General features: G+C 47.3%; 2 protein-coding genes across 4 annotated transcripts; one reads left to right on the forward strand and one right to left on the reverse strand.

Moving 5' to 3' along the window:
* Positions 1-36,240: 36,240 nt before the first annotated feature.
* On the forward strand, positions 36,241-47,194 carry LOC123486548 (nuclear receptor-binding factor 2-like). 3 transcript variants are annotated; one of them, XM_045217873.1, is made up of 4 exons: positions 36,241-36,452; positions 37,384-37,468; positions 45,263-45,303; positions 46,582-47,194. In XM_045217873.1, exons 1-4 carry the CDS (start codon positions 36,447-36,449, stop codon positions 47,185-47,187), a joined length of 738 nt encoding a protein of 245 aa, XP_045073808.1. In that variant the 5' UTR covers positions 36,241-36,446; the 3' UTR covers positions 47,188-47,194. The 3 variants fall into 3 exon arrangements, with proteins under 3 accessions (XP_045073808.1, XP_045073809.1, XP_045073807.1); XM_045217872.1 differs by having other exon boundaries at positions 36,243-36,476; XM_045217874.1 differs by lacking the exon at positions 37,384-37,468 and having other exon boundaries at positions 36,242-36,476.
* Positions 47,195-47,494: 300 nt separating this feature from the next.
* On the reverse strand, positions 47,495-49,805 carry LOC123486547 (leucine-rich repeat extensin-like protein 5). The gene is made up of 2 exons (XM_045217871.1): positions 47,746-49,805; positions 47,495-47,686 (listed from the first exon to the last, which is right to left on the reverse strand). Exons 1-2 carry the CDS (start codon positions 49,701-49,703, stop codon positions 47,590-47,592), a joined length of 2,055 nt encoding a protein of 684 aa, XP_045073806.1. The 5' UTR covers positions 49,704-49,805; the 3' UTR covers positions 47,495-47,589.
* Between the last annotated feature and the right edge of the window lie 21,964 nt (positions 49,806-71,769).

The raw sequence follows: 71,769 nt of genomic DNA on the forward strand, positions 1-71,769 counted from the left end.
CTCCTGCTCCTCCTCCTTCTCCTCTCCTGCTCCCCTCCTCTCTCCTCTCCTCTCCTCTCCTCTCATCTTCTCTCCTCTCCTCTCCTCTCCTCTCCTCTCCTCTCCTCTCCTCTCCTCTCCTCTCCCTCTCCTCTCCTCTCCTCTCCTCTCCTCCTCTTCTCTCCTGATCTCCTCTCCTCCTCTCCCCTCCCCTCTCCTCTCCTGCTCTCCTCCCATCGCCCCACTTCCTCTCCTCTCCCCTCTCCTACTCCCCTCTCCTCCTCCCCTCTCCTCTCCTCTCCTGCTCCCCACCCCTCTCTTCTCTTGCACTCCTCTCCTCTCCTCTCCTCTCCTCTCCTCTCCTCTCCTCTCCTCTCCTGATTTTCTCTCCTCCTCTCCCCTCCTCTCTCCTTTCCTGCTCTCCTCTCCTGCTCTCCTCTCCTGCTCTCCTCTCCTGCTCCCCTCCTCTCTCCTCTCCTCTCCTCTCCTCTCCTCTCCTCTCCTCTCATCTCCTCCTTCTCCTCTCCTCTCCTCTCCTCTCCTCTCCTCTCCTCTCCTCTCCTCTACTCCTCTCCTCTCCTCTCCTGATTTTCTCTCCTCCTCTCCCCTCCTCTCTCCTCTCCTGCTCTCCTCTCCTGCTCTCCTCTCCTCTCCTGCTCTCCTCTCCTCTCCTGCTCCTCCTCCTTCTCCTCTCCTCTCCTCTCATCTCCTCCTCCTTCTCCTCTCCTGCTCCGCTCCCCTCTCCTCCTCTCCTCTCCTGCTCTCCTCCTCTGCTCTGCTCTGCTCCTCTCCTCTCCTCTCCTCTCCTCTCCTCTCCTCTCCTCTCCTCTCCTCTCCTCTCCTCTCCTCTCCTCTCCTCTCCTCTCCTGCTCCTCCTCCTTCTCCTCTCCTGCACTCTACTCCTCTCCTCTCCTCTCCTCCAATCTCCCCACCTGCTCTCCTCTCCTCTCCTCTCCTGCTCCCCTCCCCTCTCCTCTCCTCCTCTCTCCTCCTCTCCTCTCCTGCTCTCCTCTCCTCCTCTCCTCTCCTCTTCTCCTGTCCTCTCCTCTCCTGCTCTCCTCTCCTCCTCTCCTCTTCTCTCCTCCTCTCCTGATCTCCTCTCCTCACCTCCTCTCCCCTCCCCTCTCCTCTCATCTCCCCACTTCCTCTCCTCTCCTCTCCTCTCCTCTCCTCCTCCCCTCTCCTCTCCTGCTCCCCTCTCCTCTCCTCCTCCCCTCTCCTCTCCTCCCCTGCTCCCCTCTCCTCTCCTCTCCTGCACCCCTCTCCTCTCCTCTCCCCTCCTCTCCTCCTCTGCTCCCCTCCCCTCTCACCTCCTCTCCTGCTCCTCTCATCCTCCTCTCTGTCTACTTGGCTCAGGGCTGAGCAGCACAATGGACCGTAGGAGGCAGAGAAGAGGAGTGGAAAAGAGGAGCCTCTCCAGCTGTCATTCGGGGGTCCTCTCTGATCTCAGGACACATAGGCCCATTCTCATTCATCTCTATCTCAAGAGGATTGTTTTCCACAGAGCCTCTCGTTGGGGAATTTGAGCTCCATCCCTTCATCTGCGTCATTGATACACACAAGCTAAAATGTTCCCCAATCAGCATCATTTCAGTTTTTTACTGTGTGTTTTTATATTGATTCCCAAACCAGCTGTTATGGTTTGATAACACACTCAACATGTATTCATCTAATTCACTCAGTATGTTTACTTAAACTATTAAGAGAAAACATTGAATCATCATTACTATTGTTCAATGTATATTTTTACATCAATATTAATTTTGTTTTATTACATTTATTTAAATATCCATACAGTAATGCTGCCTACCATAATCTCACATAATTCCTATAAAAAATGATTTTGTGGGGAACAACAGCGCAACCAACGCGAAACAGTAGACTTATGATACAACCCACTCAAATGATAAGTTGTTTTCAGTTTCTCCACGTGTCTTACAGACAATCCCACAGATCAACAACGGTACAGTACCTCTCTCCACGGTCTAATAATATTAGTACAAGATGAAAGGGAGGAAACCCATTTCTCTATCAGTGTTCTTATTGAAGCTTAAGGATTAGCCCACGTCGGAAGGTCTTATGGTAGGAAGCCAGACTACAACCACTCATAGGTTACACCCCAAATGGCATCCTATTCCCTGTGTAGTGCGCTGCTTTCCACCGTGCACTATGTAGGGCATAGGGTGCCATATGGGAGTCACCCACAGAGGTAGACTGCCAGATCACTCACAGAGGTAGACTGCCAGATCACTCACAGAGGTAGACTGCCAGATCACTCACAGAGGTAGACTGCCAGATCACTCACAGAGGTAGACTTCCAGATCACTCACAGAGGTAGACTGCCATATCACCCACAGAGGTAGACTGCCATATCACCCACAGTGGTAGACTGCCAGATCACCCACAGTGGTAGACTGCCATATCACCCACAGTGGTAGACTTCCAGATCACTCACAGAGGTAGACTGCCATATCACCCACAGTGGTAGACTGCCATATCACCCACAGTGGTAGACTTCCAGATCACTCACAGAGGTAGACTGCCAGATCACTCACAGAGGTAGACTTCCAGATCACTCACAGAGGTAGACTTCCAGATCACTCACAGAGGTAGACTTCCAGATCACTCACAGAGGTAGACTGCCATATCACCCACAGAGGTAGACTGCCATATCACCCACAGTGGTAGACTGCCAGATCACCCACAGTGGTAGACTGCCATATCACCCACAGTGGTAGACTTCCAGATCACTCACAGAGGTAGACTGCCATATCACCCACAGTGGTAGACTGCCAGATCACCCACAGTGGTAGACTGCCAGATCACTCACAGAGGTAGACTGCCATATCATCCACAGTGGTAGACTGCCAGATCACTCACAGTGGTAGACTGCCAGATCACTCACAGAGGTAGACTGCCATATCACCCACAGTGGTAGACTGCCAGATCACCCACAGTGGTAGACTGCCATATCACCCACAGTGGTAGACTGCCAGATCACTCACAGAGGTAGACTTCCAGATCACTCACAGAGGTAGACTGCCAGATCACTCACAGTGGGAGTTCGGCTTAGAAAGGGTTTCCTCCATCACCTACTACTGTCTTTGTTACTCTGGCTGCGTAAAAAACATGGCAACCTATTCCCTATATAGTGCACTACTTTTGACCAGGACCCACAGCGCTCTGGTCAAAAGTAGTGCACTATATAGGGAATAGGGTGCCATTTGGGAAGCACTCTCTGTCCAGTATTAAGATCCTCTGTCCACACTACCACAGACGACAGGATTAAGTTGGGTGTGGCTGATGGTAGAGTACAATTTATGCATATTCATGTTTTAAAATGTATATTTAGGATATGCGGTGTGACTTACACGAGCTAACACCAAGGATACTGAGAACAGAAAGTATTTGAACTGAATGTCACAATATGGAACTGGAAGAAAAAGTACATGAACATAATAATAACATAATAATAACATAATAATAATATAATAATAATAGCAGACATAGTGAATAATATGTGAACACAATAGAACAGTGGCCAAATGAAATGTCAATCCGTTTCATGTTAAAACAAGGCAGTAAAATAATAGAGAATATAATACCTGGGAATTGTGTATCAAGGCAGTGATGTCTTGGAAAGGAAGAAATAACAGATGTATGAATAATTCCACCCAGAGTTATAACTGATATAGATGGGACTCTATCCTCTACAGAACGTATAGCCAGACATAGAAGATAACCTTTCTATCTGTTTATTAAAAAGACTGATGAAAGATCCAGAACAATATCTGATTATTCATATTTCTTTACATCCATTCCCCATTACCTCTTGGTAGAGTTATGGCAGCAATAACACCTCTGCTTGGTAAATAGCCCGCTCAGCTGGCACCACACAGACAGTGGCAATTTAGACAGTATCATCTGAGATATAATGTTTATAGCATTAGCTTTATTTCATTCAATGATAAAAAAAAAAAAGAGGAATCTCTGAATTTGATCAATTCTAGTTTTATCAACCTTGGAGTTGAACTCCTCCTGAAGTTCAACTTGCTCTCCTCAGTAGAGAGAGAAAGTCATGTGACGTTCATAAGGAGGCGGAGGCTTGTGTCAAATCAACTCTACCATGTCTCTGACTTCACCCTGGACCAAACAATACTCTAGTTGTGAAGAGACAATTTTGACATTGGGGGTTTTGTGGAAGGTCTCGCCGTTTCCAAACTGCTGTGTTAAGTTTAGGTACCTTTGGCCTGTGAGTTCACACCTATCACTAATATCTGTCCACCGTGACATCTGGCCTTAGGAGTTTGGTATAGAGATGCTGCTCCACCGTGACATCTGGCCTTAGGAGTTTGGTATAGAGATGCTGCTCCACCGTGACATCTGGCCTTAGGAGTTTGGTATAGAGATGCTGCTCCACCGTGACATCTGGCCTTAGGAGTTTGGTATAGAGATGCTGCTCCACCGTGACATCTGGCCTTAGGAGTTTGGTATAGAGATGCTGCTCCACCGTGCCATCTGGCCTTAGGAGTTTGGTATAGAGATGCTGCTCCACCGTGACATCTGGCCTTAGGAGTTTGGTATAGAGATGCTGCTCCACCGTGACATCTGGCCTTAGGAGTTTGGTATAGAGATGCTGCTCCACCGTGACATCTGGCCTTAGGAGTTTGGTATAGAGATGCTGCTCCACCGTGCCATCTGGCCGCAGGAGTTTGGTATAGAGATGCTGCTCCACCGTGACATCTGGCCTTAGGAGTTTGGTATAGAGATGCTGCTCCACCGTGACATCTGGCCTTAGGAGTTTGGTATAGAGATGCTGCTCCACCATGTTTGGTATAGAGATGCTGCTCCACCGTGACATCTGGCCTTAGGAGTTTGGTATAGAGATGCTGCTCCACCGTGACATCTGGCCTTAGGAGTTTGGTATAGAGATGCTGCTCCACCGTGACATCTGGCCTTAGGAGTTTGGTATAGAGATGCTGCTCCACCATGACATCTGGCCTTAGGAGTTTGGTATAGAGATGCTGCTCCACCATGTTTGGTATAGAGATGCTGTCCACCATGTTTGGTGTGGTGATATGTCTTACCTCAACAGTAGTCATTCAGAAGATCATATTAGGCTAATCCACATTTGCCTAATCCATAGATTTTTATGAAGAACCTCTCCATTACATAATAGTACAACATGCTATTACAGTAGTAAAATAACATTGAGTTATTTTGGAATACATCCATACTCGCTCTAACTGGATACTGAATACAGAACAATGACAACCCACACTATTTGTCCTGCAATGCAACTGATCAGGATGTCATGCCAGTGTATATACAACATGAACGTATCCTGGCCAGAGAAAGCTGTGTGAGCTGTGAGTGGGTGGGACACCGGACAGCACTTGATGGAAGGAGCTGACTGGTAGCAGAAACGTGTGTAGTTGGAAGAAAGACATACTTGTTAAGCACATTAGTCCCCCAGGGGTGCCCAGAGCTCCCATCAGTCTCTTTCTGCCTTTAGAAGGGCTGGCTGTGTGGGGGAGGCTATGTGGGCTTCCCCACACACACACAGGAACCTGCTCTGTTCTGCTAGGATGGAAAATGCTGCAGCCTGCAGAATCTAGAAGAAGAGAGGGAACAATGGGTTTGGCTGAAGAAGGGCTGAGAGGGAGCTGGAGGAGCGTGGGCAGCAGATCCCTGACCTGGCGGCCTCCTAGAGGGACAGAGCCTTGGAGAGAAGCTGTTTCATCACAACCTTTCAGCCTTCATGCAGGTAAAAAGACAGTTCACAGGCCTTCCTCCTACACTCACATTCCACCGTCCTCAGAGCTCTGACAGCTGAGGACGGACTTCCTGACAGACAGACAGCTGGGATAAAGGAGCACTGCCATTCTGTAGGTGTGAGGAGGACAGAGAGGAGGACCTGACAGCATGGGATAGATGCTACACACCGACTGCCTCAGTGGGTTTTCATCCACCATGACACATCAAACACATCCGCAACCAAGACCTAAAAGGAGCTTTATTTTCACGCATCCTGACTGGCTGCCAAATACAACAGAGCATCTGGACCATGGAAATAGAAGCTATTGGTAGTAGGGGCAGCAGGAACAGACTGTAGTCACAAGTCAGAGGAATCAGGGCACTAGATGTGTTTTGTATCCCAAACAGCACCCTATTCCCTATGCAGTGCCCAGAGCCCTGGCCAAACGGCACCCTATTCCCTATGCAGTGCCCAGAGCCCTGGCCAAACGGCACCCTATTCCCTATGCAGTGCCCAGAGCCCTGGCCAAACGGCACCCTATTCCCTATGCAGTGCCCAGAGCCCTGGCCAAACGGCACCCTATTCCCTATGCAGTGCCCAGAGCCCTGGCCAAACGGCACCCTATTCCCTATGCAGTGCCCAGAGCCCTGGCCAAACGGCACCCTATTCCCTATGCAGTGCCCAGAGCCCTGGCCAAACAGCACCCTATTCCCTATGCAGTGCCCAGAGCCCTGGTCAAACGGCACCCTATTCCCTATGCAGTGCCCAGAGCCCTGGCCAAACGGCACCCTATTCCCTATGCAGTGCCCAGAGCCCTGGCCAAACGGCACCCTATTCCCTATGCAGTGCCCAGAGCCCTGGCCAAACGGCACCCTATTCCCTATGCAGTGCCCAGAGCCCTGGCCAAACGGCACCCTATTCCCTATGCAGTGCCCAGAGCCCTGGCCAAACGGCACCCTATTCCCTATGCAGTGCCCAGAGCCCTGGCCAAACGGCACCCTATTCCCTATGCAGTGCCCAGAGCCCTGGCCAAACGGCACCCTATTCCCTATGCAGTGCCCAGAGCCCTGGCCAAACGGCACCCTATTCCCTATACAGTGCCCAGAGCCCTGGCCAAACGGCACCCTATTCCCTATGCAGTGCCCAGAGCCCTGGCCAAACGGCACCCTATTCCCTATGCAGTGCCCAGAGCCCTGGCCAAACGGCACCCTATTCCTATACAGTGCCCAGAGCCCTGGCCAAACGGCACCCTATTCCCTATGCAGTGCCCAGAGCCCTGGCCAAACGGCACCCTATTCCCTATGCAGTGCCCAGAGCCCTGGCCAAACGGCACCCTATTCCCTATGCAGTGCCCAGAGCCCTGGCCAAACGGCACCCTATTCCCTATACAGTGCCCAGAGCCCTGGCCAAACGTAGTGCACTATAAAGGGAATTGGGTGCCATTTGGGACTCAGCATTAGTCGCCTTCATTGCCCTCTCTTACAGTTTCTTCACAGCTGTTTTATTGACAATCAGAGAGTTTGATGCAGGTTCGAGTTTCTCCTCATTAATATTATTCTGGAGGCAGCTCTGCAGAGTGGTCACCGGTTGGCCCAGCCACAACGTAACCCTAACCCTAACCCTAACCCTAACCGTAACCACACGGCTAACCCTAACCACACTGCTAACCCTAACCATAACCACACTGCTAACCCTAACCATAACCACACTGCTAACCCTAACCATAACCACACTGCTAACCCTAACCATAACCACACTGCTAACCCTAACCATAACCACACTGCTAACCCTAACCATAACCACACTGCTAACCCTAACCATAACCACACTGCTAACCCTAACCGTAACCACACTGCTAACCCTAACCGTAACCACACTGCTAACCCTAACCGTAACCACACTGCTAACCCTAACCGTAACCACACTGCTAACCCTAACCGTAACCACACTGCTAACCCTAACCGTAACCACACTGCTAACCCTAACCGTAACCACACTGCTAACCCTAACCGTAACCACACTGCTAACCCTAACCGTAACCACACTGCTAACCCTAACCGTAACCACACTGCTAACCCTAACCGTAACCACACTGCTAACCCTAACCGTAACCACACTGCTAACCCTAACCATAACCACACTGCTAACCCTAACCATAACCACACTGCTAACCCTAACCATAACCACACTGCTAACCATAACCACACTGCTAACCCTAACCATAACCACACTGCTAACCCTAACCATAACCACACTGCTAACCCTAACCATAACCACACTGCTAACCCTAACCATAACCACACTGCTAACCCTAACCATAACCACACTGCTAACCCTAACCATAACCACACTGCTAACCCTAACCATAACCACACTGCTAACCCTAACCACACTGCTAACCCTAACCACACTGCTAACCCTAACCATAACCACACTGCTAACCTAACCATAACCACACTGCTAACCTTAACCATAACCACACTGCTAACCCTAACCACACTGCTAACCCTAACCACACTGCTAACCCTAACCATAACCACACTGCTAACCCTAACCCTAACCACACTGCTAACCCTAACCATAACCACACTGCTAACCCTAACCATAACCACACTGCTAACCCTAACCATAACCACACTGCTAACCCTAAAGTTACAGCCCGGTTACAGCCCAGTTACAGCCCAGTTACAGCCCGGTTACAGCCCAGTTACAGCCCGGTTACAGCCCAGTTACAGCCCAGTTACAGCCCAGTTACAGCCCGGTTACAGCCCGGTTACAGCCCAGTTACAGCCCAGTTACAGCCCAGTTACAGCCCAGTTACAGCCCAGTTACAGCCCGGTTACAGCCCAGTTACAGCCCAGTTACAGCCCAGTTACAGCCCAGTTACAGCCCAGTTACAGCCCGGTTACAGCCCGGTTACAGCCCGGTTACAGCCCAGTTACAGCAGCCCAGTTACAGCCCCAGCCCAGTTACAGCCCAGTTACAGCCCAGTTACAGCCCGGTTACAGCCCAGTTACAGCCCAGTTACAGCCCGGTTACAGCCCAGTTACAGCCCAGTTACAGCCCGGTTACAGCCCGGTTACAGCCCGGTTACAGCCCGGTTACAGCCCGGTTACAGCCCGGTTACAGCCCAGTTACAGCCCGGTTACAGCCCGGTTACAGCCCGGTTACAGCCCGGTTACAGCCCAGTTACAGCCCAGTTACAGCCCAGTTACAGCCCGGTTACAGCCCAGTTACAGCCCAGTTACAGCCCAGTTACAGCCCGGTTACAGCCCGGTTACAGCCCAGTTACAGCCCAGTTACAGCCCAGTTACAGCCCGGTTACAGCCCGGTTACAGCCCGGTTACAGCCCAGTTACAGCCCAGTTACAGCCCAGTTACAGCCCGGTTACAGCCCGGTTACAGCCCAGTTACAGCCCAGTTACAGCCCAGTTACAGCCCAGTTACAGCCCGGTTACAGCCCGGTTACAGCCCAGTTACAGCCCGGTTACAGCCCGGTTACAGCCCGGTTACAGCCCGGTTACAGCCCAGTTACAGCCCGGATACAGCCCGGTTACAGCCCGGTTACAGCCCAGTTACAGCCCAGTTACAGCCCAGTTACAGCCCGGTTACAGCCCAGTTACAGCCCGGTTACAGCCCGGTTACAGCCCGGTTACAGCCCGGTTACAGCCCAGTTACAGCCCAGTTACAGCCCAGTTACAGCCCCAGCCCAGTTACAGCCCAGTTACAGCCCAGTTACAGCCCAGTTACAGCCCAGTTACAGCCCGGTTACAGCCCAGTTACAGCCCGGTTACAGCCCGGTTACAGCCCAGTTACAGCCCCAGCCCAGTTACAGCCCAGTTACAGCCCAGTTACAGCCCAGTTACAGCCCGGTTACAGCCCGGTTACAGCCCGGTTACAGCAGCCCAGTTACAGCCCGGTTACAGCCCGGTTACAGCCCGGTTACAGCCCAGTTACAGCCCAGTTACAGCCCAGTTACAGCCCAGTTACAGCCCAGTTACAGCCCAGTTACAGCCCGGTTACAGCCCGGTTACAGCCCAGTTACAGCCCAGTTACAGCCCAGTTACAGCCCCAGCCCAGTTACAGCCCGGTTACAGCCCAGTTACAGCCCAGTTACAGCCCGGTTACAGCCCAGTTACAGCCCAGTTACAGCCCAGTTACAGCCCAGTTACAGCCCAGTTACAGCCCAGTTACAGCCCAGTTACAGCCCAGTTACAGCCCAGTTACAGCCCAGTTACAGCCCAGTTACAGCCCAGTTACAGCCCGGTTACAGCCCAGTTACAGCCCCAGCCCAGTTACAGCCCAGTTACAGCCCAGTTACAGCCCAGTTACAGCCCAGTTACAGCCCGGTTACAGCCCGGTTACAGCCCAGTTACAGCCCAGTTACAGCCCGGTTACAGCCCAGTTACAGCCCAGTTACAGCCCAGTTACAGCCCGGTTACAGCCCAGTTACAGCCCAGTTACAGCCCGGTTACAGCCCGGTTACAGCCCAGTTACAGCCCAGTTACAGCCCAGTTACAGCCCAGTTACAGCCCGGTTACAGCCCAGTTACAGCCCAGTTACAGCCCGGTTACAGCCCAGTTACAGCCCAGTTACAGCCCAGTTACAGCCCAGTTACAGCCCCAGCCCAGTTATAGCCCAGTTACAGCCCAGTTACAGCCCCAGCCCAGTTACAGCCCAGTTACAGCCCGGTTACAGCCCGGTTACAGCCCAGTTACAGCCCAGTTACAGCCCAGTTACAGCCCAGTTACAGCACCTCTGGACAGACAGAGAACAATGACAGCACTATCTCAAATCCTCGCTGTACATCATGAACGGACTGACTGCATCTTTTTTTCAATGAGTTATGTCTCAATCCCCATGTGTTGTAAAGGGAGCGTGGGGGGGGGCAGGACACCCACTGAATTCAACTATCACCGCTGCTGTCTCGCCACTCCATTGTGTTGGAACAGTGAGGCACAGTGAGGAACAGTGAGGAACAGTGAGGGCTTTGCAGAACGCTCAGATCATTGAATATTGATCTCTCTGAAGAACAAGGAAGGCTTCACAGTCAGCAGAAATATTATAGACTGCATGAATATGAAGGTCCCCTTAAGGTATACACTTCATAGACTGTGAATATGAAGGTCCCCTTAAGGTATACACTTCATAGACTGTGAATATGAAGGTCCCCTTAAGGTATACACTTCATAGACTGTGAATATAACGGTCCTCTTCAGATCTAGACTTTATAGACTGTATAAAAATATAACAGTCCTCTTCAGACATAGACTGCATGAATATAATGGTCCTCTTCAGACATAGACTGCATGAATATAAGGGTCCTGTTCAGAAACACTGTAGACTTCATAGACTGTATGATTATAATGGTCCTCTTCAGACATAGACTTCATAAACTGAATGAATATAACGGTCCTGTTCAGACAGACTTCATAGACTGTATGATTATAACGGTCCTCTTCGGACATAGACTTCATAAACTGAATTAATATAAGGGTCCTCTTCAGACAGACTTCATAGACTGTATGAATATAACGGTCCTCTTCAGGTATAGACTGTATGAATATAATGGTCCTCTTCAGATATAGACTTCATAGACTGTATGAATATAACGGTCCTCTTCAGACATAGACTGTATGAATATAACGGTCCTCTTCAGACATAGATTTCATAGACTGTATGATTATAATGGTCCTCTTCAGACATAGACTTCATAGACTGTATGAATATAACGGTCCTCTTCAGAAACACTGTAGACTTCACAGACTCTATGAATATAACGGTCCTCTTCAGACATAGACTTCATATATTGTATGAATATAACGGTCCTCTTCAGATATAGACTGTATGAATATACTGGTCCTCTTTAGACATAGACTTCATTTATTGTATGAATATAACGGTCCTCTTCAGACAGACTCCATAGACTGTATGAATATAACTGTCCTCTTTAGACATAGACTGTATGAATATACTGTTCCTGTTCAGTTATAGATTTCATAGACTGTATGAAATAAACGGTCCTCTTCAGATATAGACTTCATAGACCATATGAATATAACGGTACTCTTCAGACATAGACTTCATAGACTGTCTAAATAAACGGTCCTCTTCAGACATTGACTTCAGAATATATGAATATAGCGGTCCTCTTCAGACATAGACTGTATGAATATAACGGTCCTCTTCAGACATAGACTTCATAGACTGAATGAATATAACGGTCCTCTTCAGACATAGACTTCATAGACTCTATGAATATAACGGTCCTCTTCAGACATAAACTGTATGAATATAATGGTCCTCTTCAGACTATATGAAAATAAAGGTCCTGTTCAGACAAAGACTTCGTAGACCTTATGAATATAACAGTCCTGTTCAGTTATAGATTTCATAGACTGTATGAATATAACGGTCCTCTTAATAAACTGTATGAATATAAAGGTCCTCTTCAGACAGACTTCATAGACTGTATGAATATAAGGGTCCTCTTCAGACATAGATTTCAGACTGTATGAATATAATGGTCCTCTTCAGACATAGACTGTATAAATATACTGTTCCTGTTCAGTTATAGATTTCATAGACTGTATGAATATAACGGTCCTCTTCATAAACTGTATGAATATAACGGTCCTGTTCAGACATAGACTTCATAGACTGTATGATTATAAGGGTCCTCTTCAGACATACTTCATAGATTGTATGAGGATAGTGTTCTCTTCAGACATAGACAGTATGAATTTAACGGTCCTGTTCAGACAAAGACTTCATAGACTGTATGAATATAATGGTCCTCTTCAGACATAGACTGTATGAATATAACGGTCCTCTTCAGACAGAGACTTCATAGACTGTATGATTATAAGGGTCCTCTTCAGATGTAGACTTCATAGACTGTATGAATATAAGGATCCTCTTCAGATGTAGACTTCATAGACTGTATTAATATAAGGGTCTTCTTCAGACATAGACTGTATGAATATAAGGGTCCTCTTCAGATGTAGACTTCATAGACTGTATGAATATAACGGTCCTCTTCAGATGTAGACTTCATAGACTGTTTGAGGATAGTGCTCTCTTGGAGTCATCCTGTTTGAACTGCTTCTTTAGTCGGTTGCTCTATCATACCAAACATGATGTCATTGGGAATAGTAACTGAACAGCAGGTTAACTAGGATCCAGAGAATAGTAACTGAACAGCAGGTTAACTAGGATCCAGAGAATAGTAACTGAACGGCAGGGTAACTAGGATCCAGGGAATAGTAACTGAACAGCAGGTTAACTAGGATCCAGAGAATAGTAACTGAACGGCAGGGTAACTAGGATCCAGGGAATAGTAACTGAACGGCAGGGTAACTAGCATCCAGAGAATAGTAACTGAACAGCAGGTTAACTAGGATCCAGAGAATAGTAACTGAACAACAGGTTAACTAGGATCCAGAGAATAGTAACTGAACAGCAGGTTAACTAGGATCCAGAGAATAGTAACTGAACAGCAGGTTAACTAGGATCCAGAGAATAGTAACTGAACAGCAGGTTAACTAGGATCCAGAGAATAGTAACTGAACAGCAGGTTAACTAGGATCCAGAGAATAGTAACTGAACAGCAGGTTAACTAGGATCCAGAGAATAGTAACTGAACAGCAGGTTAACTAGGATCCAGAGAATAGTGACTGAACAGCAGGTTAACTAGGATCCAGAGAATAGTAACTGAACAGCAGGTTAACTAGGATCCAGAGAATAGTAACTGAACAGCAGGTTAACTAGGATCCAGAGAATAGTAACTGAACAGCAGGGTAACTAGGATCCAGAGAATAGTAACTGAACAGCAGGGTAACTAGGATCCAGAGAATAGTAACTGAACAGCAGGTTAACTAGGATCCAGAGAATAGTAACTGAACAGCAGGGTAACTATGATCCAGAGAAGAGTAACTGAACAGCAGGTTAACTAGGATCCAGAGAATAGTAACTGAACAGCAGGGTAACTAGGATCCAGAGAATAGTAACTGAACAGCAGGTTAACTAGGATCCAGAGAATAGTAACTGAACAGCAGGTTAACTAGGATCCAGAGAATAGTAACTGAACAGCAGGGTAACTAGGATCCAGAGAATAGTAACTGGACAGCAGGGTAACTAGGATCCAGAGAATAGTAACTGAACAGCAGGTTAACTAGGATCCAGAGAATAGTAACTGAACAGCAGGGTAACTAGGATCCAGAGAAGAGTAACTGAACAGCAGGTTAACTAGGATCCAGAGAATAGTAACTGAACAGCAGGGTAACTAGGATCCAGAGAATAGTAACTGAACAGCAGGTTAACTAGGATCCAGAGAATAGTAACTGAACAGCAGGTTAACTAGGATCCAGAGAATAGTAACTGAACAGCAGGTTAACTAGGATCCAGAGAATAGTAACTGAACAGCAGGTTAACTAGGATCCAGAGAATAGTAACTGAACAGCAGGTTAACTAGGATCCAGAGAATAGTAACTGAACAGCAGGGTAACTAGGATCCAGAGAATAGTAACTGAACAGCAGGGTAACTAGGATCCAGAGAATAGTAACTGAACAGCAGGGTAACTAGGATCCAGAGAATAGTAACTGAACAGCAGGGTAACTAGGATCCAGAGAATAGTAACTGAACAGCAGGTTAACTAGGATCCAGAGAATAGTAACTGAACAGCAGGGTAACTAGGATCCAGAGAATAGTAACTGAACAGCAGGGTAACTAGGATCCAGAGAATAGTAACTGAACAGCAGGGTAACTAGGATCCAGAGAATAGTAACTGAACAGCAGGTTAACTAGGATCCAGAGAATAGTAACTGAACAGCAGGTTAACTAGGATCCAGAGAATAGTAACTGAACAGCAGGGTAACTAGGATCCAGAGAATAGTAACTGAACAGCAGGGTAACTAGGATCCAGAGAATAGTAACTGAACAGCAGGTTAACTAGGATCCAGAGAATAGTAACTGAACAGCAGGGTAACTAGGATCCAGAGAAGAGTATCTGAACAGCAGGTTAACTAGGATCCAGAGAATAGTAACTGAACAGCAGGGTAACTAGGATCCAGAGAATAGTAACTGAACAGCAGGTTAACTAGGATCCAGAGAATAGTAACTGAACAGCAGGGTAACTAGGATCCAGAGAAGAGTAACTGAACAGCAGGTTAACTAGGATCCAGAGAATAGTAACTGAACAGCAGGGTAACTAGGATCCAGAGAATAGTAACTGAACAGCAGGTTAACTAGGATCCAGAGAATAGTAACTGAACAGCAGGTTAACTAGGATCCAGAGAATAGTAACTGAACAGCAGGTTAACTAGGATCCAGAGAATAGTAACTGAACAGCAGGTTAACTAGGATCCAGAGAATAGTAACTGAACAGCAGGTTAACTAGGATCCAGAGAATAGTAACTGAACAGCAGGGTAACTAGGGATCCAGAGAATAGTAACTGAACAGCAGGGTAACTAGGATCCAGAGAATAGTAACTGAACAGCAGGGTAACTAGGGATCCAGAGAATAGTAACTGAACAGCAGGTTAACTAGGATCCAGAGAATAGTAACTGAACAGCAGGTTAACTAGGATCCAGAGAATAGTAACTGAACAGCAGGTTAACTAGGATCCAGAGAATAGTAACTGAACAGCAGGGTAACTAGGATCCAGAGAATAGTAACTGAACAGCAGGTTAACTAGGATCCAGAGAATAGTAACTGAACAGCAGGTTAACTAGGATCCAGAGAATAGTAACTGAACAGCAGGTTAACTAGGATCCAGAGAATAGTAACTGAACAGCAGGTTAACTAGGATCCAGAGAATAGTAACTGAACAGCAGGTTAACTAGGATCCAGAGAATAGTAACTGAACAGCAGGTTAACTAGGATCCAGAGAATAGTAACTGAACAGCAGGTTAACTAGGATCCAGAGAATAGTAACTGAACAGCAGGTTAACTAGGATCCAGAGAATAGTAACTGAACAGCAGGTTAACTAGGATCCAGAGAATAGTAACTGAACAGCAGGTTAACTAGGATCCAGAGAATAGTAACTGAACAGCAGGTTAACTAGGATCCAGAGAATAGTAACTGAACAGCAGGGTAACTAGGATCCAGAGAATAGTAACTGAACAGCAGGTTAACTAGGATCCAGAGAATAGTAACTGAACAGCAGGTTAACTAGGATCCAGAGAATAGTAACTGAACAGCAGGTTAACTAGGATCCAGAGAATAGTAACTGAACAGCAGGTTAACTAGGATCCAGAGAATAGTAACTGAACAGCAGGGTAACTAGGATCCAGAGAATAGTAACTGAACAGCAGGGTAACTAGGATCCAGAGAATAGTAACTGAACAGCAGGGTAACTAGGATCCAGAGAATAGTAACTGAACAGCAGGTTAACTAGGATCCAGAGAATAGTAACTGAACAGCGGGTTAACTAGGATCCAGAGAATAGTAACTGAACAGCAGGGTAACTAGGATCCAGAGAATAGTAACTGAACAGCAGGGTAACTAGGATCCAGAGAATAGTAACTGAACAGCAGGTTAACTAGGATCCAGAGAATAGTAACTGAACAGCAGGTTAACTAGGATCCAGAGAATAGTAACTGAACAGCAGGTTAACTAGGATCCAGAGAATAGTAACTGAACAGCAGGGTAACTAGGATCCAGAGAATAGTAACTGAACAGCAGGGTAACTAGGATCCAGAGAATAGTAACTGAACAGCAGGTTAACTAGGATCCAGAGAATAGTAACTGAACAGCAGGGTAACTAGGATCCAGAGAAGAGTATCTGAACAGCAGGTTAACTAGGATCCAGAGAATAGTAACTGAACAGCAGGGTAACTAGGATCCAGAGAATAGTAACTGAACAGCAGGTTAACTAGGATCCAGAGAATAGTAACTGAACAGCAGGGTAACTAGGATCCAGAGAAGAGTAACTGAACAGCAGGTTAACTAGGATCCAGAGAATAGTAACTGAACAGCAGGGTAACTAGGATCCAGAGAATAGTAACTGAACAGCAGGTTAACTAGGATCCAGAGAATAGTAACTGAACAGCAGGTTAACTAGGATCCAGAGAATAGTAACTGAACAGCAGGTTAACTAGGATCCAGAGAATAGTAACTGAACAGCAGGTTAACTAGGATCCAGAGAATAGTAACTGAACAGCAGGTTAACTAGGATCCAGAGAATAGTAACTGAACAGCAGGGTAACTAGGATCCAGAGAATAGTAACTGAACAGCAGGGTAACTAGGATCCAGAGAATAGTAACTGAACAGCAGGGTAACTAGGATCCAGAGAATAGTAACTGAACAGCAGGTTAACTAGGATCCAGAGAATAGTAACTGAACAGCAGGTTAACTAGGATCCAGAGAATAGTAACTGAACAGCAGGTTAACTAGGATCCAGAGAATAGTAACTGAACAGCAGGGTAACTAGGATCCAGAGAATAGTAACTGAACAGCAGGTTAACTAGGATCCAGAGAATAGTAACTGAACAGCAGGTTAACTAGGATCCAGAGAATAGTAACTGAACAGCAGGTTAACTAGGATCCAGAGAATAGTAACTGAACAGCAGGTTAACTAGGATCCAGAGAATAGTAACTGAACAGCAGGTTAACTAGGATCCAGAGAATAGTAACTGAACAGCAGGTTAACTAGGATCCAGAGAATAGTAACTGAACAGCAGGTTAACTAGGATCCAGAGAATAGTAACTGAACAGCAGGTTAACTAGGATCCAGAGAATAGTAACTGAACAGCAGGTTAACTAGGATCCAGAGAATAGTAACTGAACAGCAGGTTAACTAGGATCCAGAGAATAGTAACTGAACAGCAGGTTAACTAGGATCCAGAGAATAGTAACTGAACAGCAGGGTAACTAGGATCCAGAGAATAGTAACTGAACAGCAGGTTAACTAGGATCCAGAGAATAGTAACTGAACAGCAGGTTAACTAGGATCCAGAGAATAGTAACTGAACAGCAGGTTAACTAGGATCCAGAGAATAGTAACTGAACAGCAGGGTAACTAGGATCCAGAGAATAGTAACTGAACAGCAGGGTAACTAGGATCCAGAGAATAGTAACTGAACAGCAGGTTAACTAGGATCCAGAGAATAGTAACTGAACAGCAGGGTAACTAGGATCCAGAGAATAGTAACTGAACAGCAGGTTAACTAGGATCCAGAGAATAGTAACTGAACAGCAGGTTAACTAGGATCCAGAGAATAGTAACTGAACAGCAGGTTAACTAGGATCCAGAGAATAGTAACTGAACAGCAGGTTAACTAGGATCCAGAGAATAGTAACTGAACAGCAGGGTAACTAGGATCCAGAGAATAGTAACTGAACAGCAGGTTAACTAGGATCCAGAGAATAGTAACTGAACAGCAGGTTAACTAGGATCCAGAGAATAGTAACTGAACAGCAGGTTAACTAGGATCCAGAGAATAGTAACTGAACAGCAGGGTAACTAGGATCCAGAGAATAGTAACTGAACAGCAGGGTAACTAGGATCCAGAGAATAGTAACTGAACAGCAGGTTAACTAGGATCCAGAGAATAGTAACTGAACAGCAGGGTAACTAGGATCCAGAGAATAGTAACTGAACAGCAGGTTAACTAGGATCCAGAGAATAGTAACTGAACAGCAGGTTAACTAGGATCCAGAGAATAGTAACTGAACAGCAGGTTAACTAGGATCCAGAGAATAGTAACTGAACAGCAGGTTAACTAGGATCCAGAGAATAGTAACTGAACAGCAGGTTAACTAGGATCCAGAGAATAGTAACTGAACAGCAGGTTAACTAGGATCCAGAGAATAGTAACTGAACAGCAGGTTAACTAGGATCCAGAGAATAGTAACTGAACAGCAGGTTAACTAGGATCCAGAGAATAGTGACTGAACAGCAGGGTAACTAGGATCCAGAGAATAGTAACTGAACAGCAGGTTAACTAGGATCCAGAGAATAGTAACTGAACAGCAGGTTAACTAGGATCCAGAGAATAGTAACTGAACAGCAGGTTAACTAGGATCCAGAGAATAGTAACTGAACAGCAGGGTAACTAGGATCCAGAGAATAGTAACTGAACAGCAGGTTAACTAGGATCCAGAGAATAGTAACTGAACAGCAGGTTAACTAGGATCCAGAGAATAGTAACTGAACAGCAGGTTAACTAGGATCCAGAGAATAGTAACTGAACAGCAGGTTAACTAGGATCCAGAGAATAGTAACTGAACAGCAGGGTAACTAGGATCCAGAGAATAGTAACTGAACAGCAGGGTAACTAGGATCCAGAGAATAGTAACTGAACAGCAGGTTAACTAGGATCCAGAGAATAGTACCTGAACAGCAGGGTAACTAGGATCCAGAGAATAGTAACTGAACAGCAGGTTAACTAGGATCCAGAGAATAGTAACTGAACAGCAGGTTAACTAGGATCCAGAGAATAGTAACTGAACAGCAGGGTAACTAGGATCCAGAGAATAGTAACTGAACAGCAGGGTAACTAGGATCCAGAGAATAGTAACTGAACAGCAGGTTAACTAGGATCCAGAGAATAGTAACTGAACAGCAGGGTAACTAGGATCCAGAGAAGAGTAACTGAACAGCAGGTTAACTAGGATCCAGAGAATAGTAACTGAACAGCAGGGTAACTAGGATCCAGAGAATAGTAACTGAACAGCAGGTTAACTAGGATCCAGAGAATAGTGACTGAACAGCAGGTTAACTAGGATCCAGAGAATAGTAACTGAACAGCAGGTTAACTAGGATCCAGAGAATAGTAACTGAACAGCAGGTTAACTAGGATCCAGAGAATAGTAACTGAACAGCAGGGTAACTAGGATCCAGAGAATAGTAACTGAACAGCAGGTTAACTAGGATCCAGAGAATAGTAACTGAACAGCAGGTTAACTAGGATCCAGAGAATAGTAACTGAACAGCAGGTTAACTAGGATCCAGAGAATAGTAACTGAACAGCAGGGTAACTAGGATCCAGAGAATAGTAACTGAACAGCAGGTTAACTAGGATCCAGAGAATAGTAACTGAACAGCAGGTTAACTAGGATCCAGAGAATAGTAACTGAACAGCAGGTTAACTAGGTGTCACGATCGTCGTGTTGAATAGACCAAGGCGCAGCGTGATGAACGAACATGGTTAACTTTATTATCTTTAGTGATAATAGAAACAACAATCAACAAAACAGCAAACGACTCGTAACGTCCTCGGTAACAATGACCAAACCAACTGGAACAAGAACCCACAAACACAAAGGGAAAACAGACAATTTAAATATGGCTCCCAATCAGAGACAACCAACGACAGCTGACACTCGTTGCCTCTGATTGGGAGTCACTCTAGCCAACATAGAAATAAACACAACAGAATGAACACACCCTGGCTCAACATTTAGAGTCCCAGAGCCAGGGTGTGACAGTACTTCTCTAAAGGCACGGACTGCGACCGCGCCTCAACTTGAACAAAACAGGGGAGGGCTGGGTGGGCATACCTCCTCGGCGGCGGTTCTGGCTCCGGCCTTGCCCACCACCCTCCAATAAACCCCCCATAGCGCCCCTGGTCCGGTCTGGCCCCGCTGGCTGGAGCTGAACTGGACGTAGCAGGAGCGGTTAGCTTCAGCTCCGTAGTGGAGCAGTTGACCGGGACCTTACCAGGCACCGGTGACCCAGGCACGGGTTGTGCTGGACTGACGACGCGCACCCCTGGCTTGGTGCGTGGAGGAGGAACGTGTCACAGTTCCCTCAGCCAGAACCCAAAAGCAGACCAGGACAAGGAGAGTTGAACGAAGGTGAGGGTTTATTAGATACGACAAAAGGTGCAGTATAATCCAGGGACAGAGCGGGCGGCGTGGTTGAGTAGTTGGGGGTGCAGTCTGGGTCCAGTGATGGCTCGGCAGCCGCCGACCATCAGGCAGAGGTGGGGTGAAGGTTCCGGACGTGTGACTGCAGGTGGAACAAAAACGGAGGTAAGGACACAAAAACTCAACAAAGTACAAAATAACAAAACTCACGCTAGAACGCTCAACTGATACACAGAACACCTACTGTTCATGGCTAACGATCCGGCAGGAACTGGATGTTGGGCCAGAGCCTAAGAAAGGTGCTGATTAGGCCCAGGTGTGCAGATTGCTAATAGGAAGCAGGTGCGGAAACCAGAGCGCTCCCGGAGCGTTCCCGAACCCTCGGGAAACTGGAGATTACGACCAGACCCCCGACTCAGACAGCCGGGATCGTTACAGTACCCCCCCTCCGACGAACGCCACCGGGCGGACTCCCGGAGCGCCAGGATGGAGGCGGTAAAAGTCCCTGATGAGATCCGCATCTAGGACCTGTCGCCGCGGAATCCAACTCCTCTCTTCAGGACCATACCCCTCCCAGTCCACGAGATACTGGAAACCCCGGCCCCGCCCGTCTGGAATCCATAATGCGACGCACCGTGTAGGCAGGACCACCTCCGATCATCCGAGGAGGAGGAGGAGGAGGCGGAGGAGGCAACAGAGGACTGAGGAAGACAGGCTTGAGGCAGGAGACATGAAAGGTGGGATGGACTCTGAGCGTCCTCGGTAGTTTGAGTCGCACTGCCACTGGATTGATCACCTTCTCCACCACAAACGGACCAATAAACTTCGGTAACAACTTCCTAGACTCAGTCCGTAACGGAAGATCCCGTGTGGCCAACCAAACCCTATCTCCGATGGTATAGGTGGGAGCGGGGATCCGGCGACGATTCGCCTGGAGCTGATACCGATCCGAACCTCTAAGGAGTGCCTTTCTGGCCCGATGCCAGGTCCGGTGGCAACGCCGAATATGGGCCTGAACAGAAGGCACTGAGAGCTCCTTCTCCTGAGAAGGGAACAGGGGAGGTTGGTAGCCATACAGGCACTGGAAGGGAGACATCCCAGTGGCAGATGTAGGGAGAGTATTGTGGGCATACTCAACCCAAGGCAACTGAGAGGCCCAGGAGGTGGGGTTGGAAGAGACCAGACAGCGTAGCGTGGATTCCATCTTCTGGTTGGCTCTCTCCGCCTGACCATTGGATTGGGGGTGAAAACCAGATGTGAGACTGACTGTAGCTCCAATGGCCAAACAGAAGGACTTCCAGACAGCAGAGGTAAACTGAGGGCCACGGTCGGAAACGATATCACTGGGCAAACCGTGGACCCTGAAAACCTCCCTAACCAGGATCTCGGACGTCTCCGAGGCAGAGGGAAGCTTGGCAATAGGCACAAAGTGGGCGAACTTGCTGAATCTGTCCACGATAGTCAGAACGACCGTGTTCCCCTCAGAAGCGGGCAACCCCGTGACGAAGTCCAGGGCCAGATGCGACCATGGACGCCGGGGAATAGGAAGGGGATGAAGTAGTCCAGAGCTGGGCCGATTGGTACTCTTATTCTGCGCACACACTGGACAGGCAGCAACAAAACCCCGAGTATCCTCGGCCATGGCAGGCCACCAAAACGTCTGCGAAGAAACGCCATAGTCCGAGCCACGCCGGGGTGACAAGCCATCTTGCTGGCGTGGGACCATTTGAGGACAGCAGGACGAACCGACTCAGGCACAAACAACCGACCGGGTGGACCGTTACCGGGACCGGGCTGAGTCCGAAGGGCCGCCAGCACCTCCTCCTCAATCTTCCACATCACTGCTCCCACGACGCAGTTCCGGGGGAGAATAGTCTCGGTCTTGGACCCACTCTCCTCCGTCTTGGAGAACATCCGGGACAAGGCGTCCGCCTTGCCGTTCTTAGATCCAGGTCGGAACGTCAGGGCAAACTTGAATCGTCCGAAAAACAACGCCCACCTGGCCTGACGGGAGTTGAGACGTTTAGCCGATTGCACGTAAGCAAGATTCTTGTGGTCAGTCCAGACAATAAACGGTTGCTCCGCCTCCAACCAGTGGCGCCACTCCTCCAAGGCAAGTTTCACCGCGAGAAGCTCCCGGTTACCCACATCGTAATTCCTCTCTGCAGGCGAAAGGCGACGAGAGTAGTAGGCGCAGGGATGGAGTTTACTGTCCTGTGGAGCATCGCTGCGACAGGATGGCGCCAACTCCCACATCCGACGCGTCCACTTCAACGACGAACTGACGGGCCGTGTCCGGTTGAGAGAGAATCGGTGCGTTGGTGAATCGCCTCTTCAAATCCAGAAACGCACGATCCGCCTCCGGATTCCACTTGAAGGTCCTGATACTGGAAGTCAAGGCAGTTAATGGAGCGGCCACACGGCTGTAATCCCGGATGAATCTGCGGTAGAAATTCGCAAACCCCAAAAATCTCTGGAGTTGCAATCTCGTACCGGGCTGGACCCATTCCAGAACCGCTCTAACCTTCTCCTGATCCATCCTAATCTCACCCCTGGAGATGATGTACCCGAGAAAGGATGTAGTGTGGGCGTGAAACTCGCACTTCTCGGCCTTCACGAACAGACGATTCTCCAACAATCGCTGCAGAACCTGCCGGACATGCTGGACGTGGTCGGAAGGTTCCTTCGAGAAGATCAGAATGTCATCCAGGTAAACAAACACGAAGAGACCGATCATATCTCTCAGGACGTCGTTCACCATACTCTGGAATACCGCTGGAGCATTGGTCAGTCCAAACGGCATCACCTGATACTCAAAGTGACCCATCGGTGTATTGAAACCCGTCAACCACTCGTCCCCCTCTCTGATCCGGACCAGGTGATACGCATTGCGTAGGTCTAGCTTGGTGAACACCGTAGCACCCTGTAAGGAGTCGAAGGCAGAACTCATCAAGGGCAGGGGATACTTGTTCTTGACCGTGATGTCATTCAACCCCCGATAATCAATACACGGTCGAAGAGAGCCATCCTTCTTTCCCACAAAGAAGAATCCTGCCCCAGGGGTGATGACGAGGGACGAACGAGACCAGCAGCTAGGGACTCCTTGATGTAGGTCTCCAACGCCTCACGTTCAGGTCGGGAGATACTGTATAACCTTCCCTTGGGGTAGACAGCTCCAGGAACCAGGTTGATGGCACAATCATATGGTCGGTGGGGAGGAAGTGACAGAGCCTTCTGCTTACTGAAAACTTCCCCCAAATCGTGATATGTCTCGGGAACCAGGGACAAATCTGGGGGTTTAGCCTCAATCACCTGACTGGGAACCGCATGGGGGCAGGCAGTCTTGAGACAGTTAGCATGACAATCAAGGCTCCAACTTCGTTACCTTGCCCGTCGCCCAATCGAACGTGGGATTGTGTTCCTTCAGCCAGGGGTATCCAAGGACCAGAGGAACATGGGAAGACGGGCAGAATGAAAAATGAAATCATCTCCGAATGATTCCCCGACAACCGCATCTTAACCGGTTCAGTCCTCATCGTGATACGTGCCAGACTACTGCCGTTCAGAGTGGTCGCTTCAATGGCTTCCGGCAATTGCTCCTTGGAAAGCCCCAGCTGTTCCACCAACTCGGCATCAAGAAAGCTTCCATCGGCACCTGAATCGATAAAAGCGTTAAGCGCTAAGCTCTGATTCCTGTTCACAAGGGTAGCCGGGAAGCGGGGTCTGACAGAGGTACTGAGAGGTTGAAACTGGCTCGCTAAAAGTCCTCCCAACTTTAGCGAGCCGGGCAGTTTGACGACCGCCGGGAACAAGTGGAGATGCAATGTCCCGAGCGACCACAGTAGAGGCAGCAGTTGGTCTTACGTCTATGTTGACGCTCCTCCTTGGTTAACCCGTGCCGCCCCACTTGCATGGGTTCAGGAATCGGGAGAGAGGTCCTCTCTACTAATCCTTAGTGGTGGAGAATGATCGACGTGTTCTGGTCCACCACCCGATCCGACTGGGAACTGAGAAGCTGATCGATTGGACGGACCCCATTGCTTCTCCCTCCTTCGCTCTCGGACTCGATTATCCACCCGAATAGACAAGGCTACCAAGCTGTCCAGGTCACTAGGCTCCGGATAGGAGATCAACTCATCCTTGAGCTGCTCCGACAGGCCCTGGTAAAAGGCCGCTTGCAAAGACTCTCGTTCCACCCACTCTCCACAGCCAACGTCTTGAACTCGATCACGAAGTCGGCCACGCTGCGAGTTCCTTGGTGAAGAGAAAACAGACGCCTAGCTGCGTCCCTCCCTCGGACGGAATGGTCGAAGAGCTTCCTCATCTCGGCCGTGAACCCCTGGTATGAAGCCATGCAGGGATCCTGTCGTTCCCAAACGGCTGAAGCCCACTCCAGCGCTCGACCACGCAGCAACTCAATCAAAAAGGCTATCCTAGCCTTGTCAGTGGCATAAGAGTAGGGCTGTAGATCGAACACTAATCCACACTGCATAAGGAAGGAACGGCATCTTCCCAGCTCCCCCTCATATTTATCCGGCGTCGGGACCTTGGGCTCACGGAGGGACACAACTTCAGAAGCGGCAGGCGAGATGGGTGAAACCGGTAGTGAGTCCTCCACCGGACACTGGCGTTGGTTCTGGACCTCCGTCAGGCCGGTAGAAAGGTTCCGAACTGACAACGCGATCTCCTGTAGTACCATGCTATGATGGCCCAACATCTTCTCCTGCTGGGTAATGGCATGGCGAACAGAGTCCAGGTCCGCTGGGTTCATAATTGGCCGGATCGTTCTGTCACAGTTCCCTCAGCCAGAACCCAAAAGCAGACCAGGACAAGGAGAGTTGAACGAAGGTGAGGGTTTATTAGATACGACAAAAGGTGCAGTATAATCCAGGGACAGAGCGGGCGGCGTGGTTGAGTAGTTGGGGGTGCAGTCTGGGTCCAGTGATGGCTCGGCAGCCGCCGACCATCAGGCAGAGGTGGGGTGAAGGTTCCGGACGTGTGACTGCAGGTGGAACAAAAACGGAGGTAAGGACACAAAAACTCAACAAAGTACAAAATAACAAAACTCACGCTAGAACGCTCAACTGATACACAGAACACCTACTGTTCATGGCTAACGATCCGGCAGGAACTGGATGTTGGGCCAGAGCCTAAGAAAGGTGCTGATTAGGCCCAGGTGTGCAGATTGCTAATAGGAAGCAGGTGCGGAAACCAGAGCGCTCCCCGGAGCGTTCCCGAACCCTCGGGAAACTGGAGATTACGACCAGACCCCGACTCAGACAGCCGGGATCGTTACAGAACGGGCCTTACCAGGCTGACGACGCGCACCCCTGGCTTGGTGCGTGGAGGAGGAACGGGCCTTACCAGGCTGACGACTCGCACCCCTGGCTTGGTGCGTGGAGGAGGAACGGGCCTTACCAGGCTGACGACGCACACCGTAGGCTTGGTGCGTGGAGCAGGGACAGGCTGGGCTGGGCTGGCGACGCACACCGTAGGCTTGGTGCGTGGAGCAGGGACAGGCCGGACCGGGCTGGCGACGCACACCGTAGGCTTGGTGCGTGGAGCAGGGACAGGCCGGACTGGGCTGGCGACGCACACCGTAGGCTTGGTGCGTGGAGCAGGGACAGGCCGGACCGGGCTGGCGACGCACACCGTAGGCTTGGTGCGTGGAGCAGGGACAGGCCGGACCGGGCTGGCGACGCACACCGTAGGCTTGGTGCGTGGAGCAGGGACAGGCCGGACTGGGCTGGCGACGCACACCGTAGACTTAGTGCGTGGAGCAGGGACAGGCCGGACTGGGCTGGCGACGCACACCGTAGGCTTGGTGCGTGGAGCAGGGACAGGCCGGACCGGGCTGGCGACGCACACCGTAGGCTTGGTGCGTGGAGCAGGGACAGGCCGGACTGGGCTGGCGACGCACACCGCACACTTGGTGCGAGGGGCCGGAACAGGCCGGACCGTACTGGGGACACACACCACTGGCTCTACCTCGGGATCTGGAACGGGCCGGACCGGACTGGTAACACACCCCAGTACCTCTCGCCGTGCCTCTACACCTTCCTTCCCTACTTTGACCAGTGGCCCCCGTAACCTGGTGGCCTTCTGAATCCGCCCCTTTTCTGCCTCCGTCAGCCCCGTCGTCCATGCCGTGTGCCCCCCCTAAAAAATGTCTGGGGTTGCCTCTCGCCTGTCCGACGTTGACACTGCTGACGCCGCTGCTCCTCTCTCGCCAGGGCCTTAATCCTAGCCCATGGCCCTTTTCCCCCGAGCATGTCCTCCCAGGACCACACTTTGCCCACCTGGGCCATCGCCAACCTCTCCATCTCCTTTCCCGGCGCTTCCTCCCATGTCCAGTCCAAGATCTGCCCCTGGACACGCTGCTTGGTCCTTGTATGGTGGGTTCTTCTGTCACGATCGTCGTATTGAATAGACCAAGGCGCAGCGTGATGAACGAACATGGTTAACTTTATTATCTTTAGTGATAATAGAAACAACAATCAACAAAACAACAAACGACTCGTAACGTCCTCGGTAACAATGACCAAACCAACTGGAACAATAACCCACAAACACCAAGGGAAAACAGACAGTATAAATATGGCTCCCAATCAGAGACAACCAGCCACAGCTGACACTCGTTGCCTCTGATTGGGAGTCACTCAGGCCAACAAAGAAACAGAAGAACTAGAACCCCCAACATAGAAATATAACACAAAGAATGAACACACCCTGGCTCAACATATAGAGTCCCAGAGCCAGGGTGTGACACTAGGATCCAGAGAATAGTAACTGAACAGCAGGTTAACTAGGATCCAGAGAATAGTGACTGAACAGCAGGGTAACTAGGATCCAGAGAATAGTAACTGAACAGCAGGGTAACTAGGATCCAGAGAATAGTAACTGAACAGCAGGTTAACTAGGATCCAGAGAATAGTAACTGAACAGCAGGTTAACTAGGATCCAGAGAATAGTAACTGAACAGCAGGGTAACTAGGATCCAGAGAATAGTAACTGAACAGCAGGGTAACTAGGATCCAGAGAATAGTAACTGAACAGCAGGGTAACTAGGATCCAGAGAATAGTAACTGAACAGCAGGGGTAACTAGGATCCAGAGAATAGTAACTGAACAGCAGGTTAACTAGGATCCAGAGAATAGTAACTGAACAGCAGGTTAACTAGGATCCAGAGAATAGTAACTGAACAGCAGGTTAACTAGGATCCAGAGAATAGTAACTGAACAGCAGGTTAACTAGGATCCAGAGAATAGTAACTGAACAGCAGGTTAACTAGGATCCAGAGAATAGTAACTGAACAGCAGGGTAACTAGGATCCAGAGAATAGTAACTGAACAGCAGGGTAACTAGGATCCAGAGAATAGTAACTGAACAGCAGGTTAACTAGGATCCAGAGAATAGTAACTGAACAGCAGGTTAACTAGGATCCAGAGAATAGTAACTGAACAGCAGGGTAACTAGGATCCAGAGAATAGTAACTGAACAGCAGGTTAACTAGGATCCAGAGAATAGTAACTGAACAGCAGGTTAACTAGGATCCAGAGAATAGCAACTGAACAGCAGGTTAACTAGGATCCAGAGAATAGTAACTGAACAACAGGTTAACTAGGATCTAGAGAATAGTAACTGAACAGCAGGTTAACTAGGATCCAGAGAATAGTAACTGAACAGCAGGGTAACTAGGATCCAGAGAATAGTAACTGAACAGCAGGTTAACTAGGATCCAGAGAATAGTGACTGAACAGCAGGTTAACTAGGATCCAGAGAATAGTAACTGAACAGCAGGTTAACTAGGATCCAGAGAATAGTAACTGAACAGCAGGTTAACTAGGATCCAGAGAATAGTAACTGAACAGCAGGGTAACTAGGATCCAGAGAATAGTAACTGAACAGCAGGTTAACTAGGATCCAGAGAATAGTGACTGAACAGCAGGTTAACTAGGATCCAGAGAATAGTAACTGAACAGCAGGTTAACTAGGATCCAGAGAATAGTAACTGAACAGCAGGTTAACTAGGATCCAGAGAATAGTAACTGAACAGCAGGGTAACTAGGATCCAGAGAATAGTAACTGAACAGCAGGTTAACTAGGATCCAGAGAATAGTAACTGAACAGCAGGTTAACTAGGATCCAGAGAATAGTAACTGAACAGCAGGTTAACTAGGATCCAGAGAATAGTAACTGAACAGCAGGTTAACTAGGATCCAGAGAATAGTAACTGAACAGCAGGTTAACTAGGATCCAGAGAAGAGTAACTGAACAGCAGGTTAACTAGGATCCAGAGAATAGTAACTGAACAGCAGGTTAACTAGGATCCAGAGAATAGTAACTGAACAGCAGGTTAACTAGGATCCCAACCAGGCTACTTATATTTTTACATTTTAGTCATTTTTAGCAGACACTCTGATACAGAGTGACTTACATGAGCAATTCTGGTTAAGTGCCTTGCTCAAGGGCAAGTTGGCAGATTTGTTTGATCGATTCTGTTCTGGGATTCAAACCAGTGACCTTTTAGTTACTGCCCCAACGTTCTTATCCGCTAGGCTACCTGCCACCTCAGAAAGCCATGGTTTAATGATGCTCTGAAGGTGATTGATATATCTAGCTGATAGATAGCCTAGTCCTAGGTCATATGACCGGCTATTCAGTTAGACCTGTTGTTTAACGAAAGTGTAAGCGGTTAACAGTTACTCGTCATTTTTGTGTGTAGACATTAAAGTTAGAATCCTTAGTTGCTACATACATTTAATGATATTCATGATATTTACCCATGTAACTGGTAAATGCCTCATGGGCTCAGTTCAACTGTCGTCCCCGTCAGAACCCAGAATAGAAGCTTGTTTTACTCCAACGTTTGTAAACACAGTAAATGTAAACAGACACTGTATCGCCTCAGAACATGGTTAAAACTATCATTCAGATGTCATGGATGGTCAGTCCTTGCATCCGTAGCTCTGTATCGCCTCAGAACATGGTTAAAACTATCCTTTAGATATCATGGATGGTCAGTCCTTGCATCCGTAGCTCTGTATCGCCTCAAAACATGGTTAAAACTATCCTTTAGATATCATGGATGGTCAGTCCTTGCATCCATAGCACTGTAATCGCCTCAGAACATGGTTAAAACTATCCTTTAGATATCATGGATGGTCAGTCCTTGCATCCATAGCACTGTAATCGCCTCAGAACATGGTTAAAACTATCCTTTAGATATCATGGATGGTCAGTCCTTGCATCCATAGCACTGTAATCGCCTCAGAACATGGTTAAAACTATCCTTTAGATATCATGGATGGTCAGTCCTTGCATCCATAGCACTGTAATCGCCTCAGAACATGGTTAAAACTATCCTTTAGATATCATGGATGATCAGTCCTTCCATCCGTAGCTCTGTCTACGAATTTCAGAGTGGTTCCATTTCTCCAGGCCCATCCCTCAGCTTTTTACCAAAACAGAGGCGGGGTGGGTGCTTTGTTATTGTTTCAATTAAGGGTTCTATCTTTAATTAAATAAACCCTGCTGTGAACATGCGTGAAGTGTGTGTTTGGGGCAACATTTTCAACAAAATAAAAAGGTTGGCAGCGGAGCCTTTCCATCAATAAGAAGAGCATAGAACATCTGTAGGCCTCCATCTATTACCAGGATACTTTTGCTTTAGTCAGAGAGGAAGAGGCGAAGCGAGAGGTTTTACTCCACCCAAAATCTGTCCACCAAAATAAACCCAGGAAGTGAGGAATTTTTATATGGAGGTCAATGAGAGAATATCGGTCAACAAAAAAATTGTAATTGCTAATTTGCAATGTGAGGCTTATTTGATCGAATAGAAGTTTTGTAACGGTTAGGTTGTTACGAATGAATTGATATAAGTGAATGCATGTGGCATTTCACCGACTTTGAAAAAAACGATTTTATATCAGAGTTGTGCCTGTTGTCATAGAAATAGACAGAGGACTCATCATGGATAAAACCCGTTTTAGCACGGACATTGCCATTGAGGGCTTCCACCATTTTAAAGTAGTCTGGGTGAGTTGGGAGCAATCAGCCAATGAAGAAGAAGAAAATGGACTACTTTAAAATGGAGATAGCCTCAGTGGTGCTTCCCATGCTGCCACAGACGCTATAGTTCATCACAGCGGACGCATCATAATACCCATAAAACCTAGCGGTAAAACCCAGTAACGGTTCCAATCGTCTTTCCACCATTCATTTTTGTGTCTGGGATTTTAGAACTACTTCATATAAGGTCTGTGTTTGGTGTCGGCTTACCCTGGCACGATGTTTTGATAACTGCGTTAGGTTCCCAGAATAGGTTACATTACATACAAGTTTTGCTCAAAGCAGCCAACTAAAGTAATGTAGTTAACGTGTAAGTTCAATCACAAAGGCTGGTCTGAGTGCATCTCCTCGGTTTCATTCAGTAGTACAACACAATTCACATTGCATTTCATCATGCAAACAGTGGGAATTTATATCTGTGACGTTTAAATGATGTCTTACCCCCAGAGTGAGTGAGTACATCACTTCCAGCAGATCTCCTTGCTGAGCGTGGCGTTGATCATACACTGCTTCTCATGGGGGGAGCCTGATGTTCCACATCACGCCTCATGTCTAAAACACGGGGAAAAGATCATACACTGCTTCTCGTGGGGGAGCCTGATGTTCCACATCACGCCTCATGTCTAAAACACGGGGAAAAGATCATACACTGCTTCTCGTGGGGGGAGCCTGATGTTCCACATCACGCCTCATGTCTAAAACACGGGGAAAAGATCATACACTGCTTCTCGTGGGGGGAGCCTGATGTTCCACATCACGCCTCATGTCTAAAACACGGGGAAAAGGGGACATGAAGTCAAAATGTTGATGCATCCACAAATTCAATGTTTTACACAATATTGTATGATATTTGATGAGTTACTGACCTGTCCGTCAACAGGCTCGATCTGCTGTAGTCTCCCCAACCAGATCACACGGGCACAGGATGTCCAGCCACCGGTAGTCTCCCCAACCAGATCACACTGGCACAGGATGTCCAGCCACCGGTAGTCTCCCCAACCAGATCACACGGGCACAGGATGTCCAGCCACCGGTAGTCTCCCCAACCAGATCACACGGGCACAGGATGTCCAGCCACCGGTAGTCTCCCCAACCAGATCACACGGGCACAGGATGTCCAGCCACCGGATGGTCTGAGGGACGCACTCCTGTTGGACTGGAAAACAAAGAGGCGTGGTCAGTGGTGGGTCTTTTTCAATGCTGTATCAACATCTTTATCTGGACAGAAAACAGAGACATGTGGTCAGTGGTGGGTCTTTTTCAATGCTGTATCAACATCTTTACCTGGACAGAAAACAGAGACATGTGGTGGGTCTTTTACAATGCTGTATCAACATCTTTACCTGGACAGAAAACAGAGACATGTGGTCAGTGGTGGATCTTTTTCAATGCTGTATCAACATCTTTATCTGGACAGAAAACAGAGACATGTGGTCAGTGGTGGGTCTTTTTCAATGCTGTATCAACATCTTTATCTGGACAGAAAACACAGACATGTGGTGGGTCTTTTACAATGCTGTATCAACATCTTTGTTCACCTCAACACCTCAACACCCAATCCTCATGTCTCATTGTTTGTTCTGGTTTCCCAATCAACAGTCTGGATCTTCCTCTCCTGCCATGGTGGATGGATCTTCCTCTCCTGCCATGGTGGATGGATCTTCCTCTCCTGCCATTGGTGGATGGATCTTCCTCTCCTGTCATAGTGGATGGATCTTCCTCTCCTGCCATTGGTGGATGGATCTTCCTCTCCTGCCATGGTGGATGGATCTTCCTCTCCTGCCATTGGTGGATGGATCTTCCTCTCCTGCCATTGGTGGATGGATCTTCCTCTCCTGCCATGGTGGATGGATCTTCCTCTCCTGCCATTGGTGGATGGATCTTCCTCTCCTGCCATTGGTGGATGGATCTTCCTCTCCTGCCATTGGTGGATGGATCTTCCTCTCCTGCCATGGTGGATGGATCTTCCTCTCCTGCCATTGGTGGATGGATCTTCCTCTCCTGCCATTGGTGGATGGATCTTCCTCTCCTGCCATTGGTGGATGGATCTTCCTCTCCTGCCATTGGTGGATGGATCTTCCTCTCCTGCCATTGGTGGATGGATATTCCTCTCCTGCCATTGGTGGATGGATCTTCCTCTCCTGCCATTGGTGGATGAGCCACCTGGTAAATACAGAGACGTTTCTCTTTCCCCAAGGAAAATGGCAGCTACAGACCCGAGTGTTGTCACTGGGTTTACGGTCTGCCCATCTGAAAGACAAAAAAAATAGTTATTTTTTCCTTTATTTAACTAGGCAAGTCAGTTAAGAACAAATTCTTATTTACAATGACGGCCTACACCGGCCAAACCCGGACGATGCTGGGCCAATTGTGCTCCGCCCTATGGGACTCCCAATCACGGCCGGTTGTGATACAGCCTGGAATCGAACCAGGGGGTCTGAGGTGACGCCTCAAGCACTGAAATGCAGTGCCTTAGACCGCTGCCTTAGACCGCTGCCTTGGACCGCTGCCTTAGACCGCTGCCTTGGACCGCTGCCTTGGACCGCTGCCTTGGACCGCTGCCTTGGACCGCTGCCTTGGACCGCTGCCTTGGACCGCTGCCTTGGACCGCTGCCTTGGACCGCTGCCTTGGACCGCTGCCTTGGACCGCTGCCTTGGACCGCTGCCTTGGACCGCTGCCTTGGACCGCTGCCTTGGACCGCTGCCTTGGACCGCTGCCTTGGACCGCTGCCTTGGACCGCTGCCTTAGACCGCTGCCTTGGACCGCTGCCTTAGACCGCTGCCTTGGACCGCTGCCTTGGACCGCTGCCTTGGACCGCTGCCTTAGACCGCTGCGCCACTCGGTTGACATCTTTTACTTTTACTTCACTACATTCCTAAAGATAATATTGTACTTTTTACTCCATACATTTTCCCTGACAACCCGAAGTACTTGTTACATTTTGAATGCTTAGCAGGACAGGAAAATGGTGAAATGCCCGCCCTTATCAAGAGAACACGTGGTCAGCCCTACTGCCTCTGGTCTGGCGGACTCACTAAACACACATGGATCTTTTGTAAATAATGTGTGAGTGTTGGAGTGTGCCCCTGGCTATCCATACATTTTTTAAACAAGAAAATGGTGCCATCTGCTTTGCTTAATATAAGGAATTTGAAATGATTGATACTTTTACTTCTACTTTTGACTCTTATGTATATTTTAGCAATTACATTTACTTTTGATACTTAAGTATATTTAAAACCAAATATTTTTAGACTTTTACTCCAGTAGTATTTTACTGGCTGACTTTCACTTTTACTAGAGTAACTTTCTATTAAGGTATCTAGACTTTTACTCAAGTACGACAATTGGGTACTTTTTCCACCACTGATAAGCACCTAGCTAACCACAGATCTATGACCTAACCAAAATTGCTTGTTAGCAGCAAACAGGGCTTACCTTATCACATTGCTCCAGCGACGCCTCTCACTTACAGAGGTTGGAAAATGATTAAATGCACGTGTGATTATCGGAGTGGTGGTTACAATCCGGTACATAGCACAGAACCATCCTTGCTTTTGATCGACGGAGAGACCTAAGGTTAGCTGGTTCGCTAACAAAGGCGGAGGGTAATGGGGAAAAAGTATAGTAATTTAAAAATGCTAAGTTAGCTAGCTAGGTAATTTAAAAAATGCTAAACAAGAATACACACGAGAAACTAAAAAGGCTATAATATCTACGCTACTTGCTAGGGTACTTGTCGATGAGTTTGTATGGAGAAATGTGCCTTGAGGAATGAAGTCAAAACTTGCGACATGATGTGTAGTTCTCAGTGGTGTAAAGTACTTAAGTAAAAATACTTTAAAGTACTACTTAAGTATTTTTGGGGGGTATCTGTTTTTGACTTTACTTTTTATATTTTTGACAACTTTTACTTGTACTTCACTACATTCCTTAAGAAAATATTGTACTTTTTACTCCATACATTTCCCCTGGCACCCAAAATTACTCATTACATTTTGAATGCTTAGCAGGACGGAAAAATTGTCCAATTCACACACTTATCAAGAGAACATCCCTACTGCCTCTGATCTGGCAGACTCACTAAACACAAATGCTTCATTTGTAAATTATGTCTGAGTGTTGGAGATAGCCCCTGGCTAACCATACATTTAAAAAACAAGAAAATGGTGCCGTCTGGTTTGCTTAATATAATTAATTTGAAATTATTTATACTTTTACTTTTGATACTTAAGTATATTTGAGCAATTACATGTACTTAAGTATATTTCTTAATTAGCATTTCGTTTTGAGGGGGTAATTACAGGCAAATATATTGATAAAAGTGACCTTGTCAGAGAGAGATTTGGGCAGTTATCAAAACGTCACGTCAGGGTAAGCCTACACGAAACACAGACCTTATATGAAGTATTCTAAAATCCCCAATGAAAAATTAATGATGAAAAAACAATTGGAACCATTTTCGGGTTTTACCACTAGGTTTTATGGGTATTATGACTCATACTGTGGTACTCAATAATGGCACAGATACAAAGATGAGCCCTCTATATATCTCTATGGCCTGTTGTTCACACGTAAATCTGCCCTCTTATTGGCTAGAATGGTCCCACCTGATCTCGCTTCCTACCGCCTGTCTTCCGTCTCTGAGGACATGTATTTCCATTGTTAGAGCGGTCACTCAAATATCTTGTCAATATAATAGACAATATTTACTTCAGTACGCCAGGCAACTGGTTGATAGATCGCAGCTCCCTCTAGTGGTGAGATGTTGGATTGTAGCTGAATATATATATATTTTTTTGTAATTATTTTGTTTAACCAGGTAAGCCAGTTGAGAACAAGTTCTCATTTACAACTGCGACCTGGCCAAGATAAAGCAATATAACTAACCCAAGATAGACCAGAGACTTTCGTTTCCAATGAGAGCAAATTAATCATAGTGGGCGGAGCCAAGCACGACCTAGTGAGATCCTGCTGGCGCGTTCTATCATGAATTTGCATATGCGAGTTAGGCAACGCCTACTCTGTGAGTGCGCATGTGCAGTAACTGAATTCGCCCATGCACTCCTTCTAAACAACGCAACCTTATGAAAACTTTGGGTAAAGTCTACAAAACGCAGTCCACTCTGTTTGTTACAGATTTATACTTTTGGAGAAAAAAAATACTGTATGGAGAATCAAATGTTTCATTGATGAGAACATTTGCAGAATGTCGGCCAAAATCCATCTCACTCCATCTTCTCCCACTGCCGGCCACCGGGGCTTCCTCTCATCGCCATATTTCGTAGTGAGTGGAAACGCCAACCGGATGCTTCATATTTATACATCCGGTGAAATATCTGTCTCATTGTTCTAATCTGTGTTGTCGCTGTCAAAAAACGGAAGTTAGGAAATTACGCCGAGAATATTGTAACGTCACCACGTTATTTGTCGTTTTTGAGCGGTGGTGTTTAGAAAGGATACAGCTTTTGTCAAAATTGACTTTTCGTAGCAGGTTTAGAAGGATTTATGACGCAGATTAGGATAATTAACGAAGCAGGTTAGGATAATTAGGTTAAGGCTAGGAAAAGAGTTAGGGTTAGCTACAATGCAAAAAAAAAATATATATATACTTTTGACATCAATTTGACAAAAGCTGTATCCCATCTAGGCATGACCTTGTTTAACTGGCTAGCTAGCTAGTTGTCCTGAATGTTTTAACCGTTTTATAATTTTAGCAGCCCGGTTTAACCAGAATCTTTGGTCCCGGAATAAAACAGTAGCGCCGATGACCGTCTGCGAGGGACTACAAGACGTTTCATGTAGTTTTTACTCTTGAAGAATATGGAGGTAGTGGACAGTCCTCTAAACCTCGTAAGTTTCTGTTTACGTTGCAATATCTAGGAGGCCAACAGGCTAGCTAACTAACACCCCGAGAAAGCGAGCCAACGTTAGCCCTTGGTTTTATTTCCAAACAAAGCCAGGGGGTGATTGACCTCGGTGTTTATATCACACTTATCTCTGTGGCCTTCTAGATAGTCCAACACAAAGTGCCAAGGTTTGTTAGCTAGCCAGATATGTTGTGGTTTTGGCTGTATATTAACGTAGCTAACTGGCTAACGTTAGTCAATTTAGCTAGCTAAGATTGTAGCCAGTCAACTAGCTAGGGAACGGTAATGTTAATTAAAGACAGGTAGCCAAATAAGCTTCCAGCTGACATGAGAGCTCACCTAGCTAAAGGCTTTATTCTCGAGTTGGTCAAAACGTGTATCTAGCTAGCTAGCTAACGTTATATCTATATGTAACGAACAGTAGGCAGCTAGCTAGCTAACTAAAGAAGTAAACATATTGCGAAAGAGGAACCAGACGAGAAAAGCTTAAGCCAAAGATACTTCTCCTTTCATCCGTCCTTTAACTTTTATTAGCTAGTTAGCCATCGTTAGACTCATAGCTAAGAATATAATAATCAATCCTTTAAATGACAGCACTTTACCAACATCAAGGTATTTTGTTCCATTCTGACACGAAGTAAACATTTTCTTGCACATTATATGTATACCTATTTTCCAATTGTGCAGACATTAAATTAGGACTGATGGGACTTCTAAGACATGAGACCCCTTCTGATATGGTTTAGAAAGCCTCTCTTGCCAGCACTTCTCTGGTGTAGAAGTACTTTACAGTCTGATCTGGAAGGGCAGGATTTGTGCATTTGTAGGTAAGATAAGACAAATATGTTGTTATGAGATCTCTCTCCCCTCCACTCCCCATCTCCTCTCAGGCCCATCAGCAGTCCAGGAAGGCAGACCGTTTGTTGGCAGCTGGTAAATATGAAGAAGCTATTTCCTGCCATGGGAAAGCTGCAGGTGTGTCTTCAGTCTACTGAACTTGTTTTATTTCACCATTCTGTGAATAATAATACATATTAGAGATTGACACATTCTGAATTTGGATTGTCTTTCCATGATGTAATTGGACATTCTGAGTTACATTTTGAGACTATTAATGACTGTCAGACTGAAACAACTCACACACAACCCACTTCCTCAAGATGTCAGACCGGTAACAGATTATGATCCGGGATTAAACCCATTTGCGCCATCGTCACCAGGAGAATAATAACACAACTATTTCCTGCTCTGTATACTGTAGCGATCTGTAGCGTTCTGGAGCATTCTGGAGCGATCTGTAGCGTTCTGGAGCATTCTGGAGCGATCTGTAGCGTTCTGGAGCATTCTGTAGCGATCTGTAGCGTTCTGTAATGTTTAGTAGTGTGGAGTGTTTAGTAGTGTTCTGTAGTGTGGATTAGTGTTCTGTAGTGTGGATTAGTGTTCTGTAGTGTGGAGTAGAGTTCTGTAGTGTGGAGTAGAGTTCTGTAGTGTGGAGTAGAGTTCTGTAGTGTGGAGTAGAGTTCTGTAGTGTTCTGTAGTGTGGAGTGTTTAGTAGTGTTCTGTAGCATTCTGTAGTGTTTAGGAGTGTTCTGGAGTGTTTAGTAGCGTTCTGGAGTGTTCTGTAGTGTTTAGGAGTGTTCTGGAGTGTTTAGTAGCGTTCTGGAGTGTTCTGTAGTGTTCTGGAGTGTTTAGTAGCGTTCTGGAGTGGGAGTGTTTAGTAGTCTGGAGTGTTTAGTGGTGTGGAGTGTTCTGGAGAGTTTTCTGTAATGTTCTGTAGTGTGGAGTGTTTAGTAGTATTCTGTAGCGTTCTGTAGTGTTTAGTAGCGTTCTGTAGTGTTTAGTAGCGTTCTGTAGTAGTGTGGAGCGTTCTGTAGTGTTTAGTAGCGTTCTGTAGTAGTGTGGAGCGTTCTGTTGTAGTGTTTAGTAGCGTTCTGTAGTGTTTAGTAGCGTTCTGTAGTGTTTAGTAGCGTTCTGTAGTGTTTAGTAGCGTTCTGTAGTGTTTAGTAGCGTTCTGTAGTAGTGTGGAGCGTTTTGTTGTAGTGTTTAGGAGCGTTATGTAGTAGTATGGAGCGTTCTGTTGTGTTTAGTAGCGTTCTGTAGTAGTGTGGAGCGTTCTGTAGTAGTGTGGAGCGTTCTGTAGTGTTTAGTAGCGTTCTGTAGTAGTGTGGAGCGTTCTGTAGTAGTGTGGAGCGTTCTGTAGTAGTGTGGAGCGTTCTGTAGTAGTGTGGAGCGTTCTGTAGTAGTGTGGAGCGTTCTGGAGGGTTTAGTAGCGTTCTGTAGTAGTGTGGAGCGTTCTGTAGTGTTTAGTAGCGTTCTGTAGTGTTTAGTAGCGTTCTGTAGTGTTTAGTAGCGTTCTGTAGTAGTGTGGAGCGTTCTGTTGTAGTGTTTAGTAGCGTTCTGTAGTGTTTAGTAGCGTTCTGTAGTAGTGTGGAGCGTTTTGTAGTAGTGTGGAGCGTTTTGTAGTAGTGTGGAGCGTTCTGTAGTGTTTAGTAGCGTTCTGTAGTAGTGTGGAGCGTTCTGTTGTAGTGTTTAGGAGTGTTCTGTAGTAGTGTGGAGCGTTCTGTAGTGTTTAGTAGCGTTCTGTAGTAGTGTGGAGCGTTCTGTAGCGTTCTGTAGTAGTGTGGAGCGTTCTGTAGTGTTTAGTAGCGTTCTGTAGTAGTGTGGAGCGTTCTGTAGTAGTGTGGAGCGTTCTGTAGTAGTGTGGAGCGTTCTGTAGTAGTGTGGACCGTTCTGTAGTAGTGTGGAGCGTTCTGTAGTAGTGTGGAGCGTTCTGTAGTAGTGTGGAGCGTTCTGTAGTAGTGTGGAGCGTTCTGTAGTGTTTAGTAGCGTTCTGTAGTAGTGTGGAGCGTTCTGTAGTAGTGTGGAGCGTTCTGTAGTAGTGTGGAGCGTTCTGTAGTAGTGTGGAGCGTTCTGTAGTAGTGTGGAGCGTTCTGTAGTAGTGTGGAGCGTTCTGTAGTGTTTAGTAGCGTTCTGTAGTAGTGTGGAGTGTTCTGTAGTAGTGTGGAGCGTTCTGTAGTAGTGTGGAGCGTTCTGTAGTAGTGTGGAGCGTTCTGTAGTAGTGTGGAGCGTTCTGTAGTGTTTAGTAGCGTTCTGTAGTGTTTAGTAGCGTTCTGTAGTAGTGTGGAGCGTTCTGTAGTAGTGTGGAGCGTTCTGTAGTAGTGTTGAGCGTTCTGTAGTAGTGTGGAGCGTTCTGTAGTAGTGTGGAGCGTTCTGTAGTAGTGTGGAGCGTTCTGTAGTAGTGTGGAGCGTTCTGTAGTGTTTAGTAGCGTTCTGTAGTAGTGTGGAGTGTTCTGTAGTAGTGTGGAGCGTTCTGTAGTAGTGTGGAGCGTTCTGTAGTAGTGTGGAGCGTTCTGTAGTGTTTAGTAGCGTTCTGTAGTGTTTAGTAGCGTTCTGTAGTAGTGTGGAGCGTTCTGTAGTAGTGTGGAGCGTTCTGTAGTAGTGTGGAGCGTTCTGTAGTAGTGTGGAGCGTTCTGTAGTAGTGTTTAGTAGCGTTCTGTAGTGTTTAGTAGCGTTCTGTAGTAGTGTGGAGCGTTCTGTAGTAGTGTGGAGCGTTCTGTAGTAGTGTGGAGCGTTCTGTAGTAGTGTGGAGCGTTCTGTAGTAGTGTTTAGTAGCGTTCTGTAGTAGTGTTTAGTAGCGTTCTGTAGTAGTGTGGAGCGTTCTGTAGTAGTGTGGAGCGTTCTGTAGTAGTGTGGAGCGTTCTGTAGTAGTGTGGAGCGTTCTGTAGTAGTGTGGAGCGTTCTGTAGTAGTGTGGAGCGTTCTGTAGTGTTTAGTAGCGTTCTGTAGTAGTGTGGAGCGTTCTGTAGTAGTGTTCTGGAGCGTTCTGTAGTAGTGTTCTGGAGCGTTCTGTAGTAGTGTTCTGGAGCGTTCTGGAGTGGGGAGCGTTTAGGAGCATTCTGGAGTGTTCTGTATAGTTTAGGAGCGTTTAGTAGCGTTCTGGAGGGTTTAGTAGTGTTCTGGTGGGTTTAGTAGTGTTCTGGTGGGTTTAGGAGCGTCCTGGTGGGTTTAGGAGCGTCCTGGTGGGTTTAGGAGCGTCCTGGTGGGTTTAGGAGCATTCTGTAGTGTGGAGCGTCCTGGTGGGTTTAGTAGCGTCCTGGTGGGTTTAGGAGCGTCCTGGTGGGTTTAGTAGCGTCCTGGTGGGTTTAGGAGCGTCCTGGAGGGTTTAGGAGCGTCCTGGTGGGTTTAGGAGCGTCCTGGGGGGTTTAGGAGCGTCCTGGTGGGTTTAGGAGCGTCCTGGGGGGTTTAGGAGCGTCCTGGTGGGTTTAGGAGCGTCCTGGTGGGTTTAGTAGCATTCTGAAGTGTGGAGCGTCCTGTAGTAGTGTGGAGCGTTCTGGAGGTTTTAGGAGCGTTCTGGAGGGTTTAGGAGCGTTCTGGTGGGTTTAGTAGCGTCCTGGTGGGTTTAGGAGCGTCCTGGTGGGTTTAGTAGCATTCTGAAGTGTGGAGCGTCCTGGAGGGTTTAGGAGCGTCCTGGTGGGTTTAGGAGCGTCCTGGGGGGTTTAGGAGCGTCCTGGAGGGTTTAGGAGCGTCCTGGTGGGTTTAGTAGCGTCCTGGTGGGTTTAGTAGCGTCCTGGAGGGTTTAGGAGCGTCCTGGTGGGTTTAGGAGCGTCCTGGTGGGTTTAGGAGCGTCCTGGTGGGTTTAGGAGCGTCCTGGTGGGTTTAGGACGTTTAGGAGCGTCCTGGTGGGTTTAGGAGCATTCTGTAGTGTTGTGGAGTGTTCAGGGTTCTCACCATGTGTGCCAGTTCAATCTCCAGGGACATCAGGGCAAAAATAAACATGCCCTAGGAAAATCCATTGTGTTATAAAAGTTATACCAGCTAACAACCCCAATGTCTGACAGACTATATATAGGGCCGGCGTCTGACAGACTATATATAGGGCCGGCGTCTGACAGACTATATATAGGGCCGGCGTCTGACAGACTATATATAGGGCCGGCGTCTGACAGACTATATACAGTTGAAGTCGGAAGTTTACATACACCTTAGCCAAATACATTTAAACTCAGTTTTTCACAATTCCTGACATTTAATCCTAGTAAAAATTCCCTGTCTTAGGTCAGTTAGGATCACCACTTTATTTTAAGAATGTGAAATGTCAGAATAATAGTAGAGAATGATTTATTTAAGCTTTTATTTCTTTCATCACATTCCCAGTGGGTCAGAAGTTTACATACACTCAATTAGTATTTGGTAGCATTGCCTTTAAATTGGGTCAAACGTTTCGGGTAGCCTTCCACAAGCTTCCCACAATAAGTTGGGTGAATTTTGGCCCATTCCTCCTGACAGAGCTTGTGTAACTGAGTCAGGTTTGTAGGCCTCCTTGCTCGCACACGCTTTTTCAGTTCTGCCCACAAAGTTTCTATAGGATTGAGGTCAGGGCTTTGTGATGGCGACTCCAATACCTTGACCTTGTTGTCCTTAAGCCATTTTGCCACAACTTTGGAAGTATGCTTGGGGTCATTGTCCATTTGGAAGACCCATTTGCGACCAAGCTTTAACTTCCTGACTGATGTCTTGAGATGTTGCTTCAATATATCCACATAATTTTCCTTCCTCATGAAGTCATCTATTTTGTGAAGTGCACCAGTTCCTCCTGCAGCAAAGCACCCCCACAGCATGATGTTGCCACCCCCGTGCTTCACGGTTGGGATGATGTTCTTCGGCTTGCAATATACCTCCTTTTTCATCAGACCAGAGGACATTTCTCCAAAAAGTACGATCTTTGTCCCCATGTGCAGTTGCAAACCGTAGTCTGGCTTTTTTTATGGCGGTTTTGGAGCAGTGGCTTCTTCCTTGCTGAGCGGCCTTTCAGGTTATGTCGATATAGGACTTGTTTTACTGTGGGTATAGATACTTTTGTACCTGTTTCCTCCAGCATCTGCACAAAGTCCTTTGCTGTTGTTCTGGGACTGATTTGCACTTTTCGCACCAAAGTACGTTCATCTCTAGGAGACAGAACGCGTCTCCTTCCTGAGCGGTATGACGGCTGCATGGTCCCATGGTGTTTATACTTGCGTACTATTGTTTGTACAGATGAACGTGGTACCTTCAGGTGTTTGGAAATTGCTCCCAAGGATGAACCAGACTTGTGGAGGTCTACAAGTTTGAAGGTAGGCCTTGAAATACATCCACAGGTACACCTCCAATGATGTCAATTAGCCTATCAGAAGCTTCTAAAGCCATGACATAATTTCCTGGAATTTTCCAAGCTGTTTAAAGGAACAGTCAACCTATTATATGTAAACTTCTGACCCACTGGAATTGTGATAAAGTGAAATAATCTGTCTGTAAACAATTTTTGGAAAAATTACTTGTCATGCACGAAGTAGATGGCCTAACCGACTTGCCAAAACTATAGTTTGTTAACAAGGAATTTGTGGAGTGTTTGAAAAACGAGTTTTAATGACTCCAATCTAAGTCAAATCAAATCAAATCAAATGTTATTGGTCACATGCGCCGAATACAACAGGTGCAGACATTACAGTGAAATGCTTACTTACAGCCCTTAACCAACAGTGCATTTATTTTCAACAAAAAAAAAGTAAAAATAAAACAACAACAAAAAAAGTGTTGAGAAAAAAAGAGCAGAAGTAAAATAAAGTGACAGTAGGGAGGCTATATATACAGGGGGGTACCGTTGCAGAGTCAATGTGCGGGGGCACCGGCTAGTTGAGGTAGTTGAGGTAATATGTACATGTGGGTAGAGTTAAAGTGACTATGCATAAATAATTAACAGAGTAGCAGCAGCGTAAAAAGGATGGGGTGGGGGGGGCAGTGCAAATAGTCCGGGTAGCCATGATTAGCTGTTCAGGAGTCTTATGGCTTGGGGGTAGAAGCTGTTGAGAAGTCTTTTGGACCTAGACTTGGCACTCCGGTACCGCTTGCCGTGCGGTAGCAGAGAGAACAGTCTATGATTAGGGTGGCTGGAGTCTTTGACAATTTTGAGGGCCTTCCTCTGACACCGCCTGGTATAGAGGTCCTGGATGGCAGGAAGCTTGGCCCCAGTGATGTACTGGGCCGTACGCACTACCCTCTGTAGTGCCTTGCGGTCGGAGGCCAAGCAGTTGCCATACCAGGCGGTGATGCAACCAGTCAGGATGCTCTCGATGGTGCAGCTTTATACTTTTTTGAGGATCTGAGGACCCATGCCAAATCTTTTCAGTCTCCTGAGGGGGAATAGGCTTTGTCGTGCCCTCTTCACGACTGTCTTGGTGTGTTTGGACCATGATAGTTCGTTGGTGATGTGGACACCAAGTGTATGTAAACTTCCGACTTCAACTGTATCCACACACACTACCGTTCAAAATTTTGGGGTCACTTAGAAATAATGATTTTTAATTGAAATAATAATTGTCCTTCAAACTTTGCTTTCATCAAAGAATCCTCCATTTGCAGCAATTACAGCCTTGCAGACCTTTGGCATTCTAGTTGTCAATTTGTTGAGGTAATCTGAAGAGATTTCACCCCATGCTTCCTGAAGCACCTCGCACAAGTTGGATTGGCTTGATGGGCACTTCTTACGTACCATACGGTCAAGCTGCTCCCACAACAGCTCAATAGGGTTGAGATCCGGTGACTGTGCTGGCCACTCCATTATAGATAGAATACCAGCTGACTGCTTCTTCTCTAAATAGTTCTTGCATAGTTTGGAGCTGTGCTTTGGGTCATTGTCCTGTTGTAGGAGGAAATTGGCTCCAATCAAGCGCTGTCCACAGGGTATGGCATGGCGTTGCAAAATGGAGTGATAGCCTTCCTTCTTCAAGATCCCTTTTACCCTATACAAATCTCCCACTTTACCACCACCAAAGCACCCCCAGACCATCACATTGCCTCCACCATGCTTGACAGATGGCATCAAGCACTCCTCCAGCATCTTTTCATTTGGTTTGCGTCTCACAAATGTTCTTCTTTGTGATCCAAACACCTCAAACTTCGATTCGTCTGTCGATAACACTTTTTTCCAATCTTCCTCTGTCCAGTGTCTGTACGAGATCTTCAGTTTCTTGGCAATTTCTCGCATGGAATAGCCTTCATTTCTAAGAACAAGAATAGCCTGACGAGTGTCAGAAAGTTATTTGTTTCTGGCCATTTTGATCCTGTAATCGAACCTGATGCTCCAGATACTCAACTAGTCTCAAAAAGGCCAGTTTTATTGCTTCTTTAATCAGCACAACAGTTTTCAGCTGTGCTAACATAATTGCAAACGGGTTTTCTAATGATCAATTAGCCTTTTTTTAAATGATAAACTTGGATTAGCAAACACAACGTGCCATTGGAACACAGGACTGATGGTTGCTGATAATGTGCCTCTGTACGCCTATGTAGATATTCCATAAAAAAATCAGCCGTTTCCAGCTACAATAGCCATTTACAACATTAACAATGTTTACACTGTATTTCTGATCAATTTGATGTTATTTTAATAGACAAAATGTTTCTTTCGAAAACAAGGACATTTCTAAGTGACCCCAAACTTTTGAACGTCTGTCTGTCTGTCCATCTGACTGACTGACTAAAAGCTACATAGAGATAATGGAACAGATACTGAGAACATTAGGAGAAGTGTTGTGTGCTCTGTTTGCAACACAAATAAACAAGAAGCTAAAAGTAGAAGCTAGCTGGGTGACTTCAATGTCATTCTGGACAGAAATGGACTGTATGCTGTTATAATACATTCATACTATATAATGCTCCAGATAGAGATGTTTAATGCTCCAGATAGAGATGTTTAATGCCGGCCTAGTAAGTGATTTGTGTGTGTGTGTTGCAGAGCTGCTGAGGGAAGCCATGACGCTGACCGAGTGTGAACAGGTGAGTCTGGGCTCAGTAGGGTGTTGTGAATGTCACACTCTTGGACCTCAGCCATGACCTCCTGGGCTGCTGTTGATCAATATTTACCAAATAATATTCTACAACAATATTAACACCCTAGAATACCATTAATTACTTACAGGATGTAGATTTTGTGCAGACAAATCAAAACATTATTTGGTCAACTTAGTTCTGTCTTTTATTTGAATAAAGCATACCGCTACTAGAGCATTACCCTAGCTGAATGCCAGAGGTTTGGTGTTGAGTCATGTTGTTGTAGTAGTAGTAGTCCCCTGTAGCTCAGTTGGTAGAGCATGGCGCTTGCAACGGCAGGGTTGTGGGTTCGTTTCCCACGGGGGGCCAGTATGAAAATGTATGCACTCACTAACTGTAAGTCGCTCTGGATAAGAGCGTCTGCTAAATGACTTAAATGTAGTAGTAGTGAGGGGTTGAGTCATGTCGTCTTAGTAGTGAGGGGTTGAGTCATGTTGTCGTAGTGAGGGGTTGAGTCATGTTGTCGTAGTGAGGGGTTGAGTCATGTTGTCGTAGTGAGGGGTTGAGTCGTGTTGTCGTAGTGAGGGGTTGAGTCGTGTTGTCGTAGTGAGGGGTTGAGTCGTGTTGTAGTAGTGAGGGGTTGAGTCATGTTGTCGTAGTGAGGGGTTGAGTCGTGTTGTAGTAGTGAGGGGTTGAGTCGTGTTGTCGTAGTGAGGGGTTGAGTCATGTTGTCGTAGTGAGGGGTTGAGTCGTGTTGTCGTAGTGAGGGGTTGAGTCGTGTTGTCGTAGTGAGGGGTTGAGTCATGTTGTCGTAGTGAGGGGTTGAGTCATGTTGTCGTAGTGAGGGGTTGAGTCATGTTGTCGTAGTGAGGGGTTGAGTCGTGTTGTCGTAGTGAGGGGTTGAGTCGTGTTGTAGTAGTGAGGGGTTGAGTCGTGTTGTAGTAGTGAGGGGTTGAGTCGTGTTGTAGTAGTGAGGGGTTGAGTCGTGTTGTCGTAGTGAGGGGTTGAGTCGTGTTGTCGTAGTGAGGGGTTGAGTCGTGTTGTAGTAGTGAGGGGTTGAGTCGTGTTGTCGTAGTGAGGGGTTGAGTCGTGTTGTCGTAGTGAGGGGTTGAGTCATGTTGTCGTAGTGAGGGGTTGAGTCGTGTTGTCGTAGTGAGGGGTTGAGTCGTGTTGTAGTAGTGAGGGGTTGAGTCGTGTAGTAGTAGTGAGGGGTTGAGTCGTGTTGTCGTAGTGAGGGGTTGAGTCGTGTTGTGCCTGAGGCCTGTCTGTCTCTGTCTCCTCCAGGCTGGTCTGTCCATGGCACTCCAGAGGGACAGCCACGTGAAGCAGCAGCGGCTGATTGAGGAGAAATGGAGGAGGACCAGACAGGAGGGCAAGCCCAGGGTCCTCCAGAGCCACCCCTCTACTGACCAGCCCCCTGGCCTCTTGACCAGCGAGCCCCCCCGCCACCCAGAGAGGGAGTACGACACCTGGCTGTACCTCCTGAAGAACAAGGGTGCCCCCCCTCCCCCCAAGCCCTGCCCCGGCAGCAAAACCCACAAGGATGATAAGACCCGTCTGGAGGAGCAGCAGACCACCATCGCCAACCTGCGGCGCCTCCTGGACCATCTGGCGGGAGAGAACGAGAAGCTGACCCAGGACAACCAGCGCCTGCGTGGGGAGAACATCCGGCTGAAGAGGGACGCGGCGGACACAGACTTACTGGAGAAGTCAGAGCTGTGGGTTCTGCCTCAGTCAGAGGAGAGGAAGAACAAGGAGATCCCCATCCCTACCCTGCCCCCTCTGGAGATGCCCGAGGACATCTCTCTGGATGACCTGCCTGCCCTGGAGCTCCCCGAGGACAGCCAGCACCAACTGCAGGCGCTGCTGGACAGAGACAACAAGCTGTGATGAGCCATGCGGACAGACAGACAGACAGAGACCCCAGCCAGCCCAGCACTAACTAACTAAAGGGAGCCTCTCTACAGAGAGACTGTGTCCAGACTAGACTGGAGGAAAGCTGGCAAATCTCAATAAAAGTGTTTGATTGGTTGGTGGCCTCAGGCACTAGATAGCAACCACAAGTGGTCACAGTGACAAGTTGGTAAAGGTCATTTCTCCTAGTTCTGTCAGTCTCCCCAGTGTCTCCCCAGTGGGTACTACATCTAGTTCATAAAAGAAAAACAAACTCTTTGCAGCAATTGTGCCTTTTGAAAATGTCTGAAATGTTTGTGTTAGTTACCATGTAGTTGAAGGTAAGTCAAAAGGGAGAGACTATAATCAGGGATCTCCCTGCTTTGATAACAGGTCTCTCTATCTGGAGGCCCTGACTGGTCGACTGGGATGACTGACTGACCCTCTGATACCCACCAGGGGGAGGGTTGACTGACTGACCCTCTGATACCCACCAGGGGGGTACTGGCCCTCTGATAGGGGAGGTTGACTGACTGACCCTCTGATACCCACCAGGGGGAGGGTTGACTGACTGACCCTCTGATACCCACCAGGGGAGGGTTGACTGACTGACCCTCTGATACCCACCAGGGGGAGGGTTGACTGACTGACCCTCTGATACCCACCAGGGGGAGGGTTGACTGACTGACCCTCTGATACCCACCAGGGGGAGGGTTGACTGACTGACCCTCTGATACCCACCAGGGGGAGGGTTGACTGACTGACCCTCTGATACCCACCAGGGGGAGGGGTTGACTGACTGACCCTCTGATACCCACCAGGGGGAGGGGTTGACTGACTGACCCTCTGATACCCACCAGGGGGAGGGTTGACTGACTGACCCTCTGATACCCACCAGGGGAGGGGTGACTGACTGACCCTCTGATACCCACCAGGGGGAGGGTTGACTGACTGACCCTCTGATACCCACCAGGGGGAGGGTTGACTGACTGACCCTCTGATACCCACCAGGGGGAGGGTTGACTGACTGACCCTCTGATACCCACCAGGGGAGGGTTGACTGACTGACCCTCTGATACCCACCAGGGGAGGGTTGACTGACTGACCCTCTGATACCCACCAGGGGGAGGGTTGACTGACTGACCCTCTGATACCCACCAGGGGAGGGTTGACTGACTGACCCTCTGATACCCACCAGGGGGAGGGTTGACTGACTGACCCTCTGATACCCACCAGGGGGAGGGTTGACTGACTGACCCTCTGATACCCACCAGGGGAGGGTTGACTGACTGACCCTCTGATACCCACCAGGGGGAGGGGTTGACTGACTGACCCTCTGATACCCACCAGGGGGAGGGTTGACTGACTGACCCTCTGATACCCACCAGGGGGAGGGTTGACTGACTGACCCTCTGATACCCACCAGGGGGAGGGTTGACTGACTGACCCTCTGATACCCACCAGGGGGAGGGGTTGACTGACTGACCCTCTGATACCCACCAGGGGGAGGGTTGACTGACTGACCCTCTGATACCCACCAGGGGGAGGGTTGACTGACTGACCCTCTGATACCCACCAGGGGGAGGGTTGACTGACTGACCCTCTGATACCCACCAGGGGGAGGGTTGACTGACTGACCCTCTGATACCCACCAGGGGGAGGGTTGACTGACTGACCCTCTGATACCCACCAGGGGGAGGGTTGACTGACTGACCCTCTGATACCCACCAGGGGGAGGGGTTGACTGACTGACCCTCTGATACCCACCAGGGGGAGGGTTGACTGACTGACCCTCTGATACCCACCAGGGGGAGGGTTGACTGACTGACCCTCTGATACCCACCAGGGGGAGGGTTGACTGACTGACCCTCTGATACCCACCAAGGGGAGGGTTGACTGACTGACCCTCTGATACCCACCAGGGGAGGGTTGACTGACTGACCCTCTGATACCCACCAGGGGGAGGGTTGACTGACTGACCCTCTGATACCCACCAGGGGAGGGTTGACTGACTGACCCTCTGATACCCACCAGGGGGAGGGGTTGACTGACTGACCCTCTGATACCCACCAGGGGGAGGGTTGACTGACTGACCCTCTGATACCCACCAGGGGGGGGGTTGACTGACTGACCCTCTGATACCCACCAGGGGGAGGGTTGACTGACTGACCCTCTGATACCCACCAGGGGAGGGTTGACTGACTGACCCTCTGATACCCACCAGGGGAGGGTTGACTGACTGACCCTCTGATACCCACCAGGGGGAGGGTTGACTGACTGACCCTCTGATACCCACCAGGGGGAGGGTTGACTGACTGACCCTCTGATACCCACCAGGGGGAGGGTTGACTGACTGACCCTCTGATACCCACCAGGGGGAGGGTTGACTGACTGACCCTCTGATACCCACCAGGGGGAGGGTTGACTGACTGACCCTCTGATACCCACCAGGGGGAGGGTTGACTGACTGACAGCCGCTGCAGTGGAACCTCTAACCACTGCTCTACATCCATAGTGTGTGTTTCTGTGTTTGGGTTGTCTTGTTTCCCACCAGCTGTCTGTCAGATATCCAGTGGAGATGCCTGGGTGGGTAGAGAGGAAGGTTGCACACTTCCAGGAACTTTCCATACATTCCCCGGTGTTCCAGAAATCCTGGTTGGAGGATTCTGGATTTTCTTCTTATCCCCTCCAGATTCCAGGAAACCTCCAAACAGGATTTCTGGAAAACCTGGGAATTTATTTAAAGTCCCTGGAATTCTACAACCTTAGTAGAGAATAGTAGTACTTAGTGTCACGGTGTGAACCTGCAGTTTCATCCTCTCACCTTCCCTTCATCCTCTCACCTTCCCTTCCCTTCATCCTCTCACCTTCCCTTCATCTTTTCATCCTTTCACCTTCCCTTCATCCTCTCAGCTTCCCTTCATCCTTTCATCCTCTCAGCTTCCCTTCATCCTTTCCTCCTCTCAGCTTCTCTTCATCCTTTCATCCTCTCAGCTTCTCTTCATCTTTTCATCCTCACCTTCTCTTCATCTTTTCATCCTCTCACCTTCCCTTCATATTTTCATCCTTTCACCTTCCCTTCATCCTCTCAGTCCCTTCATCTTTTCATCCTCAGCTTCCCTTCATCTTTTCATCCTCATAATTTTAACCAACAACCTGTGAAGGAGCTTGAGTTTAGATTTGAAAGCTGAATGAAATGGTGTGTTTGTCCTTAAGCCGTTCAATGCAACGTTTGTTTTTTTGGCATTTAAATGTTTCTTAATAAATTTTAAAAAGCGTAAAGCCACGTAACTTCAATTTGCCTTACGGAGAAGGACAGCTGCTTGGGGTCAGTTTTAATTTCTGTGCTAGTCGAGATCATAGACATGTTTATATACGTCGTTGGTCTAGAGATCCGGGTAGAGGGGTTTCAGTTTGGATAGAGCTACCAAACTCAGCAATAACAACTGTCTTCATCTCGGAGTACGTACTCCTTAGCCTGGTCCCAGATGTGTCTGGCTTCCCTGGGCTCTGGCTATGCAGACAACACTACTGTCTTGGAGTACGTACTCCTTAGCCTGGTCCCAGATGTGTCTGGCTTCCCTGGGCTCTGGCTATGCAGACAACACTACTGTCCCGGAGTACGTCCTCCTTAGCCTGGTCCCAGATGTGTCTGGCTTCCCTGGGCTCTGGCTATGCAGACAACACTACTGTCCCGAGTACGTCCTCCTTAGCCTGGTCCCAGATGTGTCTGGCTTCCCTGGGCTCTGGCTATGCAGACAACACTACTGTCCCGGAGTACGTCCTCCTTAGCCTGGTCCCAGATGTGTCTGGCTTCCCTGGGCTCTGGCTATGCAGACAACACTACTGTCCCGGAGTACGTCCTCCTTAGCCTGGTCCCAGATGATTGCACAAACAGATCTAGGACCAGGTTACATTCTCCTCTGGTTGGCTGTAACAGAACGAAAGGCCCCCCGCAGCAGTGCCTGTTTTTCTTGGTAGTGTCTCCGTTCAGGACAAGGTGCTCTGGGAGAGGACTGAAACGCCACCCTGTTCCCCATGTTATGCACTGTCTTTTGACCAGGACCCACAGGGATTTGGCCACTCTGCATGGAGAAACCTTCAGCCTTTCTCCTCCATCCATCTCTAGACCAGCGTCCGAGAGGTTAGGGACCGTACCACCTACTGGGTGGACGTACACTAGATACAACTCTAGTTTAATTTGTACTGTATTCACTAAGTTGTTGATTGTGTAACAAAACCACACAAATAATATTTTCAGGTAACTTTTGTTTTGCTTGATTCTGTTTGAATATGCAGAATGGGATGTGAAATTCATTGTATATCTCCAGTGTAGCAGTATGAATCGGGGGGTGTAATTCAGTGCATTTGGAAAGTATTCAGACCCCTTGACTTCCACGTTTTGTTACCATACAGCCTTATTCTGAAATAGTTTTTTTCCCCTCATCAATACCCCATTATGACAAAGCAAAAACTGGTTTTTAGACATTTTAGCACATTTATAAAAAAATTAACTGAAATATTGCATTTACATAAGTATTCAGACCCTTTACTCAGTACTTTGTTGAAGCACCTTTGGCAGCGATTACAGCCTTGAGTCTTCTTGGGTGTGACGCTACAAGCTTGGCACACCTGTATTTGGGGAGTTTCTCCCATTCTTCTCTGCAGATCCTCTCAAGCTCTGTCAGGTTGGATGGGGAGCGTCGCTGCACAGCTATTTTCAGGTCTCTCCAGAGATGTTAGATCGGGTTCAAGTCCGGGCTCTGGCTGGGCCACTCAAGGACATTCAGAGACTTGTCCCGAAGCCACTCCTCCGTTGTCTTGGCTGTGTGCTTAGGGTCGTTGTCCTGTTAGAAGGTGAACCTTCACCCCAGTCTGAGGTCCTGAGCGCTCTGGAGCAGGTTTTCATCCAGGATCTCTCTGTACTTTGCTCCGTTCATCTTTCCCTTGATCCTGACTAGTCTCCCAGTCCATGCTGCTGAAAAACATCCCCACAGCATGATGCTGCCACCACCATGCTTCACCGTAGGGATGGTGCCAGGTTTCCTCCAGACCTGATGCTTGGCATTCAGGCCAAAGAGTTCAATCTTGGTTTCATCAGACCAGAGAATCTTGTTTCTCATGGTCTGAGAGTCCTTTAGGTGCCTTTTGGCAAACTCCAAGCGGGCTGTCATGTGCCTTTTACTGAGGAGTGGCTTCCATCTGGCCACTCTACCATAAAGGCCTGATTGGTGGAGTGCTGCAGAGATGGTTGTCCTTCTGGAAGGTTCTCCCATCTCCACAGAGGAACTCTGGAGCTCTGTCAGAGTGACCATCGGGTTCTTGGTCACCTCCCTGACCAAGGCCCTACTCCCCCGATTGCTCAGTTTGGCCAGGCGGCCAGCTCTAGGAAGAGTCTTGGTGGTTCCAAACTTCTTCCATTTAAAAATGATGGAGGCCACTGTGTTCTTGGGGACCTTCAATGCTGCAGACATTTTTTGGTACACTTCCCCAGATCTGTGCCTCGACACAATCCTGTCTCGGAGCTCTACGAAAAATTATTTCGACCTCATGGCTTGGTTTTTGCTCTGACATGCATTGTCAACTGTGGGACCTTATATAGACAGGTGTGTGCCTTTCCAATCAATTGAATTTACCACAGGTGGACTGCAAGTTTATCGAAACAGGATGCACCTGAGCTCAATTTCGAGTCTCATAGCAAAGGGTCTGAATACTTATGTAAATAAGGTGTTTTATACATTTGCAAACATTTATTTAAAAAACCTGTTTTCACTTTGTCATTATGGGGTATTGTGTGTAGATTGATTGAGGAAAAATATTAATTTAATCAATTTTAGAATAAGGCTGTAACGTAACAAAATGTGGAAAAAGGGAAGGGGTCTAAATACTGTCTTCTATTCAATAGAGACACTAACCTGAAGTAATGTACTTGTGCCAGACTGATATCATATAATTATATATAACAGGAGCTTTGATGCGATGCAGCTTAGTGAGTCAGAAGATAATGTTCTTATCAAGAGGGAACCAAGTCCACCATGTAATTATATCGGTTTACAGTAATCAGGTACATCAGAATGATTTCAGTTTGTATTTTTTGCGTGATGTAAATCTCCATCTGTGCTATCAAATCTCATGATGATGAACATGTTAACTTTGTTTTGGTGATGCATGAATGACAGTGCTAGCTGGATGTATATGATTAAGATATAAAAAAAATACTTTTAGATTCGTGTGGATTTTTTTTTCATGTTTTGAGAATGACACATACTAATTTTCAAAGTCTGCTGCCTCAGTTTTGATGATGGCAATTTGCACAGAATGTCATGAAGAGTGATCAGATGAATTGCAATTAATTGCAAAGTCCCTCTTTGTCATGAAAATGAACTTAATCCCCCAAAAACATTTCCACTGCATTTCAGCCCTGCCACAAAAGGACCAGCTGCCATCATGTCAGTGATTCTCTCATTAACACAGGTGAGAGTGTTGACGAGGACAAGGCTGGAGATCACTCTGTCATGCTGATTGAGTTAGAATAACAGACTGGAAGCTTTAAAAGGAGGGTGGTGCTTGAAATCATTGTTCTTCCTCTGTTAACCATGGTTACCTGCAAGGAAACACGTGCCGTCATCATTGCTTTGCACAAAAAGGGCTTCACAGGCAAGGGTATTGCTGCTAGTAAGATTGCACCTAAATCAACCATTTATCGGATCATCAAGAACTTCAAGGAGAGAGGTTCAATTGTTGTGAAGAAGGCGTCAGGGCGCCCAAGAAAGTCCAGCAAGCGTCAGGACAGTCTCCTAAAGTTGATTCAGCTGCGGGATCGGGGCACCACCAGTGCAGAGCTTGCTCAGGAATGGCAGCAGGCAGGTGTGAGTGCATCTGCACGCACAGTGAGGCGAAGACTTTTGGAGGATGGCCTGGTGTCAAGAAGGGCAGCGAAGAAGCCACTTCTCCAGAAAAAACATCAGGGACAGACTGATATTCTGCAAAAGGTACAGGGATTGGTCTGCTGAGGACTGGGGTAAAGTCATTTTCTCTGATGAATCCCCTTTCCGATTGTTTGGGGCATCCGGGAAAACACCTTGTCCGGTGAAGACAAGGTGAGCGCTACCATCAGTCCTGTGTCATGCCAACAGTAAAGCATCCTGAGACCATTCATGTGTGGGGTTGCTTCTCAGCCAAGGGAGTTGGCTCACTCACATTTTTGCCTAAGAACACAGCCATGAATAAAGAATGGTACCAACACATCCTCAGAGAACAACTTCTCCCAACCATCCACGAACAGTTTGGTGACAACCAATGCCTTTTCCAGCATGATGGAGCACCTTGCCATAAGGCAAAAGTGATAACTAAGTGGCTCGGGGAACAAAACATCTACATTTTGGGTCCATGGCCAGGAAACTCCCCAGACCTTAATCCCATTGAGAACTTGTGGTCGATCCTCAAGAGGCGGGTGGACAAACAAAAACCCACAAATTCTGACAAACTCCAAGCATTGATTATGCAAGAATGGGCTGCCATTAGTCAGGATGTGTCCCAGAAGTTAATTGATAGCATGCCAGGGCGGATTGCAGAGGTCTTGGAAAAAGAAGGGTCAACACTGCAAATATTGACTCTTTGCATAAACTTAATGGAATTGTCAATAAAAGCCTTTGACACTTATGGAATGATTGTAATTATACTTCAGTATACCATAGTAACATCTGGCAAAAATATCTCATAACACTGAAGCAGCGAACTTTGTGAAGACCAATACTGTTGTCATTCTCAAAACTTTTGACAACGACTGTACACTACGTTACCAGAACATCTCATTCCAAAATCATGGGCATTAATATGGAGTTGGTCCCCCCTTTGCTGCTATAACAGCCTCCACTCTTCTGGGAAGGCTTTCCACTAGATGTTGGAACATTTCTGAAGGGGACTTGCTTCCATTCAACCAGAAGAGCATTAGTGAGGTCGGGCACTGATGTTGGGCGATTAGGCCTGGCTCGCAGTTGACGTTCCAATTAATCCCAAAGGTGTTCGGTGGGGTTGAAGTCAGGGCTCTGTGCAGGCCAGTCAAGTTCTTCCACACCAATCTCGACAAACCATTTCTGTATTGGTATTGTCATGCTGAAACAGGAAAGGGCCTTCCACAAACTGTTGCCACAAAGTTGGAAGCACAGAATCGTCTAGAATGTCATTGTATACTGTAGCATTAAGATTTCCCTTCACTGGAACTAAGGGGCCTAGCCCAAACCATGAAAAACAGCCCCAGACCATTATTCCTCCTCCACCAAACTTTACAGTTGGCACTATACATTGAGGCAGGTAGCGTTCTCCTGGCATCCACCAAACCCAGATTCGTCCATTGGTCTGCCAGATGGTGAAGCGTGATTCATCACTCCAGAGAACGCGTTTCCACTGCTCCACAGTCCAATGGCAGCGAGCTTTACACCACTCCAGCCGACACTTGGGAATACGCATGGTGATCTTAGGCTTGCGTGCGGCTGCTCGGCCATGGAAACCCATTTCATGAAGCTCCCGACTAACAGTTCTTGTGCTGACGTTGCTTCCAGAGGCAGTTTGGATCTCGGTAGTGAGTGTTGCAATCGAGGACAGGCGATTTTTACACACTTCAGCGGTCCTGTTCTGTGAGCTTGTGTGGCCTACCATTTCGCGGCTGAGCCATTGTTGCTCCTAGACGTTTCCACTTCACAATAACAGCACCAGTTGACCGGGGCAGAAATTTGACATACTGATTTGTTGGAAAAGTGGCATCCTATGACAGTGCCACGTTGAAAGTCACTGAGCTCTTCAGTAAGGCCATTCTACTGCCAATGTTTGTCTATGGAGATTGCATGGCGTTGTGCTCGATTTTATACAACTGTCCGCAACGGGTGTGGCTGAAATAGCCGAATCCACTCATTTGAAGGGGTGTCCACATACTTTTGTATCTATAGTGTACGTAGAAAATATCAAGACTCCATAGGAGAATCTCAATTGCATATCCTTGCATCCTCTCTTGTCTTATTTTCTAACCCCATTGGACGAAAAGGTCAAAGGGGGGAGTAATAAAGAAAATGCTATTGAGATCCTCCCATAGAGATGGAAGACTCATCGTGGATGTGAAGATGAGTCCTATAATATTATTACATCTCAATACATTTACATTTTAGTCATTTAGCAGACGCTCTTATCCAGAGCGACTTACAGGAGCAATTAGGGTTAAGTGCCTTGCTCAAGGGCACATTTACGTCATTTAGCAGACGCTCTTAGCCAGAGCGACTCACAAATTGGTGCGTTCACCCTATAGCCAGTGGGATAACCACTTTACAATTTGGGGGGGGGTTAGAAGGATTACTTTATCCTATCCCAGGTATTTCTTAAAGAGGTGGGGTTTCAAATGTCTCCGGAAGGTGGTGAGTGACTCCGCTGTCCTGGCGTCGTGAGGGAGCTTGTTCCACCATTGGGGTGCCAGAGCAGCGAACAGTTTTGACTGGGCTGAGTCCTCTGGTTCTCTGGTCCTCTGTAGCTCAGCTGGTAGAGCACGGCGCTTGTAACGCCAGGGTAGTGGGTTCGATCCCCGGGAACCACCCATACACAAAAATGTATGCACACATGACTGTAAGTCGCTTTGGATAAAAGCGTCTGCTAAATGGTATATTATATCTAACGGACTAGTTTCAGTAGAGCTCACTGTCTAATAGTGACATCTAGTGGTAGAACAGATGTATTGCATTTTGAGAGAAAATAAACACTCCCTCGAGTTGAGTAGAACAATACATGTCAAATAACTCCCATTCAATGTAGTTATTGAAATAAACCTCCAAATCATGGAACGGGCTTCAATGGAAATTAACTGAAATAAACCTCCAAATCATGGAACGGGCTTCAATGGAAATTAACAGGCAAAATATTTATATATGTGGCACACGTTGCCAGAGGAGGAAATTAATAGATGGCAATAACTGGCAATAACTGGATGAGAGACTAAGGGGTTAGTTCTTGGTGAGAGTTCAGAGACTAAGGCGTTAGTTCTTGGTGAGAGTTCAGAGACTAAGGGGTTAGTTCTTGGTGAGAGTTCAGAGACTAAGGGGTTAGTTCTTGGTGAGAGTTCAGAGACTAAGGGGTTAGTTCTTGGTGAGAGTTCAGAGACTAAGGGGTTAGTTCTTGGTGAGAGTTCAGAGACTAAGGGGTTAGTTCTTGGTGAGAGTTCAGAGACTAAGGGGTTAGTTCTTGGTGAGAGTTCAGAGACTAAGGGGTTAGTTCTTGGTGAGAGTTCAGAGACTAAGGCGTTAGTTCTTGGTGAGAGTTCAGAGACTAAGGGGTTAGTTCTTGGTGAGAGTTCAGAGACTAAGGGGTTAGTTCTTGGTGAGAGTTCAGAGACTAAGGGGTTAGTTCTTGGTGAGAGTTCAGAGACTAAGGGGTTAGTTCTTGGTGAGAGTTCAGAGACTAAGGGGTTAGTTCTTGGTGAGAGTTCAGAGACTAAGGGGTTAGTTCTTGGTGAGAGTTCAGAGACTAAGGCGTTAGTTCTTGGTGAGAGTTCAGAGACTAAGGGGTTAGTTCTTGGTGAGAGTTCAGAGACTAAGGGGTTAGTTCTTGGTGAGAGTTCAGAGACTAAGGGGTTAGTTCTTGGTGAGAGTTCAGAGACTAAGGGGTTAGTTCTTGGTGAGAGTTCAGAGACTAAGGGGTTAGTTCTTGGTGAGAGTTCAGAGACTAAGGGGTTAGTTCTTGGTGGAGTTCAGAGACTAAGGGGTTAGTTCTTGGTGAGAGTTCAGAGACTAAGGGGTTAGTTATTGGTGAGAGTTCAGAGACTAAGGGGTTAGTTCTTGGTGAGTTCAGAGACTAAAGGGTTAGTTCTTGGTGAGAGTTCAGTCATAGATTCTTAGGGTGGCTTGATTTCAATCAGTACAGCCTCAACCTGAGATAACCGACAACTGCATGGCAGTTTCATTGTTGTTAAATCAAATCAAATGTATCCTATCCCAGGTATTCCTTAAAGAGGTGGGGTTTCAAATGTCTCCGGAAGGTGGTGAGTGACTCCGCTGTCCTGGCGTCGTGAGGGAGCTTGTTCCACCATTGGGGTGCCAGAGCAGCGAACAGTTTTGACTGGGCTGAGTCCTCTGGTTCTCTGGTCCTCTGTAGCTCAGCTGGTAGAGCACGGCGCTTGTAACGCCAGGGTAGTGGGTTCGATCCCCGGGAACCACCCATACACAAAAATGTATGCACACATGACTGTAAGTCGCTTTGGATAAAAGCGTCTGCTAAATGGTATATTATATCTAACGGACTAGTTTCAGTAGAGCTCACTGTCTAATAGTTACATCTAGTGGTAGAACAGATGTATTGCATTTTGAGAGAAAATAAACACTCCCTCGAGTTGAGTAGAACAATACATGTCAAATAACTCCCATTCAATGTAGTTATTGAAATAAACCTCCAAATCATGGAACGGGCTTCAATGGAAATTAACTGAAATAAACCTCCAAATCATGGAACGGGCTTCAATGGAAATTAACAGGCAAAATATTTATATATGTGGCACACGTTGCCAGAGGAGGAAATTAATAGATGGCAATAACTGGCAATAACTGGCAATAACTGGATGAGAGACTAAGGGGTTAGTTCTTGGTGAGAGTTCAGAGACTAAGGCGTTAGTTCTTGGTGAGAGTTCAGAGACTAAGGGGTTAGTTCTTGGTGAGAGTTCAGAGACTAAGGGGTTAGTTCTTGGTGAGAGTTCAGAGACTAAGGGGTTAGTTCTTGGTGAGAGTTCAGAGACTAAGGGGTTAGTTCTTGGTGAGAGTTCAGAGACTAAGGGGTTAGTTCTTGGTGAGAGTTCAGAGACTAAGGCGTTAGTTCTTGGTGAGAGTTCAGTTAGACTAAGGGGTTAGTTCTTGGTGAGAGTTCAGAGACTAAGGGGTTAGTTCTTGGTGAGAGTTCAGAGACTAAGGGGTTAGTTCTTGGTGAGAGTTCAGAGACTAAGGGGTTAGTTCTTGGTGAGAGTTCAGAGACTAAGGGGGTTAGTTCTTGGTGAGAGTTCAGAGACTAAGGGGTTAGTTCTTGGTGAGAGTTCAGAGACTAAGGCGTTAGTTCTTGGTGAGAGTTCAGAAACTAAGGAGTTAGTTCTTGGTGAGAGTTCAGAGACTAAGGGGTTAGTTCTTGGTGAGAGTTCAGAGACTAAGGGGTTAGTTCTTGGTGAGAGTTCAGAGACTAAGGGGTTAGTTCTTGGTGAGAGTTCAGAGACTAAGGGGTTAGTTCTTGGTGAGAGTTCAGAGACTAAGGGGTTAGTTCTTGGTGAGAGTTCAGAGACTAAGGGGTTAGTTATTGGTGAGAGTTCAGAGACTAAGGGGTTAGTTCTTGGTGAGTTCAGAGACTAAAGGGTTAGTTCTTGGTGAGAGTTCAGTCATAGATTCTTAGGGTGGCTTGATTTCAATCAGTACAGCCTCAACCTGAGATAACCGACAACTGCATGGCAGTTTCATTGTTTTTAAATCAAATCAAATTTTATTTGCCACATGCGCCAAATACCTTAAAGTGAAATGCTTGCTTACCAACAATGCAGTTAAGTAAAGAAAATAACTAAGTAAAAAATAATTAAAGAGCAATAGTAAAATAAAATAACAGTAGAGGCTATATACAGGGGGGTACCGGTACAGAGTCAATGTGAAATAACAGTAGGGAGGCTATATACAGGGGGGTACCGGTACAGAGTCAATGTGAAATAACAGTAGGGAGGCTATATACAGGGGGTACCGGTACAGAGTCAATGTGAAATAACAGTAGGGAGGCTATATACAGGGGGTACCGGTACAGAGTCAATGTGCGGGGGCACCGGCTAATTGAGGTAATATGGACATGTGGGTGGAGTTAAAGTGACTATGCATAGATAATAAACAGAGAGCAGCAGGGGGTGTAGCACTAACTCCAAAAGGTTTTGGGACCCTGTAAAGTCCATGGAGAATAAGAGCACCTCCTCCCAGCTGCCCACTGCACTGAGGCTAGGAAAAACTATCACCACCGATAAATCTACAATAATCGAGAATTTCAACAAGCATTTTGCTACGGCTGGCCATGCTTTCCACCTGGCTACCCCTACCCTGGCCACCAGCTCTGCACCCTCTGCTGCAACTTGCCCATACCCTCCCTGCTTCTCCTTCATACAAATTCAGACAGCTGACGTTCTGAAAGAGCTGCAAAATCTGGACCCCTACAAATCATCTGGATTAGACAATCTGGACCCTTTCTTTCTAAAATTAGCCGCCGAAATTGTCGCAACCCCTATTACTAGTCTGTTCAACCTCTCTTTCATAACGTCTGAGATCCCCAGAGATTGGAAAGCTGCCGCGGTCATCCCCCTCTTCAAAGGGGGTGACACTCTAGATCCAAACTGTTACAGACCTATATCCATCCTGCCCTGCCTTTCGAAAGTTTTTGAAAGCCAAGTTAACAAACAGATCACCGACCATTTCGAATCCCACCGTACCTTCTCCGCTATGCAATCCGGTTTCCGAGCTGGTCATGGGTGTACCTCAGCCACGCTCAAGGTCCTAAACGATATTATAACCGCAATCTATAAAAGACAGTACTGTGCAGCCGTCTTCATTGACCTGGCCAAGGCTTTCGACTCTGTCAACCACCGCATTCTTATTGGCAGACTAAATAGCCTTGGTTTCTCAAATGACTGCCTCGCCTGGTTCACCAACTACTTCTCAGATAGAGTTCAATGTGTCAAATCGGAGGGCCTGTTGTCCGGACCTCTGGCAGTCTCTATGGGGGTGCCACAGGGTTCAATTCTCGGGCCGACTATTCTCTGTGTATATCAATGATTTCGCTCTTGCTGCTGGTTACTCTCAGATCCACCTCTACGCAGACGACACCATTTTGTATACAGTGAGAGAAAAAAGTATTTGATCCCCTGCTGATTTTGTACGTTTGCCCACTCCTAATCTCAGTTTGTTACCTGTATAAAAGACACCTGTCCACAGAAGCAAACAATCAATCAGATTCCAAACTCTCCACCATCGCCAAGCAGCTTGGTGAGAAGGTGACAACAGTTGGTGTGATTATTCACAAAAGACTGTCAATCTCCCTCGGCCTGGGGCTCCATGCAACATCTCACCTCGTGGAGTTGCAATGATCATGAGAACGGTGAGGAATCAGCCCAGAACTACACGGGAGGATCTTGTCAATGATCTCAAGGCAGCTGGGACCATAGTCACCAAGAAAACAATTGGTAACACACTGCGCCGTGAAGGACTGAAATCCTGCAGCGCCCGCAAGGTCCCCCTGCTCAAGAAAGCACATATACAGGGCCGTCTGAAGTTTGCCAATGAACATCTGAATGATTCAAAGGAGAACTGGGTGAAAGTGTTGTGGTCAGATGAGACTGAAAATGGAGCTCTTTGGCATCAACTCAACTCGCCGTGTTTGGAGGAGGAGGAATGCTGCCTATGACCCCAAGAACACCATCCCCACCGTCAAACATGGAGGTGGAAACATTATGCTTTGGGGGTGTTTTTCTGCTAAGGGGACAGGACAACTTCACCGCATCAAAGGGACAATGGACGGGGCCCATGTACCGTCAAATCTTGGGTGAGTACCTCCTTCCCTCAGCCAGGGCATTGAAAATGGGTCGTGGATGGGTATTCCAGCATGACAATGACCCAAAACACACAGCCAAGGCAACAAAGGAGTGGCTCAAGAAGAGCACATTAAGGTCCTGGAGTGGCCTAGCCAGTCTCCAGATCTTAATCCCATATATAAATCTGTGGAGGGAGCTGAAGGTTCGAGTTGCCAAACGTCAGCCTCGAAACCTTAATGACTTGGTGAAGATCTGCAAAGAGGAGTGGAACAAAATCCCTCCTGAGATGTGTGCAAACCTGGTGGCCAACTACAAGAAATGTCTGACCTCTGAGTGCCAACAAGGGTTTTGCCACCAAGTACTAAGTCATGTTTTGCAGAGGGGTCAAATACTTATTTCCCTCATTAAAATGCTAATACATTTCTAACATTTTTGACGTGTTTTTCTGTCTCTCACTGTTCAAATAAACCTACCATTAAAATTATAGACTGATCATACCTTTGTCAGTGGGCAAACGTACAAAATCAGCAGGGGATCAAATACTTTTTCCCCTCACTGTACATCTGGCCCTTCATTGGACACTGTGTTAACAAACCTCCAAACGAGCTTCAATGCCATACAACACTCCTTCAGTAGCCTCCAACTGCTCTTAAACACTAGTAAAACTAAATGCATGCTCTTCAACCGAACGCTGCTTGCACCCGCCCACCCGACTAGAATCACTACTCTCGACGGGTCTGACCTAGAGTATGTGGACAACTACAAATATCTAGGTGGCTGGTTAGACCGTAAACTCTCCTTCCAGACTCACATTAAGCATTTCCAATCCAAAATTAGATCTAGAATCGGCTTCCTATTTCGCAACAAAGCCTCCTTCACTCATGCTGCCAAACATGCCCTCGTAAAACTGACTATCCTACCGATCCTTGACTTCGATGTCATTTACGAAATAGCCTCCAACACTCTACTCAGCAAATTGGATGTAGTCTATCACAGTGCCATCCGTTTTGTCACCAAAGCCCCATATACTACCCACCACTGTGACCTGTACGCTCTTGTTGGCTGGCCCTCACTACATATTCGTCGCCAAACCCATTGGCTCCAGGTCATCTATAAATCACTGCTAGGCAAATCCCCGTCTTATCTTAGCTCACCATAGCAAAAACCACCCGTAGTCTGCGCTCCAGCAGGTATATCTCACTGGCCATTCCCAAAGCCAACACCTCCTTTGGCCGCCATTCCTTCCAGTTCTCTGCTGCCAATGACGGGAACGAATTGCAAAAATCTCTGAAGCTGGAGACTTATCTCCCTCACTAACTTTAAGCATCAGTTGTCAGAGCAGCTTACCGATCACTGCACCTGTACACAGCCCATCTGAAATTAGCCCACCCAACTACCTCATCCCTATATTGTTATTTATTTTGCTCATTTGCACCCCAGTATCTCTATTTGCACATCATCTTATGCACATCATTCCAGTGTTAATACTAAATTGTAATTATTCTGCACTATGGCCTATTTATTGCCTTACCTCCATAACTTACTACATTTGCACACACTGTATATATATTTTCTGTTGTATTTTTGACTTTATGTTTTGTTTTACCCCATATGTAACTCTGTGTTGTTTTTATCGCACTGCTTTGCTTTATCTTGGCCAGGTCGCAGTTGTAAATGAGAACTTGTTCTCAACTGGCTTACCTGGTAAAATAAAAAAAGACTTGCAGCTGTAATTGCTGCAAAAGGTGGCTCTACAAAGTATTGACTTTGGGGGGGTGAATAATTATGCACGCTCAAGTTTTCTGTTTTTTTTTGTCTTATTTCTTATTTGTTTCACAATAAAAAATATTTTGCATCTTCAAAGTGGTAGGCATGTTGTGTAAATCAAATGATACAACCCCCCCAAAAAATCAATTTTAATTCCAGGTTGTAAGGCAACAAAATAGGAAAAATGCCAAAGGGGGTGAATACTTTCGCAAGCCACTGGAGCCCAGGGTGGATGAGTCAAAGTTGAAGCCGATAATTTCATGAAAACTGTGCAAAGGGATGTGAATACTTTCACTGGGCAATGTACATTACACATAGCATGCATTAAAACACAGCACAGACATACTTCGATGAATCCATTTTAATGGAAAATGTAAAACCCTTTTGAACTTCAATGTACAAAGCATATAACACTTGCACTTTTAAAATTTAAAATTGAAGCAAGCCATGTTTTAAAAAAATACATCAGTGAATGTCCATATGTATATATTTACACAGTACGTTTTTCAGAATAGTTTTCCATTTAACTTCAACATTTCACCGTAGTACCTTTTTAACAGAAGAACAATAACTTTCTTGAATAAATTAAACCTTTTTGTGTAAATGTCTCCATTTTACAGTGAATCCTTCTTAATAAAATGCTGTAGTGTATTATTCACTTAGTCTCTCTTTTTTACAGAACACAACTTTACACTGTTTTATACACTAGAATAGTTTGGCAGTTGGTTTTCAGAAGATATGGCGTGAGGACTGGAACTCAGCAACGACTCCCAGGTGACAGCTGAAGATATGGCGTGAGGACTGGAACTCAGCAACGACTCCCAGGTGACAGCTGAAGATATGGCGTGAGGACTGGAACTCAGCAACGACTCCCAGGTGACAGCTGAAGATATGGCGTGAGGACTGGAACTCAGCAACGACTCCCAGGTGACAGCTGAAGATATGGCGTGAGGACTGGAACTCAGCAACGACTCCCAGGTGACAGCTGAAGATATGGCGTGAGGACTGGAACTCAGCAACGACTCCCAGGTGACAGCTGAAGAAGTCTGTTTCCTCTCACAGTAACCGTCTCATTGTACTAAACGGTGCGGAGTCCGCATCACAGCTGATCATTTAGAAAACTGTACAAGTCACATTTACATTTGATCTAGAACATCATCGCATTACAACTCCTATAAAATAAATACAGCATTTTCAGGGAAACAATATACAACAGTATGAAAGAAACAAACAAAAGGAAAACAGGAATAAACGAAGAGAGAACAGAAGGTTCCAGAACAGCAGTCAGTACTGTAAAATCAGATAGTTTATTACAATCCCAGTTCTGATGTAGTGATACTGCTGTGGTCAGTTCTCCTGATGCTGGGTAGCGATACTGCTGTGGTCAGTTCTCCTGATGCTGGGTAGCGATACTGCTGTGGTCAGAATATATCACGATGCGCTGACTGCCACTGCTGTGGTCAGTATCCTGATGATGTGGTAGTGATACTGGTCAGTAACATAATAAATAGCCTATGGAGTTGTAGTTTTAGCGTGTTGTAGTTTATTCTGCTTGGCACTCAAGGTTGATGGTTGTTGTGGTTAGTGTTGGTGTGCATATCTGTTCCAGGCTGAAGGAGGACGTCTGGTCTCCGAGAGGGAGGCTCCAGGGGGACTACGGGTCAGCAGGTCTCCTCCTCCTCCTCCTGGCTGCACCTCCTCAGAGACGTCACTGCATCCTTCACAGAGTGGAACAAGATGTTCTTCACCTGGAGAGAGGAGAGAGAGGAGAGGGGTTATAGAGGAGGACAGAGGAGAGAGGAGAGGGGTTATAGAGGAGGACAGAGGGGTTATAGAGGAGGACAGAGGGGTAGAAGTTTTTGGTGAGGGAGGCCCTGCTCTCTACTCTCCCAGATGTTTAGTTCATTTCATTCCGATCTCCTCTGCATTCCGATCTCCTCTGCATTATTGTAGCCATTTGCTACAGCCTGTCAACTATGCCTCTGCCTATCCCTGTTCTCTCCTCTCTGCACAGGCTACACAAACGCCCCACACCGCGTGGCTGCTGCCTCTCTAACCTGGTGGTCCCTGCACGCACCCCACACCTGGAGTTCCAGGTCTCAGGCAGCCTCTGGAACTGCCGTTCTGCTGCCAACAAAGCTGACTTCATCCCAGCCTATGCTAATCTCCAGTCCCTCGACTTCCTGGCGCTGACGGAAACATGGATTACCACTGAAAACACTGCTACTCCTACTGCTCTCTCCTCGTCTGACCATGTGTTCTCGCATACCCCGAGAGCATCTGGTCAGAGGGGTGGTGGCACAGGAATCCTCATCTCTCCCAAGTGGACATTCTCAATTTTTCCCCCTAACCCATCTGTCTATCTCCTCATTTGAATTCCATGCTGTCACAGTCACTAGCCCATTTAAGCTTAATATCCTTGTCATCTATCGCCCTCCAGGTTCCCTTGGAGAGTTCATCAATGAGCTTGACGCCTTGATAAGTTCCTTTCCTGAGGATGGCTCACCCCTCACAGTTTTGGGGGATTTCAACCTCCCTATGTCCACATTTGACTCATTTCTCTCTGCCTCCTTCTTTCCACTCCTCTCCTCTTTTGACCTCACCCTCTCACCGTCCCCCCCTACTCACAAGGCAGGCAATACGCTTGACCTCATCTTTACTAGATGCTGCTCTTCTACTAATCTCACTGCAACTCCCCTCCATGTCTCCGACCACTACTTTGTTTCCTTTTCTCTCTCGCTCTCCTCCCACACTACTCACTCTGCCCCTACTCAGATGGTAATGTGCCGTCGCAACCTTCGCTCTCTCTCTCCCGCTACTCTCTCCTCTTCCATCCTATCATCTCTTCCCTCTGCTCAATCCTTCTCCCTCCAATCTCCTGATTCTGCCTCCTCAACCCTCCTCTCCTCCCTTTCTGCATCCTTTGACTCTCTGTGTCCCCTATCCTCCCGGCCGGCTCGGTCCTCCCCTCCAGCTCCGTGGCTTGATGACTCATTGCGAGCTCACAGAACAGAGCTCCGGGCAGCGGAGCGGAAATGGAAGAAAACTAAACTCCCTGCCGACCTGGCATCTTTTCACTCCCTCCTCTCTACATTTTCTTCATCTGTTTCTGCTGCTAAGGCCACTTTCTACCACTCTAAATTCCAAGCATCTGCCTCTAACCCTAGGAAGCTCTTTGCCACATTTTCCTCTCTGCTGAATCCCCCCTCTCTCTCTGTGGATGACTTCGTCAACCACTTTGAAAAGAAGGTTGACGACATTCGATCCTCGTTTGTTAAGTCTAATGACACTGCTGGTCCTACTCACACTGCCCTACCCTATGCTTTGACTTCTTTCTCCCCTCTCTCTCCAGATAAAATCCTGCGACTTGTGACTGCAGGCCGCCCAACAACCTGCCCGCTTGACCCCATCCCCTCCTCTCTTCTCCAGACCATCTCCGGTGACCTTCTCCCCTACCTCACCTCGCTGATCAACTCATCCTTGACCGCTGGCCATGTCCCTTCCGTCTTCAAGAGAGCGAGAGTTGCTCCCCTTCTCAAAAAACCAACACTCGATCCCACTGATGTCAACAACTACAGACCAGTATCCCTTCTTTCTTTTCTTTCCAAAACTATTGAGCGTGCCGTCTTTAGCCAACTCTCTTGCTATCTCTCTCAGAATGACCTTCTTGATCCAAACCAGTCAGGTTTCAGGACTGGTCATTCAACTGAGACTGCTCTTCTCTGTGTCACGGAGGCTCTCCGCACTGCTAAAGCTAACTCTCTCTCCTCTGCTCTTATCCTTCTAGACCTGTCTGCTGCCTTTGATACTGTGAACCATCAGATCCTCCTCTCCACCCTCTCCGAGCTGGGCATCTCCGGCGCGGCTCACTCCTGGATTGCGTCCTACCTGACCGGTCGCTCCTACCAAGTGGCGTGGCGAGAAGCTGTCTCCGCACCACGTGCTCTCACCACTGGTGTCCCCAAAGGGCTCAGTTCTAGGCCCTCTCCTTTTCTCCCTATACACCAAGTCACTTGGCTCTGTCATATCCTCACATGGCCTCTCCTATCATTGCTACGCTGACGATACACAACTAATCTTCTCCTTTCCCCCTTCTGATATCCAGGTGGCGAATCGCATCTCTGCATGTCTGGCAGACATATCAGTATGGATGACGGATCACCACCTCAAGCTGAACCCTGGCAAGACGGAGCTGCTCTTCCTCCCGGGGAAGGACTGCCCGTTCCATGATCTCGCCATCACGGTTGACAACTCCGCTGTGTCCTCCTCCCAGAGTGCGAAGAGCCTAGGCGTGACCCTGGACAACACCCTGTCGTTTCTCCGCCAACATCAAGGCGGTGACCCGCTCCTGCAGGTTCATGCTCTACAACATTCGGAGAGTACGACCCTGCCTTACACAGGAAGCGGCACAGGTCCTAATCCAGGCACTTGTCATCTCCCGTCTGGACTACTGCAACTCGCTGTTGGCTGGCCTCCCTGCCTGTGCCATTAAACCCCTACAACTCATCCAGAATGCCGCAGCCCGTCTGGTGTTCAACCTTCCCAAGTTCTCTCACGTCACCCCCTCCTCCGCACACTCCACTGGCTTTCAGTTGAAGCTCGCATCCGCTACAAGACCATGGTGCTTGCCTATGGAGCAGTGAGGGGAACGGCACCTCTGTACCTTCGGGCTCTGATCAGTCCCTACACCCAAACGAGGGCATTGCGTTCATCCACCTCTGGCCTGCTGGCTCCCCTTCCTCTGCGGGAAGCATAGTTCCCGCTCAGCCCAGTCAAAACTGTTCGCTGCTCTGGCACCCCAATGGTGGAACAAGCTCCCTCACGACGCCAGGACAGCGGAGTCACTCACCACCTTCCGGAGACATTTGAAACCCCACCTCTTTAAGGAATACCTGGGATAGGATAAAGTAATCCTTCTACCCCCCCCAAATTCCCACTGGCTATAGGGTGAACGCACCAATTTGTGAGTCGCTCTGGATAAGAGCGTCTGCTAAATGACGTAAATGTGCCCTTGAGCAAGGCACTTAACCCTAATTGCTCCTGTAAGTCGCTCTGGATAAGAGCGTCTGCTAAATGACTAAAATGTAAATGTAAATGTTATAGAGGAGGACAGAGGGGTTATATAGGAGGACAGAGGGGTTATAGAGGACAGAGGGGAGAGGGGTTATAGAGGAGGACAGAGGGGTTATAGAGGAGGACAGAGGAGAGAGGGGTTATAGAGGAGGACAGAGAGAGGGGTTATAGAGGAGGACAGAGGGGTTATAGAGGAGGACAGAGGGGTTATAGAGGAGGACAGAGAGAGGGGTTATAGAGGAGGACAGAGGAGGATAGAGCTGGGAGAGACAGAGGAGGATAGAGCTGGGAGAGACAGAGGAGGATAGAGCTGGGAGAGACAGAGGAGGATAGAGCTGGGAGAGACAGAGGAGGATAGAGCTGGGAGAGACAGAGGAGGATATAGCTGGGAGAGACAGAGGAGAGACAGAGGAGAGACAGGGAGAGACAGGGTAACGTGATGGATAACAACCAGGTCCTGACACATCCAGACAGAACAGAACAGACTGTAGAAAGGGTTCACCTCAGACCAATGGGACATTAACAGACTGTAGAAAGGGTTCACCTCAGACCAATGGGACATTAATAGCCTGTAGAAAGGGTTCACCTCAGACCAATGGGACATTAATAGCCTGTAGAAAGGGTTCACCTCAGACCAATGGGACATTAATAGCCTGTAGAAAGGGTTCACCTCAGACCAATGGGACATTAATAGCCTGTAGAAAGGGTTCACCTCAGACCAATGGGACATTAATAGCCAGAGATAGAGAGAGACACTTAAACAAATATATACACCTTTATTGGCCCAATAGTTACATAGTTGCACTATGCAGAAATCGCTCCTCCATTTCCTGGTGGCTAAAACTAATAGCTTTCCTAATGTCAGTTAATGTGAGTAAATCAGCTGGTATAGTGGAGAGAACCACTGGACCATCTAAACCACTGGGAAATAGATTTCCCATAACTATAAATATTGGGTAACCCTTTCCTTGACACCCAGCGTCATGGTCATAACCATGTCATAACCTCCCAGCGTCACAGTCATAACCATGTCATAACCTCCCAGCGTCACGGTCATAACCATGTCATAACCTCCCAGCGTCACGGTCATAACCATGTCATAACCTCCCAGCGTCACGGTCATAACCATGTCATAACCTCCCATATATTTACACCTGTTGTGACATACTGCGGTATTTCACGTCTCGTTATGACACCTACATCGCAAATGTGAAAAACTTTGCTTCATTTCAACAGACCTAGAAAGTGTGAACCAAGCCCCTCTCCTGGTCCACTGTCCACAGAACCCCCCTGACACCCCACACGGTTCACCAGCCCCCCATATACAAGCCCCTTTCAACCAATACAGAATGAAGGGAAGGTTCTCAGATGAACCAGCTGAAATCATAAGGAAACGGAATGCCGTGTGGGTCTAATTCAGCTGATGATTGGATGGCTTTTAACCGCCTTCAGAATCAGGGTGTGGCTATGACCTGAAAGCAGACCACTACCTCCAATCTACTGCTCATAATCTCAATAATCCTTCCAGATTTAGGCAAGTAGTGAAATGTTTAGAGTGCAAAAAAAGATGCACAGCTTCCTAAACAACTGCTGGTTGACTCACAGGTGGTAACTGAGAGAACCTCTATTCTGAACTATTTTAATCAACATTTTCTTGATGCAGGCAGATTATTTGTTAGGGTTAAAGGTCAACATGAGCCCCCTGTGAAATGACCTGATGCCCCCATCTTGGTGTTTGACACTGTGGACCATACTGTCTTGGTGTTTGACACTGTGGACCATACTGTCTTGGTGTTTGACACTGTGGACCATACTGTCTTGGTGTTTGACACTGTGGACCGTACTGTCTTGGTGTTTGACACTGTGGACCATACTGTCTTGGTGTTTGACACTGTGGACCGTACTGTCTTGGTGTTTGACACTGTGGACCGTACTGTCTTGGTGTTTGACACTGTGGACCATACTGTCTTGGTGTTTGACACTGTGGACCATACTGTCTTGGTGCAGAGACTGAACTGTATTGGGATTACTGGTCATGCTCTGGAGTGGTTTGTGAACTACCTATCAAATAGAACCCAGTGTGTTAAGGCAGATGGTTTTAAGTTGGACACAGTTGAGTTGTGCTCCGGTGTGCCTCAAGGATCAACTTTAGGTCCCCTGTTTATTATCTAGATCAACAACATTGGGAGACATATTGAGGCAGCTGATGTTCATTTCTATGTGGATGACACTGTTCTCTATTCAAGTGGCAGCAGTTTGACACTGTTCTCTATTCAAGTGGCAGCAGTTTGACACTGTTCTCTATTCAAGTGGCAGCAGTTTGACACTGTTCTCTATTCAAGTGGCAGCAGTTTGACTCTTCTCTATTCAAGTGGCAGCAGATTGACTCTGTTCTCTATTCAAGTGGCAGCAGTTTGACTCTGTTCTCTATTCAAGTGGCAGCAGATTGACTCTGTTCTCTATTCAAGTGGCAGCAGTTTGACTCTGTTCTCTATTCAAGTGGCAGCAGTTTGACTCTGTTCTCTATTCAAGTGGCAGCAGTTTGACTCTGTTCTCTATTCAAGTGGCAGCAGATTGACTCTGTTCTCTATTCAAGTGGCAGCAGATTGACTCTGTTCTCTATTCAGGTGGCAGCAGTTTGACTCTGTTCTCTATTCAAGTGGCAGCAGTTTGACTCTGTTCTCTATTCAAGTGGCAGCAGTTTGACTCTGTTCTCTATTCAAGTGGCAGCAGATTGACTCTGTTCTCTATTCAGGTGGCAGCAGTTTGACTCTGTTCTCTATTCAAGTGGCAGCAGTTTGACTCTGTTCTCTATTCAAGTGGCAGCAGATTGACTCTGTTCTCTATTCAAGTGGCAGCAGATTGACTCTGTTCTCTATTCAAGTGGCAGCAGATTGACTCTGTTCTCTATTCAAGTGGCAGCAGATTGACTCTGTTCTCTATTCAAGTGGCAGCAGATTGACTCTGTTCTCTATTCAAGTGGCAGCAGTTTGACTCTGTTCTCTATTCAAGTGGCAGCAGTTTGACTCTGTTCTCTATTCAAGTGGCAGCAGTTTGACTCTGTTCTCTATTCAAGTGGCAGCAGATTGACTCTGTTCTCTATTCAGGTGGCAGCAGTTTGACTCTGTTCTCTATTCAAGTGGCAGCAGTTTGACTCTGTTCTCTATTCAAGT

This window comes from Coregonus clupeaformis, unplaced genomic scaffold, assembly GCF_020615455.1.
Source record: "Coregonus clupeaformis isolate EN_2021a unplaced genomic scaffold, ASM2061545v1 scaf1261, whole genome shotgun sequence".
Classification (NCBI taxonomy): Eukaryota; Metazoa; Chordata; class Actinopteri; order Salmoniformes; family Salmonidae; genus Coregonus; species Coregonus clupeaformis.

Coding starts and splice junctions, on each gene's coding strand:
- LOC123486548 (XM_045217872.1), top strand. CDS start 36,447: ATGGAGGTAGTGGACAGTCCTCTAAACCTC. Junction 36,477..37,383: donor TGGACAGTCCTCTAAACCTC/GTAAGTTTCTGT, acceptor ATCTCCTCTCAG/GCCCATCAGCAGTCCAGGAA. Junction 37,469..45,262: donor CTGCCATGGGAAAGCTGCAG/GTGTGTCTTCAG, acceptor TGTGTGTTGCAG/AGCTGCTGAGGGAAGCCATG.
- LOC123486547 (XM_045217871.1), bottom strand. CDS start 49,703: ATGGATGTAGAGCAGTGGTTAGAGGTTCCACTGCAGCGGCTGTCAGTC. Junction 47,687..47,745: donor TCAGTCAGTCAACCCTCCCC/CTGGTGGGTATC, acceptor CCAGTACCCCCC/TGGTGGGTATCAGAGGGTCA.